The 52,121-nt window shown below is 32.1% G+C and overlaps 1 protein-coding gene and 1 long non-coding RNA gene across 2 annotated transcripts; one reads left to right on the top strand and one right to left on the bottom strand.

Annotated features, from left to right (window-relative positions):
• Positions 1 to 15,953: 15,953 nt before the first annotated feature.
• Positions 15,954 to 34,695, bottom strand: LOC139495144 (papilin-like). The gene is made up of 16 exons (XM_071283322.1): positions 34,405 to 34,695; positions 34,097 to 34,205; positions 33,829 to 33,878; positions 30,926 to 31,022; positions 29,247 to 29,318; positions 28,416 to 28,580; positions 25,754 to 25,846; positions 24,467 to 24,592; positions 23,922 to 24,083; positions 22,758 to 22,847; positions 22,086 to 22,208; positions 21,643 to 21,818; positions 20,766 to 20,838; positions 17,520 to 17,695; positions 16,678 to 16,738; positions 15,954 to 16,196 (listed from the first exon to the last, which is right to left on the bottom strand). The coding sequence occupies exons 1-16, from the start codon at positions 34,450 to 34,452 to the stop codon at positions 16,045 to 16,047; spliced, it is 1,773 nt and encodes a 590-aa protein (XP_071139423.1). The 5' UTR covers positions 34,453 to 34,695; the 3' UTR covers positions 15,954 to 16,044.
• A 16,532-nt stretch (positions 34,696 to 51,227) lies between these two features.
• LOC139495143 (uncharacterized) lies at positions 51,228 to 51,791 on the top strand. The gene is made up of 2 exons (XR_011657270.1): positions 51,228 to 51,382; positions 51,447 to 51,791. It is a non-coding gene; the product is annotated as an uncharacterized lncRNA (long non-coding RNA).
• Positions 51,792 to 52,121: the final 330 nt, after the last annotated feature.

The raw sequence follows: 52,121 nt of genomic DNA, 5'->3' as shown, positions 1-52,121 counted from the left end.
TACAAAAATGGCTACAGAAGGGTACATAAACCTTAACAGAAAGAATGTTATTGATAGAAGCAGAATAAACCGGTTTGGTATATAAAACCAATACATAGACAATAATAGTGCATTGACTTGACATATCAACGATATAAGGATGAGACTTAGAAACGTGGAAATGCGAGGCTATGCCGAGCTATTTCCCCGTTTCGGGCCGAATCCTTATATCGTTGATATGTCAAGTCAATGCACTATTATTGTCTGTATACTGCAATCTAAAATAGTACATTTTCAATTGTTGTTTAGTGTGTATGTAATTATTTGATTTAAATATTGGGAAACTCCCCCCTTTTATTAAAAAGGCCTCATATCATGCAGGCGGGGAAATGTACAGCACAATGAAATGTACATCTACCTCCAGTCGATGATGAACAAGTTTGTTTGAGAATGAACTAAAATATCAACAATAAGCATAAACATAATGATATATAGTTTGCAAACCAAAAATATTAACAAGTGAAATATGTTTTTTTTTCTAAAAATTGCAAAAGAAATAAGTTTATGTCGTTGTATATATTGGAACCAAGAACAGGTTGAATAGGTCGTATGAATAATTAATTGATAATTTCGTCAATTTCTATTTAAATATTCATGAGAAAAAGTGATATCAGGTCAGTGACTGTATATGACATAGAAATATACAGTCAACGTATTTTGACTGCTTAAATAGAACGAGTGCAGTATAAATGCAAATAGTGAATTGAATACTTAGAAGTAACAGATTAAAGCAAGGGATCGACTATCACGGAATTTGCAATTACGGTAAACATACAAGAATATCTTTTCACGTAACTCGACAAACGGGAATTAAACCACACACATCTTTCAGCCCAGAAATTAGTTATATTCTCCGTAGCAGAGATTAATTGGACATTTGACGCGGTGATTGAAGTGAGTCTACCATGTTTAATGTTTGGTAATAAAAGGAAAGTTGACACTGGCCGAGGAAAGTTGAAACTGGCAGGGGATAGTTGACACCGGCCGAGAAAAGTTTGATACAAGTTGCAGAATACACATAGGATACCACGACGATTTGACTTAACAAAAAAACCAAACAAGGAATAAAGTCATAATAATGGCGCAATGAAGTCGAATGCAAAAAGGAACCAGCAGATTGACAAAAGAAGTATACATGTATAATCAAACTATTAAAGAACTACTCGAGTGCGACAGGTTTCTTAGCATGCTACTTTCTAAATCGAATGCAGCAGGCTTTACTTACAGTTCAGTCAAATTTAAGTTTTCTGGCTTACTTTGATTTCGCCATTGAAACGTCCGGAATTAAGTAGATCATTGCCACTGACATCACATGGGAAACAATCATTGACAAATGAAACAGAAGAAAAACTTTTGCCTTAATGTCATGAAAGCGGGTTATTTAAAAGTATGAATTATCATGTGACCGTGACGGCATCAAAGTTTTTATTTCATGATTTACTAAAAAAAAAAAGAAAAACAAATTATAAGAAATGATTGTTATATGTTTTCTGTCTATTCGGAATAAACTCAAAAATGTGGTACATACTTTTAAATAACCCGCTTTGAAAGCAAAAAGTGTAACAAATTTTGAATTTTGAATTTACCTCTGTGGATAATTCTGACAATGAATTTCAAAACTGAATCTGACTTAATCTGAGCGTCACTGATGAGTCTTATGTAGACGAAACGCGCATCTGTCGTATTAGATTATAATCCTGGTACCTATTAATAAAAAACCTGTTTTATAACGTTTCACTGCGTTGACATAAAAATGTCTCTTGAAACGAAGAAATATGAACAACCGTTTCACAAGAAAAAAAAAAGAAAGATGACCGAAGGGACAATCAAACTCAGTATTTGAAAAAAACTATAGACTGAGCAACACGAACCCCATCATAACTTGGAGACTATATTAGGTGCTCTGAAAGGGTAAGAAGGATCTGCTCCTCGAGAAAATATAACACCCATTAATTACATATCACATGTATGGTTGCCTGTAAACTAGTGTAAAATCAATTATGTTTAATGAGATCAATATTCGTATGGTCAGATCATATGTTTTTTTGTACGTCAAATAAATTCGTACAATGCATGCTTTTTCAATAGAAGTTGTGACTTTATAATGCATTCTTAATATCAGCAATTTTGCGCCTGTCCCAAGTCAGAAGTCTCTGGCCTTTGTTTGTTAGTCTGGTATTTTAATTTTAGTTTCTTGTGTATAATTCGGAGTTCAGTATGATGTCCATTATCACTGAACTAGTACGCATAGTTGTTTAGGGGCAAGCCGAAGGACGCTTCCAAGGTGCGGGAGTTTCTCGCTACATTGAAGACCCATTGGTGGCTTTCGGCTGTTGTCTGCTCTGTGGTCGGATTGTTGCTTTGACACATTCTCTTTTTCCATTCTCAATTTTATTAATAGTACGAAAACATGAGACGAGGATTTATTTTGTGAATATTAATAGTAAATACACTCTATCAATGGCTACTTAGTATAGTAGCATTGTATAGTATGAATAGTATTTCGATTATTTGGTTTTGAAATAATTATAATAGATCAGGACACATAGGTAGAAAAGCCGTTAACCAATTTTTTGATAAACAAGATTTTTCATCAGAACCCTGCCAGAAGATATAACTTAAATATCAATACAACTATGAATTGAAAATTGTAAAACTAAGAAAAAAGCAAAATAATTATTATGATGTCACACATTATTAATGGAAACTATAATATTTAAATAACGTTCATTTTCAATTAAAGATATGCTTTAGGTCACAGTATCTTGTTTCCTGTGAATGAATCGCCATGACTATGCATTTTATATTCTTAAATATCGTAGACATGTGGTTGTATACAGTATACCGTTATTATCTTTTAATAATTTTCTTATATGTTATCAGCATACGGACTTGACTTAACTTTTTCTTATATATATATTTATATATATCTAACTCGTCTAAACATCAACACAATAATGTTAGATCTGTAAATTTGCTTTCGCAAATTTTTTGTTCTTCCCTCGCCGGGATTCGAACCCATGCTTACTGATTCGAACCCATGCTACTGAGATATCGTGACACCAAATCGCCTGCACTGTATCCAGTGCGCTAGACTACACGACCACCTTGGCTTCAATAATAAGCTTTCGGTGGCCGGGTGTTACCTTTCCTCGTCAGTTTTAATCTAGCGTCGTAATACAAAACATGATATATAAGGCATGGAGATGTTACTGTAACAGATCAGCTCAATTATCTATAGTAAAGGATCTACAAATAAATGCAAGATACAGTCACAGAAAATATTTATATTTTTAAGTACGTCTGAGTCAGTGACAACTCTACAACAGATTTATCCATCGGATCATCAGCAGTGATGGTGATATATGGCTGTGTACATTATGTATATACAACTCGCCTAGACATCAACCCAACAATGTTAGATCTGTAAATTTGCTTTCGCATATTTTTTGTTCTTCCCTCGCCGGGATTCGAACCCATGCTACTGAGATATCGTGACACCAAATCGCCTGCACTGTATCCGTTGCGCTAGACCACACGACATATATATATATATATATATATATATATATATATATATACCAAATTACACTTACGTACCTAAAAGTAGCATCAGAAAACTTACAAGTTTTGTTAGAGACTTAACAATTTGTAATTTATGATTAGACATTATGCATGTCTTTCAACAAAGGGAGAAACACTATACATCAACAGATGAACTATTCACTGGAAAAAGTAAAATGAACAGAAACGTAGCCATGCGACATAAAAAAAAAAAAGATCGGCTTTTAAGCAAAAGCAATTGAAATATTTGACAAGCATCCATACTCAAAAGAATAGCTAGCATATATTAATGTCTTAATGTGGCTTAGGCCTAATCTAAGTTTCTTTCAGAAGATCTTTTTTGTTATTTTCATCGTTACAAAGAGTGAATAAAATGTGTCGAACAAAATAAATTTGCACAAGCGATGCATAGGGAATATCATTTTGTAAACAGGGTTAGAGATAGTTTATCAAGTGAACTATTCTATCTAACGTAAGATTTTCTTTGAGTTTTTTAGATTTTAAATGACATAATCAAATGAGCTGATTACAAAAACGAAATAATGAACTTGTTATCAATCTTTTACAACCACTTACCGGAATAGGTTCTCTGCAAATCCATATCCCACATTCGGAACGACAACATTTCTCAGTTCCTGTTTAGACAAATTATTACTTTTATTACGTAAAGGGTAGACCGGGGGACTAAATAATAATCCATAGAATTTTTTTAATAAGTTGCCAAAATATAGTATATATCATGCTTTTTTAAAATATAAATAAAAATAATGGGTCACAAGGCTTATTTTTACGCTACAGGGTGTGCACAATTGACAGACTTTGCATGGAAAACACAATTTTTGCCATAAACGAAAAACTACACTCTAAATTTTTAGATAAAATATGAGAGATAGCTCAAATAATAAGCTTTCAGATATGAAAAAGAAAAAAATGAGGCCACTGGACATGTTTTCTTGCTACATGCCTAAAACAGGTAAATTCCTAACTCATTGAAACAAACTTTATTGGAATTATCTGCCCTTATATTTGAGTTATCTCCCTTTATGCGGCAAAGTTAGGGAATAAATAAACCAAACTATTCTGTTTTTCGTAAACTACAACCATAGATATGATACTACATGACTTTTAATTGAAATACAAATTCTTACAAATGAATTACCTACTACTCTCAAAGTTTAAACATTTTTTTAAAGGTCTAGACCGATTGTTTTCTGTTTTTTTTTTTAAATCCAAAATGGAATAACACACCCTTTCTACCTTAATAGACCATTTTAGAGATTTCAGCAAAATAAATGAAGTGCAATATTTTGAACGTTAATTAGTGAGGTACTCGCATATTAACGAACTAGAAATGTTCTTTAAACGTTTATATTTTTATATTTTAACATAAATTTTGAAATTTGTAGCCGATAGTATAAAAATAATTGTTAATCAATTTTCAGTATAGTTTGTCACACAGTTTCGGTACATCTAACAAACGAAGAAATCTGTTTCACTAATATGTTACATGCATACAATTTCTGTCAATCTCGAACTTGCAGTAATATAAAGGAGTTTTTTCCATGTTGAAGGTATCGTATTATCATTGAGGTGAGAAACTAATACAAAATCTTCATTTCTTTTGGGTTTTTTATTTGTGCTTTTCATTGTACGTCATGATTTGATGCCATTTTCCTTGTTTTTTTCACTAATTGCTTGTCAGTTGCCCTCTCTCTTTTGGTTATTTGTTGTAGGGTTGCTATTTCGTTGACACATGCCCTAAATACCATTCAATTCACATAGGTATCAGTTTTGCTTGAGGAAGTTCAATTATACTATCCATAAACATTCCTTGTCGTTCCCACCTCCTATACTATCCTTAACATTCTTTGTCGTTCCCATCTCCTATACTAATCTAAACTTTCTTGTCGTTCCCATCCCCTATACTAACCTAAACTTGCTTGTCGTTCCCATCTCCTATACTAACCTAAACTTTCTTGTCGTTCCCATCTCCTATACTATCCTTAACATTCTTTGTCGTTCCCAATTCCATGTGATCACAGTAAGTCATGAAACCCACAGACTAATTCAAAACTTATGATTAACCCACCCCACCCCCATCCAATAATTCACAATCTGTCTGGTTTTTAAAAAAAGTTGGTTAAAAAACTGACAATAAATTTACAATTTGGGTATTCTCATGTTAGCAACTTCACAGCTACAAATTTATTTTCATGACTTCCTTTGGCAAACTCTCAACAAATCTTTTCACTGATTATGTCACATAGATAACTTTAATAGATACAGTCCCAGGAGATGGAAACTGTTTTGTTTTTCTCTCTAAGTTCAATCATAAAAGGAGACATGAGTCTGAGTAGTACATTTTAAGTACAAACTATATATTGTATGTTCCCATATTGTCCAAAATTGGATTTATGGGAAGATGGGAGTTAATTGTAATAATAATGATAATACCATGACTTTGATAGGTATATACATGTACAGGGCATACATTACTTGGGAGATTATCATATTTGTGGGCTACATCCTTAAAAATTTAAGCTGCAACAGTCACCTGTTTATTTTATGCATCAGTTTAAACCTGATCAAAAACAATTTCACTCTACCAAGTACTTTATCACTATATCACTGTCAGGTTCACATTTGAACCTATTTAGCAATACACACTTATGGTTCTATAACATTACAGTACCAAAACTGCACTCTGTCTCAGTAACTAAAATTGCACCTATTCAACATAAAAAAGCTGTGGAAATCTTACAAGTTTTCTTTCACCATGTGAAGATACAATGTATCTAATTATCATCTTTTTAAAATGAGTAAATTAAATTTGTTACCAGCATCCTTTTCTTCAAAACATAAAAGTTTAAGCATGGAATAGTGTCAAATTTATTGAAATATTTGAAGAAATAAAACAAAACATCTGTTTAATTCCAGTTTTAAGGATTTGAAATAACATGTAATGATGTATGGAATTTGGGTACTGACCTCATTACAGAATCATGGATTGTTTGGAGGTCAGTTGAAACCCATTTTTCTATGACTCTGGATCAACTCAAAATTAAATTGGTGACTGTGTAACTATATTGTAAACAAGGATAGTCTAAAAAAATAAGCACAGAATAAACTTTTGTCTGGTTCAATAAAAAAAGTTGGTGAAAAAAACTCACAGTTTGGGTATTCTCATGTTAGCAACTTCACAACAGAACTACAAATTTATTTTCATGACCAAAACAAACAAAAAAGTACAAACCTAAAGGCAATAAAATGCTTTGCCATGCACAGCCTGATACGACCGCAGATGTATATTGAGCATATAAATAACACAATTTTTTTTTTATGTCAGTTGAAATCAAACATATTAATTTGGGATCCTTTAAACTTCAATATGGACTAATTTAAAAACAGGTAGCAGGTAGACCCACATATTTCTATTCAGCAGAAGTCTCTAACTACATATCTCCTTAATTTCATCCGATAGTAAGTCCTACAAAAATATTGAAAATGTGTACATTTAATTTTTTTCTAGCTTCTCTGGTGTGAAAGCACCTTTTTGGTCACTATTAATGTGTTGCGTCTAAATAAGAATTGTAACACTTTAGGTAAGTATAGAAGATGGCAACGACAAAGAATGTTTAGGTTAGTGTAGGAGATGGCAACGACAAAGAATGTTAAGGTTAGTATAGGAGACGGGAACGATTAGAAAGTTAAGGTTAACATTTTTTGTCATTCCCTTCTATACTTCCCTTCCATTCCCTTCTATACTTCCCTTCCGTTCCCATCTCCTATACTAACCTAAACATTCTTGTCGTTCCCGTCTCCTATACTTACCTTAACATTCTTTGTCATTCCCATCTCCTATACTAACCTTACCATTCCTTGTCGCTTCCATCTCCTATACTAACCTAAACATTCTTTGTCGTTCCCGTCTTCTATACTAACCTTAACTTTCTTATCGTTCCCGTCTTCTATACTAACCTTAACTTTCTTATCGTTCCCGTCTCCTATACTAACCTTAACATTCTTTGTCGTTCCCATCTCCTATACTAACCTTAACTTTCTTATCGTTCCCGTCTCCTATATTACCCTTAACATTCTTTGTCGTTCCCATCTGCTATACTAGCCTAAACATTATTGTCGTTCCCTTCCCCTAAACTTACAAATAAAAAACTTGTCGTTCCCATCTCCTTTACTAACCTAAACTTTCTTGTCGTTCCCATCTCCTACACTAACCTAAACATTCTTTGTCGTTGCCATATTCTATACTAACCTAAACTTTCTTGTCATTCCCATCTCCTATACCAACCTCACCATTCCTTGTCGTTCCCATCTCCTAAACTAACCTTAACTTTCTTGTCGTTCCCGTCTCCTATACTAACCTCAAAAGTCTTTGTCGTTCCCATCTCTTAAACTAACCTTAACATTCTTTGTCGTTCCCATCTGCTATACTAGCCTAAACATTCTTGTCGTTCCCATCTCCTATACTAACCTTACCATTCCTTGTCGTTCCCATCTCCTATACTAGCCTAAACATTCTTTGTCGTTCCCATCTCTTAAACTAACCTTAACTTTCTTTGTCGTTGCCATATTTTATACTAACCTAAACTTTCTTGTCGTTCCCATCTCCTATACTAATCTAAACTTTCTTGACGTTCCAATCTCTTATACAAACCTAAACTTTTTTGTCGTTCTCATCTCCTATACTAACCTTAAAATTTTTTGTCATTCTCATCTCCTATACTAATCAAACTTTACTGTCGTTTCCAACTCCTATACTAACTTAACATTCTTGTCGTTCCCGTCTCCTATACTTACCTTAACATTCTTTGTCGTTCCCATCTCCTATACTAACCTAAACTTTCTTGTCGTTCCAATCTTCTATACTAAACCAAACATTCTTTGTCGTTGCCATCTGCTATATTAACCTAAACTTTCTTGTCGTTCCCATCCTCTATACTAACCTTATCTTTCTTGTTGTTCCCATCTCCTATACTAACCTAAACTTTCTAGTCGTTCTCATCTCCTATACTAACCTTAACATTCTTTGTCATTCCCATCTCCTATATTAACCTAAACTTTCCTGTCGTTCCCAACTCCTTTACTAACCTAAATACTCTAGTCGTTCACGTCTCCTATACTTACCTTAACATTCTTTGTCATTCCCATCTCCTATACCAACCTCACCATTCCTTGTCGTTCCCATCTCCTAAACTAACCTTAACTTTCTTGTCGTTCCCGTCTCCTATACTAACCTCAAAATTCTTTGTCGTTCCCATCTCTTAAACTAACCTTAACATTCTTTGTCGTTCCCATCTGCTATACTAGCCTAAACATTCTTGTCGTTCCCATCTCCTATACTAACCTTACCATTCCTTGTCGTTCCCATCTCCTATACTAGCCTAAACATTCTTTGTCGTTCCCATCTCTTAAACTAACCTTAACTTTCTTGTCGTTCCCATCTCTTATACTAACCTTAACTTTCTTATCGTTCCCGTCTCCTATACTAACCTCAAAATTCTTTGTCGTTACCATCTGCTTTAATAGCCTAAACATTCTTGTCTTTCCCTTCTCAGAAACTTACATAAACTTTCGTGTCGTTCCCATCTCCTATACTAACCTAAACATTTTCTTGTCGTTCCCATCTCCTATACTATCCTAAACATTCTTTGTTGTTCGCATCCTCTATACTAACCTTAACTTTCTTGTCGTTCCCATCTCATGTACTAACTTAACCTTGCTTGTCGTTCCCATCTCCTATACTAACCTAAACTTTCTTGTCGTTCCCAAAAGGAAAACAGCTCATAAACTTGGAAAACTAGAGAACAATAAAGTTATTTACTATAAACATGATAAAGAATAACAAACAAATTGACATACACATTCAGAATTCAAAAATATAAAAGAAATACAGACAAACAGGCTTGTTGTTCGATGTGAGCCAAGGCTCCGTGTTGAAGGCCGTATATTGACCTATAATGGATTACTTTTATAAATTGTTATTTGGATGGAGAGGTGTCTAATTGGCATTCACACCACATCTTCCTATATCTATTTTGTTTTATCGTCTTTTGATTACTTCGTATTTAACAGATATGTCATTTGACACAAACCAAATATTAAAACACAGACGGCCTTACCGTTGTGTTATGTAAAGTATATGACCACGTGACCGCACAATAACACATTTTTGTGGTCTTTTGTACCATCCACGCCCAATAATTATGACGTAATCAGAAGTCATTCATTGTTTAAAGCTTTGTGTTTTAAACCCATTACGATGGAAAGTTTACATGGTAAAGATATCTTAGATTGACTACATAAATAGAAAGAGCTATTATTAGAAGCAGAATAATACATGTTTGGTATTGAGTACCAATTAATATGGTTACTGAATTGAATATTTATAAGTAATAGATTTTAGCAAGGTTACCAGTTATATAGCAAATTCAATCCAAGGCCAATAATTGCAACTTTTGACAATTTTAAACAGCGTGAGGTAGTGAAGTCATCTGCTTACAAATTGAAGAGCTCTCCGTTCGGTCTCAGTGTACAGTATACACCAGATGTGCTCGCTAAAAGAAAACAATTGCTCCCAATTCAAAGAGAGGCTCGTGCTCAACAAGCTAAAGCAGTGATGATTAGAGATAAACTGTATATAAATAACGAGCTTTTCGATCAGATTAAGCACAAACAATTCTTACCGAAAATGGAAACTCAGATACCGAATGAGAAGATCGAGGTAGATATATGTACTGACAAGACAACTCACCAAACTGACGAGAATCAGGCTACTACCAAAGAAGACTAGGATAGCGTTGGAGGTTTTGTGTCTCATTCAAAAAACTGTGACAATTTGAAAGTAATTTCTTGGAACGTGAATGGTGGTATTCAAAATAAACTTGATAACATTGCATTTTTGAATTTTATTTGCACATATGATATAGTTTTTCTTACAGAATGTTGGTTTAAAAATGATTTTAGTTTGTCTATTCCTGGTTATGATTGTTTTTTGTATGCTAGACGCAAGTCTAAATCTATTCAAGGAGGTATTGTAATTTTAATAAAAGAGTGTTTTTCTAATAAAATTTCTATCGAAACATGTATTCATGATACAATTATATGGTTGAATATTGAAAAGGATATTGTTACAAGTGATAAAAACTTATTTATTGCCTGCGTTTATATACCCCCTGTCAGATCAAATTTTTATAAACTTTATAATTGTGATTTATTTGTTGATTTAGAAAATAGCATTGAACTTTACTCTTCACTTGGTGATGTTATACTTTTGGGTGATACAAACAGTCGAACTGGGGCAATAGATGATTTTGTGAGTAACGATAGTATTCATATTACTATAAGGAATAGACTTGATGATATTTTTGATTATTCTGCTGATATAGAACTCAATGTAAGAAATAATCCGGACAACAATACAAACTGCTATGGTCCAAAACTTATCTCGCTATGTAAAGCCTCGGGTTTGAGAATATTGAATGGCCGGCATAAAAATGTTTTTGCCAATGATTTTACATTTTGTGGTGCGAATGGAATGAGCGTTATAGACTACCTATTAGTCCCAGTGTCACAATTTAATCCGAGCGAAAAAGGACTATAAAACACTAGAACGTCGCTTGAAACAAGAGTATATGCGCACTGAAGGAAACATGCTAGACATAATGAGACTTACAAACCCTAAATTATTTTACAAGAAATTTAAAAGAAAAGCGTCTCCTAAACATGCTGTACCATTAAAGTTGTTCCATGAACATTTTAAGTCATTGTGCTCATCAGACACAGATGCTGTACTGGACGACAGCCAATTTAATAACACTGATGGTGAATGCGTATATGAGGAACTTGATAGAGAAATTACAGAAAATGACATTTTGAAAGCTATTCGTAACCTTAAACGTGATAAAAGTCATGGAGTTGATGGAATTCTTAACGAATATTTTATTGAATACAAAGATGTGTTTATGCCTGTATTACTGTACATTTTTAATGGAATTTTACAGTCCGGAATTTTCACTACGGATTGGGCAAAAGCCATACTTATACCTATATTCAAGAAGGGTAGTGTGCTTGATCCGAACAACTACAGAGGGATTAGTTTAGTCAGTAATTTTGGAAAGTTATTTACGTCCGTTCTTAATCAACGTTTAATAGACTGGTCGGAAACATTTGATATTGTGACCGATGCCCAGTTCGGCTTTCGCCCCGGTCTGGGTACAGTAGATGCTATTTTTGCTCTTACATCATTAATTTTCAAATCTTTATCAGCCAAAAATCGTTTGTATTGTTGTTTTGTAGACTACACGAAAGCTTTTGACACTGTTCAAAGATATATGTTATGGTATAAACTATCAAATATTGATATACAAGGTAAATTTTTAATGGTTATCAAAGCTATGTATTCTAATGTCACTTCTTGTGTAAGTGTTGATGGGTTCAATTCTGATTATTTTACTAATGAAGTAGGTTTGATGCAAGGTGAAGTATTATCACCGATATTTTTTTCTATGTATGTCAATGATTGTGAAATGGCTCTTTTAAATAGTGACTCTATTCCTTATGAGATGAAGGAACTAAATTTATTTTTACTAATGTACGCTGACGATATGGTTATTTTTTTCAGAAACTGTATCTGGATTACAAACGTTACTTGATACTTTGTATGATTATACCTCTAAATGGTCACTTAGTGTGAATATAGCAAAAACGAAAATTGTTGTTTTTAGAAAGGGTGGAAAAATACATGGCAATGAAAAATGGTATTATAATAACCAGGAAATAGAAGTTGTAGATAAGTTTAGTTATCTTGGTATTTTGTTGAATTTTAATGGTAAATATAATGTGTTACAGCAGAAACTCTCAGAACAGGGTAGAAAAGCTGTGTTTGCCTTAAGGAGAAATGTAAAGGATATATATTTGAATTTTGTAACTCTACTTTCACTTTTTGATACTTATATAAACAGTGTACTTTGTTATGGTTGTGAAATTTGGGGTGCTCACAAGGCACCAGCTATAGAAAGGATACATCTGGGCTATTGTAAAAATATTATGAAAGTAAAAAGCTCTACTAGTAATGTCATGGTGTACTATGAGCTAGGTAGATTACCATTATTGCACACCAGAAAATGTCGAATTTTTAAATACTGGTTTAAGCTGTTATGTACTACAAACTGTATTTTGAAAAACTGTTACTGTTTTTTATATGACGATTTACAAAAATGTCCAAATAATAAGACAAATTGGTTGTATTTTATTAAAAATGAGTTGCTCAGTATAGGTTTAGGTGATATTTGGTATAATCAAGGTTTATTTTTAGATAGTAAGCTCTCCAGTAGTTTTTACTTGATAATTAAACAACGCCTGTTTGATTGTATAAAGCAAGATTTTGACAGCCAAATGAATAATTTAGTTAAATGTACAAGTTATAGATATATGGTTCATAATTTTTGTTTACAAAATTATTTATGTAAACCAATACCAGTTATTTATAAGACATGTATTACCAAAATAAGACTTAGTAGTCATGATCTAGCTATAGAATGTGGTCGCTATTCTGCAATTCCAAGAAGTAATAGACTATGTTGTTTTTGTAAAGATGACATTGAAGATGAGATGCATTTTATTTTGAAATGTCCTACTTATCAAGGTCTTAGATCTTATTTTATAAAACCATATTATTGGAGAAAACCTTCTATGTATAAATATATACAATTAATGAGTTCTAATAATCTTAAAGAATTATGTAATTTGGGTAAATTTATATTTCGTGCACAAAAATTAAGATCTAACATGATGTAATATGTTAAACACATTACCTTCTGCTATCTATGTATACTTGTGTAGTTTATATGTTGTATGCCTATAGTTGTTATGACTTTGGTAAATAAAGATATATATTCTCCGTAGCTGAGATTAATTGAACATTTCACGCGGCGTATGAAGGGAGGTCAACATTTTTAATGGTCGGTAACGAAAGGAAAATTGATACTGACTGAGGATAGCTGGATAGTTGATACTGACCGGGGATAGTTGGATAGTTGATACTGACCGAGGATAGTTGGATAGTTGATACTGACCGAGGAAAGTTGATACTGACCGAGGAAAGTTGATACTGACCGAGAATAGTTGGATATAGGTGGTGGCGGAAAAGTGACCAATACGATTTGACGTAAAAACAACAAACACGTTGTAAAATCAGCAATAGAGGCGACATAAAACTGAATACCAAAAGGAACCAACAGAATGACAAAAAGGCGCTTATTATCAAACAAATAATAGACATATTCGAATGCAACATATTATTTCACCTACTATTTTCAAAATCTGATTCTCCAATAAGCTTTCAGTGTCTAGTTACAGACAAACAAAACACACTGGGGATCCAGGAACAAACTTTTGTGACATAAATTGTTACCTATTCAACACTGTAATAAGATCATTGAATATTGTTTTTATTGGTATAAATATTGATTTTGTTATAAGTAAATTAAAAGCTAACTAAATATTACTAGTATGTTATATACATATACATATTCATGGATCTACAATCTGTCGATACCTGTAACTTGGCATTGCACAAGGTCATGTTTTTCTCTGGCTGTTTATGACGTCTTTACACTAAATCAATTGGATGTTGGATGTGAACGGATTGATAGTTTAGTCTTAGATGCATGATTTTTTTTATTAGTTGTTAGTGGCTTTGAACTAGCATTCAGATAACTGCGAGTACTCTCAGATCTGTTCATTGTGTCTTTTTGTGTCGGGATGTATAAGTACCCGGCCACGTCCACTTGCATTTGTTTCCATCTGATGAGTTAAGCCTTTTTCAACTGATTTTTATAGTTCGTTCTTACGTTGTACTGTTATACCACTGTCCCAGGTTAGGGGGAGGGTTGGAATCCCGCTAACATGTTTAACCCCGCCACATTATTTATGTATGTGCCTGTCCCAAGTCAGGAGCCTGTAATTCAGTGGTTGTCGTTTGTTTATGTGTTACATATTTGTTTTTCGTTCATTTTTTTACATAAATAAGGACGTTAGTTTTCTCGTTTGAATTGTTTTACATTGTCTTATCGGGGCCTATTAAGCTGACTATGCGGTATGGTCTTTGCTCATTGTTGAAGGCCGTACGGTGATCTATAGTTTTTAATGTCTGTGTCATTTTGGTCTTTTGTGGATAGTTGTCTCATTGGCAATCATACCACATCTTCTTTTTTATATTTAAGAATAGATTATAGATACTGACATTTTTTATCATATTTATTACATTTTCTTTTTTGCTTATACAACCCTGCAATGTGGTATTGTGCTATGGTCAATATGGCTAGATGCAATGTATACATGTTATTCCTTATGTCATCTTATGATCAAACAGTTTAAACTGAATATCAAAAAAAAATTGAGGTTGACTTTGATTTCGTGAAAATACAATTTATCATTCATATGTGATAAGTAACCATTTCAACTGGTTGATTATGTTATAACCAACGTTTTGTGTCTTGATTTCGGTCCGTACATGTTATGGTTTTCTTTTAGTTTCGCCATTGCATGATACGTCAAGTGTAAAGAGACAATGCAAAAAGAAAGATGACTTGTGTCATAATAAAAGATACTTATTTTTGTCACCACTGAACACTATTGAACTAGTTTAATTGCAATTTTATTCTGAACCACTCTTGAAAGAATTAACAAAACTTATTATTGTAAATTTTTAGTCTTTCAGTTAAATGTCAGAAACGTTCACCGTGGTAACTCAATAACATTAAGACAATTTACTTGGTGTTAATGGGGATCTGTTTAGTCTCTGTATCGATTACTCAATAAATTTCGGTGCATAAAGACAATAAACGGAATAAGTTAAAAATTTCTAAACAAAACAGTACTTAATTGTAAGATTCCACAGGGATATGTTAAGATGTTAAGATCAAAGACTTTTACGATAAGAATTGTCATTATACCTAATTTCAAGTCGGTTATGGCGTCACACAGACTATGCAACATTTGATTCGTGTCCACAGAACATCCTACGGAACACCTTTTAATTGCCGTAAACATGTGTGGATTTCGTGCAATAGAACCTTCGTATTTAATGGGGCGAACTGTAAAACCTCTTATGTCATGATTTAGTAAACAAAACTTTGTTCGCTTTTTTCCCACTTATCTCTATTCAGTGACCCTCATCAAACCCCTCACATAACAATTACGGGCACTCTCAATACAAAAATCAGGAGATGAGGTATGATTACCAAATGATAGAAATTTTCACAAGATATCAAGTTGACAAAAGGGGGACGAAAGATACCAAAGGAATAGAGAAACAAATCATGAAAACTAGTAATATAATTTTATTGATCTTTTTTGCATAACACAATGTTTAATCCAGTGTGATGTATATAACAGCATCATTTGCATGTTTCACGGTCATCTTTACACAGATTTAACACAAACATGACTACATCCTTGTTTACAACACTTCTCTCCCGTCTGACACGATGAATCATCTGTACATTGTCTGTCATGATAATAGCAAATCTTGTCGTCTGGATTTGGTGGACAGTTGTTTCGCTTTTTAATAGAAGCTGTAAGTAGATATACATGTGTATCGTATCGGATTAAAAAAAGAGTTTTGCATAAAGAGATAGCGAGAGAGGAGAATAACAGCAGTAAAAAGGTTGTGTTGTAATTGTGTTCTCTTTGGTATAATGACTGTAAGGGACTATTTAATAGAATTATTTTATCAAATCCTTATGTCGTCTTATTCAATTCCGAATGCTTAAATCGTTGAATGACTATGCATTTACAATTTTACAATAGTTAGTCCGCTAATAAGAATTTATGCAAATTCATTGCTTTATTTGAAGCACATATAGATGATTTGACGAAAAACTAAAAAAACGTCATCTATAGGTACCTGTTTAGAAAAGTTGGGAGGCCAAATTCACTTAAGAACACCTTTAGACTTTCAAAATATGAAAATGAACATTCCTTCACTCGAGGTGAGTATAATACTTGAAGACCACAAACGTCATTAGATAATAATAATAATATAAAAACAATTACGTGATGGTGTTCCCTCTGCTGGATCTCGTGGTCCTATTGGTTCATTTTCTACGTCTTGACACTTAAATGAATACAAATTATCTAAATTATATTTAGATTGATATGCCATATCGTTAGACAATAATTTGAATAACAACGCATTATCTTTACTATGTGAGACACACATTTATAAGATGATATGATATTAGATACAGCATTTGCTTAATATGTTTTTCTTTTATTGCAAAATAAGCAGTTTTGTTACGATATACCATTAAACATCGTAGAAAATTAGCAAAATCTCGGTTTCTCAATTTTGAGAAGACAGTCAATTTTGTTTGCTTTGAATGTGCGTATTGTCACGTTAAATGTTAAAATTTACTGACATTATTGATTTCTTATTTATCTTATTTCAAACAATAATTTTATTGCATGATGTTTAATTCACATATATCCAAATTATATTTTAAACAAATCTATCTAGTTTTAATATACAAAATATGAAAATGTACAATCAGGTCATAATCATTGTAATAACTTATCCATCTGTGTGATTTTATTTTCCGAATTTGATTTGATTTTGTTAACACTAACAAAAATTGTATTAATATTTACAAGTTACAAACAAGAGTTGCCGAATGACGTATGGTTTTCTTTGAGTACTATAATAGCACTGACCAGTAAGAGATTTATTTTGTGCTAGATACCACAGAACTGTTCAACTCTAGCGAAGTCTTATATTCAAAAGTAGTAACATCTCTTAATTTATTTTTTCTCAACTTGCACAAAAATAGTTAAAAAAATAAGACATTTCTAGTAAAATTGAAGACAATTCTAACAGAAAACCGAACAAAATTTAATACCATTCTTGGTGGACACCGTTCTCCTTGTTGTACTAGTGGTCCCCTTTCCCCAAGATGACAGCCCACTTTACAGCGCTTTCCGTTAACAGTTGCATACTCATAAATACACTTTGGAGGACATTCTCCAGGAGGTCCCCTGTCAGGTCTTGGACAACGTGGTGGGGGATCGCATCGATCTACAAAAAAAAACCATTAGCTTAATATACCAAAGCAAAGTATTTGCATATCTTAAAAAGGCATCAACAGGTTTTCTAATTTTATTTTAGACTTTTGAACGGGAAACTACTTATATGACCATGAATACGTCTTCACATCATTTTCTATCGTACATCACTTACTGATTGCATGGTTCTTTGTATATCTGTTGCATAAAGTGGTGTCTATTCTGCACATTATATCTACCCGCAACGACACAGAGGTGCACAATAAGAGATTTATTACTACAAAATCGACGTTTCTGTGTCCTTTTAGTTTTGCGTTTCAATTGACTGCTCAGCCATTTTCTTTTATCTGTTATGTTAACTGAATAAACTCTCTCTGTTAAGTTTTTAAAACATGAAGAAAATGATAAAAGCAGATAGATTGACAGGTGATAGATGCATGCACTGTTTGTTTCTCGTGTATTGTGTTATAAAAAATAATGCCGAAACTTTTCTCGGGTATTTTTTTTTATTGTGTTTTGTCGGACCTAGTAAACTGAGATTACTATAAAGTATAGGGTATGAATATTTTTTAAACGCCGTACAATGCAATTCAATTACCAGGATCCACTTACCTGGTATATATCAAACATTTTAGTCGGGTAGGAGTTGGTAGTTGACAGAGTTTAAAAAACTGCCGTTTGCCGATTAAGTAATTTGTTACTATCCACTCATATTTTCTAGCTCAAAAAGACAACACGGATTATTCATAGACACAAACAATTGGAATAGCTATAATCTATACAATTTATCAAGAAAAACAACTTTGCCGGGACAAGGTAGATGGGGAGGACACGGACCTTAGACAAAAAGAAATTTCTGAATACTACAATGAAATATTTCATTTCGTAAATACAATATAAAGATTGGTGAAAGTAAAAAATAATACTTATAGACAAATTCTTCAAAATTTTCAAAACATATGAAGTTATATCAGCAACGTCAACATTTGAAACTTTTATCATTTGACTTGCCAAAATATCTAGTTAGAACAGATTTCTTTTATATTTCAAATCATCATCATATTTTGACATTGTGATCATCCCCATCACATTTCCAACGTGATAGAATTAAATGAATTAGTTAGACTGTTTATTAATTTGTTATGTTCCCTTGTGTTTCTTTATCTGCCGTAGTGCTACATCTTTGATAAGTAGCCGGAAAACACGATGTGAGATATTTCGATGCAGAAAGACTACAAATGCATTTCTTTAAAATGTATTGCAGGGTTAAAAAAGCCATGTGTTGTAAATTATTGACTTTGAATTAAATCAACACCTGACAACGCCATTTGATCGTTTGAGATTTCATTGGTGAATTTCAGTAATGGGTCATAATCATTAAGCAGGTGTGTCGAGATATATTTTTATTGGTTGGCAATTAAAATATAAATATATCAATATAAAATGACAAAATGCATTCTGTTGTGAATTCATCTTATAAAACAATGTCATTACAAACTTAATCAATCAAAACCAAAATGCGGTTCACAAGTCCTTTCTGTTTAAATGGATTGCTGTCCCAATAAAGTATACCAATAACATCTCTTATTCATTGTATGCTCTTGAATTTTTGTTTTCCGTCTCTGTCTACGTAATGGGTTATTTTAAAGTGTACTTCACATTTTTATTTTGAATAGACAGAAAGAATATACAGTAATTCTTTATGATTTAATAAAAATTCCATTCTTAATAATAGGAAAAAATCACGAAAAACTTTGACATCGTTACAGTCACATGAACAAATTATGTATATGAGCTGATAAACAAAAACACTGTCATTCAATCAGATTACCTATTACATACAGAAATAATTTTTTTATTTTGCAATCATGTTGAAAATGTTCTGGTTTGAATACGTCGGACTTATCATTTATTCTATTAAATGAGAAGACCTTTTTTTGTGTTTCGCTTCTATTCCTTCCAAATAAATAATTCATAATGCCTTTAGGTGCTACAGGTACAATGCGTAGTCGCATTTTGCATCCTCGCTTATGATTACTCCGTTTGAATTATGTAGGATGAAAACCAAAATAAAGGCGTACGAATAATGTTACTGTAATTGGTCAGACTTAAAAGTCATAGACAAGACTTCCATTTAGGACTGTAAAAAAAAAGTTGGGGGACAGGGCAATTATTTTTGCTTTTTCTGTATACTAGGAAAATATATATACTATTGATAAAGTGTACACTGAATTTGTTATTTACCATTAATTCCAAGATTACTATCAATATATTATATAGAGATTATAGTCTGTTCATAGTATACAGAACAAATCCAAACGTATTGAAATGAATGGAAAAGAAAAACATAATGGATTAAAAAAACAACGGAGAGAGCTAAAAAAAAACAAAAAAAACTGGTCCTGCCTCAACGTACAAATGACTTTTGATACCTGCCCTGAAATTCTTCAGTCATTAAAATATTTTTCAGAAAATGTATCATACAACAGTTTGTATATACTGTCAACCACGCTCTGAATGCACGTGACTTCGCTGGTGTGTTTTAGTAGTTTATAATCGATAATGTGCGCACTTTCTGTTTGATCTTACTACCATATATTTTCAATATCATTGACAGGACTTCATACCCAAATATACTAGACATGTAAGGCAGTGCATAAAATTACGTCACGTATTTATGTCCATCCGGGTCTATTTATCAATTGGAATGCACTTTATTCATACCAGCAAACAATTGTCACAGCGTTTTGTACGCATGAAATTGCTTCATCTTATGGCCTCATTTTCCTAAAAAAAACCAAAAAAAACCATACATGCATAGACAAATAACCGATGAAAACAATAACGCCATTTAGTTTTATTGATAACGATTTCGACAGCTTAAATATGTGGTTCTAGCAGTCTCTCTTGATATTTTTACATAAATAACATATTTTTTGAAATCTATATTGTATGGGCTAAGCTCATTTCTGAACGCCGTACAGTGCCATATAGTAGTCACCATATACATTCTTTGGTCTTATGTCTCACTTGCAATGCTACCACATCTCCTTGTTTACTATTTGTTATGTTGTTTAACTTACCTTTAGAAGGAGGCGGTGTTGTTGTTGTTGTTGGTGGTGGTGGTGGTAGTGGTTCCGCTATTCCGTCACCACACTAAAATGAAATGCAGATTACAGTCTTCAACACTGTTGATTTTCCTTAAAATGTGTGCATTTTTTATTTACTAATACTTAGTTTAATCATAGTCGATTGAGCCGTTACTTAGTTGTACAAACTTATCAATTGCTTTAACAGATTAAAAGGTCAGGTTTGGAAGTTTTTGTCATGTTTTTTTACTCCTTTTTGTTTTTTTACAATTCAGGATAAAATGTCATGCCTTCATAAGTTTGTCAATGATTAGAATAAAATCGATTTATATATGTATTTTTGATTTTGCTGATGTACTATGAATATACAAGTGTGTGTTTATATTCGATATTTTCAGCTTACATCATATTGTTGAATGACATACGATGAACTACAGTAGTTAAAATTTATGTCATTTTCTCTCTGATGGAGGGTTGCATAATTTGCAAGCATACCACATCTTGATTGACGTTTAAATTCATTGTATGGAAAACTATTTTCTATGGTTAAAACACACAATGAAGTCGTGTAAGGATTGTTTGTCGACAGGTCTAAACAAATACCCATCGACCTATAAAATAATTCATTCATTCACCTTTTCTAGCTGAAATAAGACAGCAAAGACTATTCATAAATAGGCATGGAAAAAAAATAACATTTTTTTCTAAAAGAATTTACTGTAAAGTTCACAAACGGACGACGACGAACTTCTAATGATGGCAAATATACACATCGTTCCTTTCGACCTGGTGTGATGAATACAAGAACAATAATTATTAGAATAATTTTTGAAAATAAATTCGCATTAAGGACCTAAGATAATGTGCATACTAGCGATGGAGGACAGGGTTTTCCTGGTTCACCCTTAGGTCCTGGTGGCCCAAGTTTACACGCCACTCTGCAACGTTTTCCATTGACTATTGCATACTCATACACACATTGTGGAGGACAGGTTCCTGGTGGGCCTCTTGGAGGTCTTGGACAACGTGGAGGGGGAAAGCACGGATCTAAAACAAAAAGACATTTCTGAATGAAAATATTTTATTTGTGAATTACAATATTAAGAAAGATGCAAGTTAAAATAACAACTTCAGACTTAACTAATTGTTTAAATGCTGCCAATTATACATAATTATACTATGAAATTCGACTTGAATTAATAAAGCAGACACACATTGAATTGTTTAACTCTTCAAGTGGATTACATTCACATGTCTTGCCTTGAACACAAAGTTGATCGTTTACCATAAATATTTACTTGAAAAGTCATTTACCTCTACAACAAACTGCAAAACGATCTATTTCATCTACACTACAAAAATAACCCTTTGGACATTGATCAGGATTAGGTCTCAGTCCACAGTTTAGCCTAGGCAAAGGTTCTCCACGAGGACATTCTGTATTATGAAATAGATGTATATTGAAATAACATAATAGTGATTATTTTGTATCGTCTTATGTGCTCATCTTATATCAAATCTATAAAAAATTGAAAACAACAAGTTTAAAAATTTAATGCGTCCGATGCGCTTTTCTGGATTAACCTTCATCAGGAATGCTCAAAGAATAAGTTATATCTGTATGCTGATTTTCTTGATGTCGCAATAATTAATCTCACATAGTGTCCATTCTTTAAAAATCGCAATAATACTTACAGTGTATGATTCAGAACAGAGTAATTATAACGTCTAAAAATTCCGCTGTGTCTTATTGAGTAGACTTGCTATCTGTCATCAATCAACTTGCATGCGCAATGCCTTAATAAAGTGACGTAATTTTTTATTTTGATATTTTACTTAATCTGAAGTTAAATATAATTTGATGCAGAACACTGTCCTTGTGACGAAATATATCAATATTGAGTACTGAAAATGTTTAAAACATTGCACTTTTGTTACCATATACACCTCTATATTTTATAACAAACGAAATATAAGCAAACCTACTTGTCGTACAAATACACGTTGGACAGCCTTCAGGGGTTGTCTGAAACCCATATGGACATCTGTTGGAGCATTTCACTTGTGGACAAGGCTCTTTAAAGATTCATGGAGTTAGTTTAAACAATATTTATTCAGATAAATCAACATTAAACGATATTATACAAATGAAATAATATTAAGGATTCAGAAACAAGCAATTTGCTTTTACAAATCTGTCTCCTTTCATGGAGTTAAAATATAGTTAGTATGATACATTATATCTTGGATTCTGCATTCCAGAAATGACTTATTCGTAGTTGGGTCAGTAAATCTTCGGGCGATTTGTTATTACTTTAGCATGTTATGGTGTATGATTTACATTTTTATGATAAACAAAACCTACAAACGTATGAGTGTAACAGAATTGCGTAGAAAATCTGAAGGTTCCATTGATCAGCTACATTTGGAAATTCTCTAGAATTAATTTATAATAAGGGTATGTGGTCACTGTTTCACACAAAGGAAATGTGTTTGATGATCTGTATAAAAACAGCATTTTTGTAGGGGTATACTCAACATTGAAATAAGGACATACAACAATATGTAGATATCATCATTGTGTTTCTGTTACATTTGGAATAGTTTTGACAATTCGCTCACTTATGCTTACTTTTATAGACAAAAACAAATGAAGAAAAGGCAAACATATTCATATTTTTATTAATTTCTTTACAGAGCCCTTGTTCTTTTACTACCTTTTACTACGTAAAAAACTATCGAATGAGAAGGTAATCGTTAAACGAAAGAGTGGTCCATATGGTTAAATATCCTGCATCTGTTATTCTCATTTTCAACGAAAATATATTCTTTCTGTACTGTTATCAATTACAAAACCTGGATGTCGAATTTTTGAATTTTTCTTTTAATTTGAAAGGATAAAATGAGGCTGACAGTTTTTAAAAAACATAAACCGGTCCAACAAAAAAATCTAAAAATATTTTTGGAAAAATAATTCCATAATTATATAATGACACGTAATTTATAGTTATGAACTATGAAATTACCAAGAAACCATTTTGCAAGGTACAATATATGTATGCAGTATTATTAATTAAAAATCCGAAATAAAAAGCCTTGCTGCTACAATCCTTAACTAAGAATTACAATTTTCTATAATTGCTTTATTACCTGTTCTGCATGAACTTTTGCACGCATCCAATATTAGGAAATTATTTTTATTGCCTTGGCAACCACCATATCTAAATTCTTTACAAGATTTTGTCTCAGTGTCGTAATAGTATCTTTTGATATCAGCATCACATGGACCAATGTCCTTAGGAAGTAGACATTCTGCAATAAAATATATATAACAAACAAATAATAACATATCTGTTGGACTTTTTCATTGGGCAAAAAGTTGTTAATGTGTTTTTCATTTAATATAGACATGCATGGTCTTAGAAAAAACACAATCCAGTCGTCACATGTCTTCAGTGCTATCAGCACAAATTGATTTTTGCACAATCTAATTAACTCTAATTTGTTATAGTTGATTTTATTTTTGGACACTGTTTTAAACTCTGTACCTACACTTATTTTAGTAGTACCCACAATTGACGTATGTACAGTTTGAAGACTTATTGGCAATATACAAATTAGTATTAGTAAACAAAGAAGAACATTTGAGTTGAATGCTTCAAATTCTTAACTTATGAGTGTTGGACACGGTTTACCTTTATCACATGGTACAATCTCTGGACAGCCTTTGCATTTAACCCCGTCAAAATCGAAAAAAGTGTCCCTAGAACAAACACCAATTGGCGTTTGTACAAGTGGACATTTAGGTAGTGGGCAGGGATCTGAAATTATAAACTTTAGACTTGATATAATTGCTTCATTTCAATTTCTATTTTTGTTTTTTAGCATCGCAATGTCAGTTAGTTACTAACTTAATAACACTCTCTTATATTTAGACGAAAGGAACAAACGAACGTAAAAGGCGCATGTATTGTAGTACCATCATAACACTAAGGGCCTTGGTTTAATACGGTAAAGCAGTTTTGTTTTCAGAATCAAATTATCTTTATCAATCTAAGCATGTCACAAATAAAATACGCTTCATATATGGAAATCAAGTAAAACACAGTTTTCAAATACATTTCCGTGCGATACGTTAATTTGCGTTAACCAAGATTGCACATATTTGCGCGGGTATAAATCAAGCATGTGTTTCATCATAAACATCTAAATGAAATAATTGAATTATGGTACCTTATATCTAATGACAATATTGAAAATTAATTTTTTTATTTAATGGACACAAGCTGTCAAATTCGTGTTCACTGATGTAACTCAATTTTGTTTTACATTTTACAATATAAAACAGTTATCCAAATTATAAAAACTCATAAAAGCTAGAATTAACGTCCTAAATCGTTCAGGCTGAGAAATTAAAGCAAACAGGTTCTACTGATATCCAAACCTTGTAACTTCGTAAATCAACGTCTGAGCGTCACTGATGAGTCTTGTGTAGACGAAACGCGCGTCTGGTGTATTAAATTATAATCCTGGAACATTTGATAACTATTTACACCACTGGGTCGATGCCACTGCTGATGGACGTTTCGTCCCCGAGGTTATCACCAGCCCAGTAGTCAGCACTTCGGTATTGACATGAATATCAGTTATGTGGTCATTTTCATAATTTTCCTGTTAACTTAACTTTGAATTTTACAAAAAACTATGGATTTTCCTATCCCATGAATAGATTACCATAGCTGTATTTGGCACAACTTTTAGGAATTTTGGGTCCTCAATGCTCTTGAACTTTGTACTTGTTTGGCTTTATAGCTATTTTGATCTGAGCGTCACTGATGAGTCTTATGTAGACGAAACGCGCGTCTGGCGTATTAAATTATAATCCTGGTACATTTGATAACTATTATTATTTGGTTTTTGAAATTGTTTTGTTATTACATAACAGACAAATACAAAGGATCAATATAAATAATCAAGATTACTTGGTTTGCATTTGCACACTCGACAGCCATTTTCATCTTCTTCAAATCCGAATTCACATGCCAGTGTACAGGTGATAGCGTAACACTCTGGACCTATAATAACATAAATCTAAAAGAACATTCATACTATTATACTATCCGTTTGTAGACGAAACGCGCGTCTGGCGTATATACTAAATTTAGTCCTGGTATCTATGATGAGTTTATTTACTACCACTGGGTCGATGCTACTGTTGGTGGAGATTATTTTCCCCGAGGGTATCACAAGCCCAGTAGTCAGCACTTTTTGTGCTGACATAAATTGTCATTGATATGGTTATATTTATAAATTTACTGTTTACAAATTTTTGAATTTTTTGAAATACTAAGGCTTTTCTACCTCAGGCATAGATTGCCTTAGCTGTATTTGGCAAAATTTTAGGAATTTTGGTTCTCAATGCTCTTTAACTTCGTACTTTATTTGGCCCTTTTAACTGTTTTGGATTCGAGCGTCACTGATGAGTCTTTTGCGTCTGGCGTATATAGTAAATTTAGTCCTGGTATCTATGATGAGTTTTAAGTAGCTGCACTTTCTCTGAAATATGTACGTGTAAGATTAATTGTAGCGATTGTAAACACTTGTAAGGATCCACCAATAAATGATTTGTTTGTTTAACAGATAAAAAGTCTTTTAAGAGTTGATGCAGTTTACCGATTGCATTTAAAGTCTGGAACTTCTTATTTTCTATTTTGATTGTTATTTTATACTTTTATCAGTCAAAACATAATTGTACATATTTGATTGTATCTATTGTTTGAAACGACTTATGATTTTTCTTAAGGTCTAATGTCGAAATTGTGTATTGATCTCCTGGAAACAAAAATCATAAGAGATATAAGATAAATTAAAAACCAATTGTTCAGAGAACAATTGAAGGTCTTTCCACCACTAACAATACATGTTGATGTGAAAATATTAAAACATCAGTTGATATGTTAGTTCCTTTGGCTTTATGATGTCTAAATATGAATTTGGAGCAAAGGTCAAAATCTACAACGTCCAATTAACCTATGACCTTGACCTCAATTTCAAGGTCATAAACTAATGATCTCAAATCAAAAGACACTAGTTCCTTATTATGCATGGTTAATGAGTAATATCACTTTACGCATAATCATAAATATAAGAGGACCGAAAACTCCCATGTTATGTATTCGCACCCTTTCAACCAAAATTTATACGTTACTACATGTCGCAACTTTGACCTTGACCTTTGACCTTGACCTGATTTTAATTTTTTGGACATAGGAACTTAAATCAAAAGACCCTAGGTCTCTATCACTTATGGTTTATCAGTTAGAAGTTCATATCACTTATATCATATACATAAGAGGGGATAACTCTCATATGGAGCCGTATAGCTTCGATTAAAATGATTCAATTCATCCTGAGGATATAACGAGCAATTTGGTAAAATAAATTTGTTGGTTTCCTATACGGTTGCGACATATAAGTAATAACAAGAAAAACAGTGTACGGGATGATAACTCTTACATGGAAAACATTTTGGTTACGCGGTGTCAGTTTCAAAAGCGTATTAACTGTTCGATATCATATACCACGGAAAGGTGGAAATACCTAATAATAATAATTATAATCAAAACAAAGTCAATAGGCCTGTCCACGCAAAGGTGGAAAGACCTAATCAATCAGACACAGTGTATATCTCTAATATAAATGAAATGTCTACATGTTTTGGTTGCTTATTTAAAGTAATACTTATGTTATTATTACTTCATACCTGTTGAACCCTCCCAAAACTAGATGATATTAATAAACACAGCCTACCAAACTTCACTGCACATATACATGATAAAGATGATGGTGGTGTTTAAAGTACCATATAATATTTACTTCAGATCTGGACGTTTTAGTTTTAGGTCCGTTTATTTTTCTACATTGGCTAGAGGTATAGGGGAGGGTTCAGATCTCGAATAACATGTTAAACCCCGCCGCATGTTTGCGCCTGTTCCAAGTCAGGAGCCTCTTGCCTTTGTTAGTCTTGTATTATTTTTTATTTTGGTTTCTTGTGTATAATTCGGAGTTTAATATGGCGTCCATTATCACTGAACTAGTACACACATTTGTTTAGAGGCCAGCTAAAGAAAGAGTTTCTCGCTGCATTAAAGACCAATTGGTTGCCGTTGATCTACCTTCAGGTTGGCACCTCTGTATACATTGACCAATCAAATCAGTTAGTTCAATATAAAGTTTGATATATATGTTATCTTTCTACCTTTATTCAGGTTTTTATTTTCCTTTACATTGACTAATCAAATCAGACATTTCAAAGGGAAGTTTGATACGTGAAATATTGCCTTCCTTCAGGTTGACATCTTCGTTAATATTGTTCCAGCGTTCCTCCCATTGACCAATCAAATCACACAGTTCAATAGAAAGTTTAATATATAAGATATGTTGCTAGCTTCAGGTTAACATCTCCGTGCATATTGTTCCTCCTATTGATTAATCAAATCAGACAGTTCAATGGTAAGTTTGATATATAAGATGTTTGCCTACCTTCAAATTGACATCTCCGTTTTCATTTTCCAACGTCCCTCCCATTGACCAATCAAATCAGACAATTCAATGTGAGGTTTGATATATAAGATATTTCCCTACCTTCAGGTTGACATTTCTGTTTACATTGTTCCAACGTCTCAAAATTGTTTGAATTGCCCTCACATCCGCCATATATAAACCTCAGACATTTCTTTACTTTCTTATTGTAATAATATCGTGGCATATACGCTTTACAAGTTCCAGTGACTTTTGGTAAGGAACAAACTGAAAGTGTATTGCATAGAATTGTACAGAGAATCAAAAATAACAGACTTAAGAAATGTTATAAGAGGATGCGATAAGATGAAAAGACGGCTATATAAACATTTATAGCTCGAGCCAATGCATGTATTAAATTACATGTAATACATATGTCTGATGCATGTATCACCACACACTATATTGGCTTCAGAAAGAAAAAAAATCACGCAGTGTACACAATAAGTTATAAAAACATTTATATCAATTATTAACATCCGATCATGTATTGTTTTGTTCTTTTTCTGTGATAATGAAGGAAAATGTAAATTAGACTAGACATTAATTTAGAAACATAATATGGTATACGTAAAACATTGAAATGTCACGGTTCCATCAAATAAGAGTGAGTGTAGATTGCAAGTAGTGGTAGATAAATATTTGTATCAGTTATTCGTCGTTTCAGAATTGAAACGAGTTAAAATAGTTTTAAAAATTTGTATAAATTGAAAATATCGCCTCTTCATTTAAAGAATTTCTGTTGCTAAAGAATATCTTAAGTAATGACTACATTGTTCGTAGACTTTTTAAAAATTATTGCATGTTTTAAAAATAAATCATATTTCGAAACGGGGAATCGAATAAATTAATGTGAAGAATAATTGATTTAATATCACAGTCAATATGCATTACTATCTGGAGGTAAATATATGTGTTTCCCTGTTTTGCAGACTGTTCCACATTCAACACGGCAGCATATTAGTCCTGCAATTAGATAATGACATTCGATGTACAGAAAAGTTATAAAACAGTCCTGTCTTTTGCATTTATCTATGCACGGCATGTCACACAAAAATAGGAATTAGTACATGAGATTCAGAAATTTTAAATATGATATGAGATTAAAGTTAACAAACTATGCATTTAAATTTTCTATAAAGCTTTTTAGAAGAAAAGTGCTCCTTTCGTACACAATTTCCACCTGGAATCTATGCAGAGTTTATTTTCATTGAAAAAAGTAAAATCACCAAAAATACTGAACTCAGAGGAAAATCTAATAGGAAAGTCCACAATCACATGGCAAAATCAACTGACAAAACACATAAAAAACCGAATGGACATAGTGCGTTGAAGATTCAAATTGTCACAACAAACACATCAAAGAAATGAGGTTCATGATTAAGACATCCTTCAGGTCCCTATATTGGTCATATACATGAAGTTCTTTAACTATTGAATTTTTTCTATATATAAGACTTTACAACTTTGAGTTTGAGCATTCGTAATGGAGGCGACCATCAACTCAGTTGTGAACGAGTAACATAGATAAGTGTTGTTTTAATTATATATATATTTTATACCGCCCCAGGGAAATAGGATTATTTTTTTCAGTGTAAATTAAATTGCAAATCTTGTTAAAAGGAGGAAACTAAGGTTTTTATTTCACTACGTTTATTGAAAATTCATTATTATTCGTTCGATACCAATTATCGTGTATTTCGTGGGTACAGGTATACCACGAAAACAAATGTTCAACGAATGACAAATTTTCTATAGGCTTGTATGCACTCCTCGACGAAACCAAGAAATCAAATATCCAGGAACATACAATTTTTCCTTTATCGACAAAAATTGGTACCCACGAAAATAAATTAATTCACAGTATCGTTTTTGTAATCAGATTGAATAATTTCCCAACCTGTATTAGTTATACATCACAAATAAGCTTATCCACACGTTCGAACATTAAGCTGTTTAGATTTGATTCTTTATTCTACGTATAAAAAAAGAAGGTGTGGTATGATAGCCAGATCTCCACAAGAGACCAAAATGATACAGAAATTAACAACTTTAGGTCACCGTACGGCTTTCAACAATAAACAAAGCCCATACCGCATAGTCAGTTATGAAAGGCCCTGAAACGACAATCTAAAACGTACCTGTTTTAGCATATTATACAGTATCTATGGAATGTTTTTGCTGAATTCTGATGGCTGCATGGTTACATATATAGGTTTGCATTCTGGTCCAATGATAACTAGTTGAAATTTTTCTTATTGGAAATTATACAACATCTCCTTAGTAAGGAAAACATTATATAGGCAATGCTTTTCGAAATGTCAATGGCATTGAAAACCTTATAACAACCGTATATCTTGTAGTTCGAGATGGACGCTATGCGCATAATTGGCAAATCATTTGTTTGTTTTAATTGATGCAGTGTTGTATAAATGGTTCATATATTTATTGATCTATCAATAGTTACATACCGTATGATAAAAAAAAAAAATATGACTTCTGTATTCCTTTGGAAATTAATAAGTTGCCGTAAAAATGTGACTGAATATGTATAGTGCATCGTTTATTCTTACCTCCTTTGCAGTTTTTATCGGTAGAGCATTGTCTGTCAAAACGTTTACAAATCCCATCTTTTCTGTACGGAGGACATGAGGGATTGAATTGTTTCTGCTGAAATAGAAAAAAGAAACATTTACAGATATTTTTGCCTGTCCTTAGATCAAAACAGAACAGACATGCATTCATCAGACAGATACTTAGAAAGTGAAAGTGTGGTTCCAGGAAGCACCAAGGTTATGTTTAGTACTGAGTCTTTTGTAAGATACTCAATCAGATTATAAATTAGCTCAATATGATTGCAAAATCTCAGACATGCGTACGAACAAAACAACGAGCCTTACATTTACTTTTACTTTCTATTTTCAAAACATAAATGTCATTCCCGATCGATTAATTACACCAGTTAAATATTGGTTATGGATACAATACACTAGAAGTTCTGCTTCATACCTATATAGATATGATGAACGGTTATAATCTATAATATACGACAAATGAAATGATTTCCAGTTTTCAACTTGACATTTCTAAGCAATACCATCCCATAGTATGGCGTTTACATGTTTTAGTTTATCCAATAAGTTAGAAGGACTTCATAAACAGGAATGTGCTTCTTACACAAAACAAAACAAACCAAACCCAACCGCAGTTATGAGAAAGAACGATCGAAATCGAAGTTGCATGATAATACCATTACCATCATGAATGTGTCGGCTGATACGAAATGTTGGTTAGTCATTTCACTTGAGGCTTGTTTTCGCAGTTTTATTTTGTTAAGATTCCAAAAAGAGTTGTCATATTTGAAATTGCACCAATTGTGTCTAATTGCGATTGTATCTTATTGCCGATTGTGAAGTTTATTGAGTGTGGATTTGCATGACGGATGTTGAATGAACAGCTGTCGACCCTGTCTTACCCTGTCTCCCCCTTTTGCCACTAGATGAGTGATATTTCAACAGTTTATATAGGTTAACTCGGCTTGTCAATTGGGTCTGTCAAAGAAGAAGGGCAAAATATACTAGAGGGACAGTCAGACTCATAGATCGAAAATAAATTGACAATAGCATGGCTAAAAATGAAATAGACAAACAGATAAATAAGATTTCAAATGACACAACATTGAAAACTAATGACTAAGCATAACGAACCCCACAAAAATCTGGTTGAGATCTCAGGTGCTCCAGAAGGGTAAGCAGATCCTGCTCCACATGTGGCACTCATCGTGTTGCGTATGTTATAACAAACAAGGTAAATAGTCTGATTCGGTAGGTCAAATTCGTGAAAAGGGAAGCGGATTGTAGTTACGACATGAAGAACATATCCGATTTCATCTGTGAAACGGTTATTCCATAACGGTCAACCAACTCGAGAAAGCGTCCGTACAATTTACGAAGGGATGATTTTAACTTCACCATTTGGAACTCTTGGTTTAATATTTCTCATGAGCAACAACCCATCTATCATGGAAATGATGATAGGATATACAAGGCCAGAAATAGTGTATCAATATATAGATATATACTAGGGTTGCGATTTCACAAACATGTTTAACCCCGCCGCATTTTTGTGCCTGTCCCAAGTCAGGAGCCTCTGGCCTTTGTTAGTCTTTTATTATTTTAATCTTAGTTTCTTGTGTACAATTTGGAAATTAGTATGGCGTTCATTATCACTGAACTAGTGTATATTTGTTTAGCGGCCAGCTGAAGGACGCCTCCGGGTGCGGAAATTTCTCGCTACATTGAAGACCTGTTGGTGACCTTCTGCTGTTGTTTTTTTCTATGGTCGGGTTGTTGTCTCTTTGGCACATTCCCCATTTCCATTCTCAATTTTATCCGTATGCAGGCTTTGCTGGAATATGTTGCTACATAGAAATAGAATGTTCACAATTGGGAAGCTGAATTCATCATTTTAGTCGTAAAATTTTGTTTTCAACCGACCCTCATTGTAAATTTCTAGATTTAAGTCAAGATATGAGGCAGACATAGCTTTATCTGTTGTATCCTTTATCTCTAGGTCGATGGGATAGATGCGTTCAACATATTGTCAACATATTTTAAATTATTTAGTAAGAGAACATTATCTTTATAACGGGAAGTAAAGTTGAAGGATATTGCTTTTCTTTTCTTTCTACTAAAGATGTTTTCTGCATGGAGTAAACATCACAATAATAAAGGAACAAGTCGGTAAGAAGAGGGCACAATTGGTTCCCATTTGAAGGGTAACACTCTGTTGAAAAACACGTCCCTTTAACGTAACAAATATGTTGTCAATCAAGAAATCAAGCATCTTGATAATGTCAGTTTTAGAAAATTTTGTGTGCATGATTCTATACTAATTAAAGTAAGATTTATTCCTCAAAAGACAAGATACTTGTATCTACGTTGGCCATTCTGTTTTATCAAACAAAGCAATATCAAATCTTTCAATTTGTCGTTTAGTTTGAAATGGGGAATATTTGTGTAAAGTGTAGAAAGGTAAATTGTTTGAATACTTATACCAGATGAAAAAAAGTCTTAGATTGTATGTACTCTAAAACATCTTTGGATTTTTTTAGTATTCACATCTGATTAACGATTCCTCTCGAATAGGTAGTTACACAATATCGTTGAAGCCCGGCTTTTATTTGTGATGAAATATGTGTTTATAATTAATGTAGAAAGAGGTTTCATGGAGCAATTAGAAGACCCATCAATATGCTGTTGTGTATAAGTTAACAGTTAGTTAGTTAACATGATATGTAAAGGCCTTTGTTTAAAACTCAAAGCAATATTATTGGAAATGTTATTTTTATTATAAAAGCCTATTTCATCTTTGAAACAATTTAAATCAAGAGTGCAATTTCATTTTGTCGTTTCTTTTTTTGTACGTGCGAGATTTTTTATATTTCATTTCATTTTAAAAAAAAATCAATTCTTACGTCTATTTTTATGCATCTCAATCCACATTTGCGAGGACAACATACTTTTCCTGCAACAACAAATCAAGTAAATACATGTAAATACAACAAGCAGAAAATGAAAACACATACAAAGCATGCAGTGATCAAGTATTATTTTTCATTTTTTCCGGATAAAAACGTGTTAGTCAGTATATATGGAATACAATTGTGCGTTTGTTGGAAACTATAGACACAAGAAAATGTCAAGCATAAACAGGAAATAGTATTATATTTAAATCATAATTACCGTAATTACAGTCGGTATTTGTTTGACAAGTGTCAAACTTTTGTTCAAATTCACATCTTTCATTTGGTACTAGCGGAGGACAGCTCCTCTCCAAGTCTTTGGAAGTTATCTGAAATAACAGTCGAATTTCAGTTGATGAAATTTGTTTCAGCTGGAAGGAACAATCAACTTTTTTGATGAAATTATTAACCTTATTTATTTATCAATCTATATATGTATGTGTAGTCGTAAAGTTGAAATAGGTTGTTTGAAAAAATTTCGAAACTCCCTTTTGAACATAACGATTATAGTTTTAGTATGATACTTACGTGAACTATGAAATAAGCAAAACACAAAAATATTAGAATGTAATGCATTTTTTGATGGTCAAAGTAGTGTATCCATCATCCTAAAAATGCGTTGTCTTGTAAAAACACATTAAGTGTACACATAAGTATTTTTCAGCTTCTTTTATATACAGATTAGAAACAACAAGATGTTGCATATTACATTACTAATTTTCCGTAACATGCATTAATTTTTCATGCATTTAAGCGTTGAGTAAAAGTAATATAATTGTGTGTGATCACAGTATGTATGTAGGCGGCTTCTGTTCTAATGACATAGTCTACTTTATTTAATAATTTTAAAACAAAAAATGAATCAACCTGTAAACTTGTATAGTTGTAAGAGCATTATTATACTCGTTTCAGCGCCATTTTATGAATAATGCATATAGCATTGTCGGTGATAAACCAATATATTAAGGTTATCATACATAAACTACGCATTAAATACTTGAATATATTCTGAAATCTAAAGGTCAACACTGCAAATCCAATAACATTGTTAAATTGCATGGGAAAATTAATAATAAAAAAGGTCGTAATATAGGTCAGAGGAACGAAATGAACAATGGCTTATATAGGCCATTTATTATTGAGTTCATGCTTCTTGTTTGGTTGAACTTCGTTTGTCTAATGATATTATAACAATTATCAATGAACTTATTAAAGTCATATATAACGTGTTTGTTGAAATTTTAATGTTATTGGCATTATTGAACCAATGCGTACATATATACTAATCTAACTCTTGCATGTGCGTTTTTTTTTTTATATTAATCACACATCTATAACGTATTATTGACAAATATTATCATTCAATGGTTGCCAGCTAAATAATTTTCGAATTTGTTGCCGAAGTTAACCCGATCGTGACACTGACACGCAATTAAAACAGAGCACATAAAAAGCGTGACTGCTGAATTAATTGAGTATATTATGACTTTAATATACTACCAGTATAGAGCAATAGTACTGGTTCGTTCTAAGAGGCCGAATACAACCAAAGGAGCAATCCAAACTTGACCTTTGACTATTGACGTTTGTCATGTCGTTTAATGTAACCTTCTGTGACATACTCTACTTACATGTTCACACCTATTTATAAATCAATTTCAATCTCTTTTTACTTAATTCGTTTGCAATAAAAAAAAAATGCGCATTATGTTATACTATTTAACAATCAGTAAAAATCTGCGTTGTCACTAATCCTTTCATTACCTATATAATCACCAATTGCCTATTCATGAATGAAATTTAACATCATTAAAATATTTATTGTTTCAATAAGTAAATGTAAAGGATTAACTTTTATCGGGAGTCAGACAAAGTAAATCGCATTAGAAAAATGAAGAAAAAAAAATGTTATGCTGGGGGTAATTCCATTAATTCTTAGCTTTGTTTAGGGAACGAAAAACTGTTAAGTATAGGTAATCTGTATACGGTCGATCGTAGCTATCTAGGGAACGAAATTGAGCGGTGTCCCGTTTGTAGTTAAAAAGAACTAGATATGAAGATATTAACAAATGTCTCGTTGTCAATCGTCTATGTCCTTTCAGTAAATATGCCGATTAGAGCTGAAATAAACATTCAACATGTTTAAAATGATTTTGCATGTTCATGGGTTTTTTTATTTAATTTTAAATTGGTATTCCTAATCATCAAAACTCAGGTTCCACCCACACTGTCAAAAGTGAGCTCAGAAGGTTATTTTGAGTTTGCCTTTTTTTGTTGTGTTGTGATGCTCTAAAATAAGAGGTGTATTTTGTCTCCAAAATATCTAATAACTGGCATACGAATTACAAGTAATGATTGTGTCCGTGAAAAGAGTAAAAAAATAACGATAAAAATATCATCGCAATGAAAAAAAAATCCTTTCGTCTTACTGAATACTATTTCTTTTCTGAGCACTGTACACAGCTACTTTTGCCTAGGTACTATTTCTGTACCAAAAATATTTAGTACTGGAAATCTACTTTTAATATTCTGTACTATGTTGTTACTTTAAAATTATTGTTATATATAGGTACCTATATTTTACAGTACTTGATTTGTACTTGTTTAAGTACTAGAGGTTTTTGGTTACACCGTAATATTTTCTGCATTTTGAAAGTTTGTCTATTTCAAATCACTTAAAGTTATAATTTCAAAACATGGAATATTGTTATTATTATTTCAGTTCCAAAACTTTAGGTACAAGTCTAGTACTGTAAAATACAGGTACTTAATTATTACAATAATTTTGAAGTAAAGAAATAGTACAAAATATTAAAAGTAAATTTCCAGTAATACACATTTTAAAAAAAGTACAGAAATAGTACCTATGCAAAAGTAGCTGTGTAGAGTGACATGAATAATCATTTCTAGAAACTAAGGGCGCACGTGCCCGTTGTCAATAGATTAACAACATAGTTATTGGTAAAATAGCGATAAACAGATTATCATTGGTCATCTGGACTCGATTGTTTTTCTCACTTTCGTTAAACGGGCTCCAGCGAAAAAATCAATCTCGTTGAGATGATCATCAAAAATCGATGAGGAATACTAAAAGAAGAAATACTAGCTTATGATGATACTGCATCTATGTTTCGCATAAAATAAAGCATGTCTCGGAGTTTTTATGACGTCTTTACACATTTTTTTTTGTGTGTGTTTTGATTCATACTTTAATCTTGGTAAACATTTCTTTTAAATATTTGTAACTAATTTTAAACCGTCTTTAAGTCTCGGTTATTGTATAGAAAGGTATATACTATGAAAATTAGAGCGAGGGGCTTTGCCCCAAGCTCTTATTTTCATAGTATATACCTTTCTATACAATATCCAATTTAGCACATATTTACAACTTGAGTAATCCTGTAAATAGTCTATTGATATGTTTTGGCTGACTGGATGTAGCTCATTTACGTAGTTTTGTAAATCTACTCACTATAATATCTTTGTAAAAATGGGATTTCAAAAGGCCCTTGACTTTAGAATGTAAGGAAGGTAGCTGCTGGTGTAAGTATGTTTATTGATATGAACGAAGCGTTGGTTTACTATACATGTACTTATTTACATGGTAAGATGACAAAATGAATTGACCAAGAGCAGACAATTCTTAAATTGCAGTGAAAGCTTTACATTCTTGAAAACATTTTTTTTATTTCACATAAAACCTAAAACTATCACAAACAGTTGGATCCCCCTCCCACATCTTTGGTTGAAACACCTTTTAAAAATGGCTGGATTTGCCCCTGGTATGTACCCATAGGTAGTCTAGTGGATAGTTTATATGCATGAAATATTTGTCACTGGACATTAGGCAACCAATTATCGACCAATTTATGACTAAATATATTATATTGCTTCATTAATAATTTCCCTTCAAAAGATTCATGGTTGACTCTTTTTGTGTACAAAGTAATGACATGGAAGATAAAGGATTACAAATTTTAGATTGAGTTGTACTTTAATCAAGGTATAAAGCACCGTTATTATTACTCTTTATTTAAATGAAAGAAACTTTTTTAATTGTCAAAACAAAATTTAGATCAAAAGATTGATTAGTAGGATGTTAAAAATCTGTTTGAAAACTAATTACAAACTATTTAGTTAAATTTGGAACACATCATTTATTTCAAAATAGCCAGTAGCAATTTTTGTTCTAATATCTTGATTACAATACAATGAAATACCCTTGTGGTCATTCATGCGTAGTTACTTAGTACACGGAAAAAGTATGTACTATGAAAATTAGAAGGCAAATTCAAGCAATTTGATTGGACGAGAAGTTGTAAGTATGTGCTAAGTTACTGAAAATCATTGTTGTTTGGTACTCAAAATGCCTTAAGACTTTTGTTAGTTGTTAGTAGTGTTTAAGCTTATCACCTATCTGATGAGTTAAAATATTTAAAATCGCTATTCACAGTTCATTCTCATGTTGTAGTGGGGTTCTGGTCAGTGAGGGACGGCTTGTACCGCGCAAGCACATTCATGTTTAATTTCCCCATATTGTATATGTCCCATGTGACCAGGAACTTGTGACTCAGTGGTTGGTTGTTAGTTGCTGCATACCATACTCATTTTTATAATTTGTCATGTTTTCAACAGGCCATTCCTATTTTGGATTGTTTCATATTTTGAATATCGTAAATCATTTAAAATTGGTCTGAACGGCGTCGGTATAGGTTACTGTTAAAAGATTTATGGTGACCTTTCATTCCTTTTATCGGTAATTTGTGCATTTTTCCTTTGATGTTAATGGCAGTATCAGTAGACTGGTCGTGATCATAAAATTTTTGGAAAAGTTTGCAATTGACATGTGCGAATGCATTGCGTCAGGATCTACTTTCCCTTTCATACACACATTCGCGCGTGATTCTTTTCGCACGATTTTTTTAGTGAATCAATGAAACACTCGTCATTCTTTGTTAAGCCTTTTTGAACGATTGCGTAAAATTTGAAAAGAAAATGTACGAAAACTCCAATAAACTCGAAATATTTGCGTTATCTGCAGAATTATTTACTATTAACAATGAGGTCGTACTAAAAGAGAGACGAAAGATACCAAAGGGACAGTCAAACTCATAAATCGAAAATAAACTGACAACGCCATGGCTAAAAATGAAAAAGACAAACAGACAAACAATAGCACAAATGACACAACATAGAAAACTAAAGAATAAACAACACGAACCCAGGTGCTCCGGAAGGATAAACAGATCCTGCTCCATATGTGGCACCCGTCGTGTTGCGTATGTGATAACAAATCCGGTATATAGTCTAATTCGGTAGGTCACATTCATGAAAGGGAAGAGGATTGTAGTTACGACGTAAGAAACATATCGGATATCATTTGTGAAACGGTTATTCCATAACGGTCAACCAACTGGTGATGGCGTCCGTAAAATTTACGAAGGGATGATTTCAACTTCACCATTTGGAACTCTTGGTTTAATAGCTTCCTTGTGAGCAGTAACCCTCTATCAAGAAAATCATGATAGGAAATGCAAGCACGGGACTATCGTATCAATTGGGAGATATATACCCCGTATGCAGGTGCTGCTGGAATGTTGCTACCTAGAAATGGAAAGTTCACAATTGGAAAGCTGAAATCATCTCTTTTGTCGTAAAGTTTTGTTTTCCCTATCGTCTATACTATGTCGATCAGAGTTTAATTATTCATTCATAGTCTATTCCTATGTGTCTTCTTTTTCTGTTTTTTGAGAAGTATTTATTTTTAAAACCTGTTCAGTCACTGTAAAGTGTTACATTTCATATTTAAACGCAACACATAAATAGTGACCAAAAAAGTTCCGCTATCGCATTCCGAGCCGATCGAAAAAGAAAAACCCAACATTTTCGACATATTTGTGAGACAATCTGACAAATATAAAGAAGATGTGGTATCATTGTCAATATATTCACATAGACCAAAGAACAAATTCCAAGATAAATGTTAAAGAATGAATGGCCTGGGGCCAAATCTAGAAAACGTTTGGAGTGGAACAGTTACAGGTACAAAGTAAACATTAACCATAAATAGTCTTTGTAGCAGCTGAAATAATTTTGAAGTCGACAAAAAATGAGCTTGTTCAGATTCGTTGCCTCTTGTCTGCATTAATAAATGCCTGTTTACACGGTGCTTTCCAAAAATGATTTGAAATCAATGTGAGATTCGTCAGGATGAACGCTGAGCGTATGTCAGACTAAGATAGACGGATAAGCCAGAGAATTTAACCTAAACTTCTAAAACAATAACAAATCTACTGATTCATATCGTATCATTCTGTGCTTTGTGAAAAATAAAAATGAAATGACTTACCAGTTATATTTGAAATTGTTAAAGTGTCAAAAGCAAAATTAATGAAACGCATGCAATATTTTCTTTTCAATATTTTGTGCAAGAGAACGCCATGTTTACTGCATTGTGACAAAATTTCAAATGACGTAATGCGGCCTGTGACGTCAAATGTGATTCGCCTTGATTCGACGCAATAAAATAGTTTGTTTGTTATTTGCTCTATTATTGTGGTTATTTTTTTTTTCGTAATTACCGATAAACAGAATAAAGGACTTTCGGGCTCACTTGATATTTCACAGTGATAAAGTCAGTATCAAAAACAAAATGTCCTTTATTCTATATATATATCTACTTTATTTGAACTCTGTTAAATATATGTTCATAAGTAATGATATAATTACTCATTTTCCTGATAATGAAAATTAATTTCTCAAGAAACTGATCTGATAAATAGAAAATTACGCAAATTATAATGCATGCAGTTAGAAGTATTACTCATTGAGGTATTGATATCGATATTATAAAACAAAAGTAATCGAGCATTTCATATATTTGTCATATTATCAGGGAATACGCTGTATCAATGATCATTACGAGATGTAAATGTTATGTGCGAATTTCAGGTACCAAAAAAAACCATCAACATTAATTTGACCTAAAATGAGAAGATTTAAAGGTTTTAATCATTTATATATACAAGTTTAGCCTTTTTCAACTGATTTTTATAGGTCGTGCGTTCTTATATTGTAATGTTACAATACTGTCCCACGTAAGGGGAGGTTTGGAATCCGCTAACGTGTTTAACCCCGCCACAGTCTGAATGAATGTGCCTGTCCCAAGTCAGAAGCATGTAATGTAATGATCGTCGCACCAAAAAGAATTAAACTTCTTATAAGTATCAATTTGGTATGCCCTTGTTATTTTTTGTTTTGTGCAGTATATGTATTTGTTCAAAATTTATTGAATAAACATGATAAACTAATTGTTACGTTCACACTGTAGCTAAGTATATATCACAAGTTATCCGTCTTATTACAAAGGAGATCTGATATGATTGCAAATTTCAAGGCTACACATGTACCTATCACAGTTCTCTTTACGCCATAATCATTGTGACGTATGGGAAAAATTCTCTGTTGTCATATTCTGACTTTTACACAAACCAAGTGATGAAGATAAACAGTGCTTCTATTTCCCAAGGTTTTGAAGAAACTGCTATGGAACACAATAAAAATCAGCGGACGTAGTATGATTGTAATAAGACAACTCTAGATCTCCATTAAGAGACCAACCAATGTAAAAGTTTAAAGCAATAGGTATAGCCTTCAATAAAGAACTAAACCAATCTGCATATCATATTTGATTTTGCAAAAACCAAGAGCATGCTTATTTGTAGATTTTGTCACTATTAAGTATATACGTGCATGAACTAATGTATTCGCTTGGTGTCCGTCCTCTAACTAAAATTTCAATGAAAATTCGCAGTTTGAGCGCTTATCATTATGCTTATATTGAATTTCATTAAAAAAAATGTCAAATTCACAAAATATTGCAAAACAAATATATATATTCCCAGTCAGTATGTAATACTAAAAGTGTAAAATATATTTTTGACCAAATTTTGTTTAGTTGAACAGTCCTGCCTGGTGTTCTCTGACAATGCCAGAGAAAACCAGGCAGAACTTGGAGATTTTGTTCAACAACCTTTTTTCGGATAAATGTGTTTTTGTATTGTATGTACCTTGTTATGTTGGGAAATGACATTTTCATTATGGTTTATTATGTTTAAAAAAATTAATTTGATTTTACAGTAAATTTGACTGCTTATATAGGGAAATACGGGTATTAATTTCTCAACAACAACAGGCTTCGATATAACAATTGATATACATTCTAAAAGATGACCACGAATATAGCAGGAATGATAAGAACATCTCTGGTATCTGTTGATATGTAAATGTTATAATGCAGAAAACTGTCTGGAAATATCAGTTTATTTTTGACATATTGGTGTTTAGACATACCAAAAGTGATGCTCTTCAATATAAAAACCGATAAAGGTTGTAATGTTTTGATGGAAAAATGAATTTCTGTTGTATATTTTTATACAAAATTGAACATTTTGATACGATTTAACAAAAGTATATAACTTTGTGATGTTGGGAAAAGTTTCCCTCAGGAGATTGTACGGCTGATGATTAATTCCTAGACACATTGTTAGAGGCAGTTACAAATTCTGTACAGGAATGAAGATCATTTATAAGACTGAAATTATTGTATTATTTGCTGGAAATGTGGAATATGAGGAATTTAAAGCCATCCGTGAGTAGTTTTTGATGAGTCAGCTGGAAATCATACAGTTTGCTACCATCTTAAAACAGTACATGGTATATCATGGACACCAAAGAAAGATCTAAATCTAAATGTCATATATAATTTTGGGCATCTTGAAAAGTGGAAAGGCGGATCACTTTGAAGCAGATAATAGTTATAGTGTATAAAAGAATTCTTTGCAATAGTTATACCAATTGGAACAGGTAATAGTTTAAATTATGGAAGTTTGAAATTATTTCTGGGATAAATTGATACAAAAAGGCATCAATCAAAGCATTCAGAAGATTAAATGAATTTTACTTAACATACTTTTCAAAATGTCTTTTTAATTTAAATGGAATCAAATTCAGAGGCGGATTTAGGTGGGGGCCTTTTTGGGAAAAAATTTGGTTGCTTATATAGGAAATCTCTGACGCGTGAATGGAGCGGGCCCCCTCTTAGGCAGTAAGTGGGCCCCCACTTATGAAAATTTCTGGATCCGCCAGTGAAATCAAATTCCTGTGAGAATTTTCCAGACACAGTGTTGTTTGATGCTGCTTTATTTTGAAAATTAGAAGTCATTTACCAATTACAATGTTTTCCCAACTGACAATCATGAGGCCTGTTCAATTATTTCAATAAATTTCCCCTCTACCCCATTTTTGAGTTACAGTGGGAAATTATTATCTGCAAGTGTATGATCTGTGCTGAATGCAATTTTATACATTTTAATTCATCATGTTGAACATGTTGAATTTGTTCAAACATTATCATGATTATTTGAATAGAATAATAATATAAAATTAAAAAAATTAAAACTATCAGACTAAAAAATTACAAAAAATAAGAAGATGTGGTATGATCAGGATGATTGCCAATGAGAAAATCACATGCACAAGTATCCTTCATATACACAACAGACCATATATACATGTTTGTCACCTTATTATGCTTATCATTAATATGGACATGTACATGTACACAAATGAATGTAAGCAACTACAAATGAATACATTTGTATATACATATAGAATAGATTCATGTATAAGAAGATGTGGTATGAGTGTCAATGAGACAACTCTCAATCCAAGTCACAATTTATAAAAGTAGAGACAATCTTACAGTTATCAGGATAGTCATATATGTTTATGTCAGATATACATGTAAACAGTAAGCTTAATTTATTAAAAAGCAGGAGCAATTGTTGCTTTTTAAATTATAATTTCCAAATTCAATTCAAAGAATAACTGATCACCTTATAATCTGTTATTTCTTTTAAACAGATAAAGATACATCAGATGACAGACTTACATGTAGAGGAGCCTATTATTAGAGAAATTGATCAATTTGATTTTGAAGTTAACCTTCTGCATCTATACTATTAAACGAGAAGACCTCATTTTGTGTGTCGCTTCTCCCCCTTCCACAATAAATTAATCATCATGCCTCTGTGTCCTATAGGTTACATGCATAGTCGTATTTGTCATTCATTCTTATGATTATTCAGATTGAGTTATTTTGGGAGAAAAACGACAAAAATGTTATCCGAATATTGTTGCCGTCATCAGACTGACTTTTAGTCTAGATAAGACTTCCGGTTTCGAAACATACACAAGTACAACAAATCGTATGATAGATAACAAAAATGAAAAATAAATAAGCCCATTAGAGCGTTCTATATATCATGGTTTTTAGATCGCAAGAACCACAACTGTTATACCGCCTTAGAGACGACAATTATTTTTTCGCGTTTATCTACATGTAAACTACGATTATACTATTAAAATATATAGAAACTTACTGTTTTCTTTGAAATGTTTACTATTTAAGGGGTTATACCCGCTACATATATATTGAAATAAGTAAAAGATGTAGAAACAAGAATGTGTCCTTCGTACAGGGATGCCAAATCGGCACTATCATTTTCTATGTTCAAAGGACCGTGAAATGGAGTGAAATCCCTAATATGGCATTAAAATTAGAAAGATCATACCAAAGGGAGCATATTTAATAAGTTTCGAGTTGATTGGTCTTCAACTTCATCAATAACTACCTCGACCAAAAACTTTAACCTGAAGCGGGACAGACGGACGGACGAACGAACGAATGAACGGACGCACAGACTAGAAAACATAATGCCCATTAAAGGAGCATACAAATTAATTGTTAAAAGTGAAAGTAGTTATTTGGTCAAAATGAAAGTAGGGTAGAGAAGAGGGATCGGGTGTTTTTAACCTCGGGATTTCGGGATTGACCCTTACGGGATCCGGGAAATTTTTTTTTAAATTTCGGGACGCCGGGATAAGAATTTCTTGAAATTTGGCACCTCGGAATTGCATGTTTTTAAGCCCGGGATTTCGGGATCAGGACCCCTCCGACCACCCCTTAAATTAGCCTTTGTTCAAATCTTACCATTGGCATGTTAATAGGGCTCTCAAAAGAAAAAGCACTGATGAATTGTCCTGGAAGCATATTCTATTAGAATAATAGTGATCTATTATAAGCAGTTACATTTATTTCATGTTTGAAGCTGTGCAAATTTTTTATTGAATTAGACTTTTACAAAAAAAAGGGCATTATAGCAAAGGAGAAGAATAATTGTGGTCTGAGGCAAGAAATATGAAAATAATTGAATTTAACAGAAAGGATACAAATAAAATCTTTTACAAAAATTCATCCTACAACAGTTTACAAGCTGTATATATATATGCCCGCGATTTCGCGGGTGTGTTCTAGTTTATATGAAAATTCCAAAGTGAGTACCGGTATCTCTTAAAGAACATTTTTTACATGTTTATCTTTATTTAGATAACGTACCATATAAGATATTTAGTATGTGAAATCTTAAATACAACAATTGAACTGTTACACATTATTAGATGACTAGTTTCAGCTTAATTTAAAACAAATAAAACAAAGATAACCCGCACAAAAAAATTAATGAGACCATGTACTCCAGATATGTCAGAAGGGTTTTAATCTCCCACTACAAATGTATATGAAGTCCTGAATGTGAAATCCTCTAAAAAATTATATTACACTTCAAATATGTGTACTTGAATAATGTTATACTATTTACATGATATACATATATATAATATTCAATTTCATCTTATTTAATATAATTAATTGAAAACATTTTCAAGCAAAAAACTGATGTTTAAATGTATAGCTTGACTATACCTTTAAATTTTTTTTCAGGTAGCTGAGCTAAAAGAAAACACACATGAAACTGTAACCAGTTTGGGACACTCAAAGTGACCAGCAGAACATTTCAATACCTGTTAAGTTTTTTTATGTATATGTTTGACTTTTGGTGATATTTCGGCAGTTACAATGTACTTCAGTAATTGAGAAACCTCAATATTGAAAATGTCAATTTTGATATAGAGGACAATTTTAAAACAATCAATTTTATTGTTTATGGATCTGTATCTTATAAAAGCTTACTGCCTGGGTGTTTGAAAGAATATTTCAAATTTTTCTGAAACTATTTAGATATTTATCATGTTTCATGTGTTTATAAGAAAATATTTATATACACAACAGCCTGTGTGGATTTTGCTTTTTCCACTTTCCACGGTGGGCACTCTATCTATAATCTCTGTTTTTGTAAAAATATTGATTACAAATAATTTTCTGATGTTTGTAATTGATTGTACTTGCAAGTCTTTTGATTACACAAAAGAAATTGCATGGCCACTCCTATGGGTGGGCAGAGTTGACAAGCTAGAAATTTTGCCCACCTGGTGCCCACTCCCAATGTGGACAATACAAAATCCACCTGAGCTGTAGTGTATATCATTTATGTTAAGCAGTGGTGTATATGAATTTAAAAAAGTTGTATATGTGTTAATTGATAAAAAAAATCCAAATTATTACAGAGTGACGGAAAATTGGATCAATTTATATAAAAAAAAAATCTGTTAAAAGGGAAAAAAAGTCAAAAGTTGTATTTTTCAAAATAATTGTGTTGATATTTCTGTGTCGTTTTTTTTTCATTTGCATATTTATATTTCAGTTTATTACATCATATAATGAAGAAAAATATTTGATAATAAGAAAGGTTTGGCTGTCGAATAAAACATAGTTGTAACTGACATTTTTAATCGTTTTTATGTAAACTTAAAAAAAAAAATTATGTTCATTATACATTGTGATACAAGATTGCATGTTTTACATTTATACTTATAATCAAGATACATGTACAGTTCCTATTATTTTATCGTACTGGTGGTTCATTTACATTTACTGTCTAAAGATGTGTGTGTGTATGTCTATGATAAAAACTCACACATAGTGCAGTGTGCACGAAGGATTTTTGGCCCGAGTAGTTACTTTGAATTTCTTTGAATACAAATTAATTGTTATCTTTATACTATTCCAAATCAGTTATTTATTTCAATTATTTTTTTCTTTTTTAGTGTTTTTCTGTATTTCTTTTAACAGAATACACAAAGGTTCAAACGATAGATACTGTTTATAGAAGATTTATTAAAAAAAGGTGATCATGTATTTCCAGAGTTTTGTTTGCAATCATCTATTTATTTCATGAACTGGGTTGTCCCTTAAACAGATAAACAGTATCCGAAAATAGCTCAACATTTTGTATTGTCAGCATAGCTACTTAAAATATATTAATATTGTTAAATGCTGCATTCCAATTTATTTTTTAAACAAACATTGTTGGCGATTGTAAATGTGAAAGACATCATATGAAGCGGGGATTGATATCATAACCTAATCAATGTTTTTATAATAGTTCACGAAAAGTACACTTAGTTTAAGTCTAGGACAGCTTCCGAAGCAGGAAATAAGGTTACTTAAGTTTACATTACACAACATCCTCTTTCTTTTTACAAAATAGTTGTTTCATTTTAAAGTTTTAAACACGAAAAATAAAATAAATTTCCTTTCTTGTGAGACGTTAAAAAATGGTACACGAGCCTTATATAGAAGACCATAGATGGATTACTAGTATTTACTGTTTAAGATTATTGAGTTCAATGCATTATGAAAAAAAAGATTAGAGCCACTCTCATTAAAACAAAAACAAAAATATTGCCAAAAAAAATTGTCATATTGAAACTCGGTACATTTTTTTTTCGAGAAAAATGGTTGATTAAACTTTATTCTAAACCTTCTATGTGAATGACAATTGAAAATAAAGAACAATAAGCAAACAAAAAAACGTATACAATAAATGCCTGAACATGTCTCCTGTTGTAAACCGTCTCGAGGTTCAAACACCTGGACTGAAATAAATTTGACTAGTTTAATCTTTTTAAAATTTTAATAGAATATTTACTTTGACCCTTTGACAAAAATATGAACATTTAAAAAAAAACTTGAAAAACACACTTCCTAGGAACAATTTCTTTGAGCAGTTGGTCAAACACTAATTTTGATCACTGAGGAGCTTATTATTTCCTTAACAATACAACGTGATTAAAACGTTAAGTTGGTTTTTAAAGAGTCTCACTGTAGTGTCAGTTACCACCTAAAGTTCATTGAAAACTTTGTTAACAAATTAAACTACAAAAGTGACAGCGCTTAATTAGGTTCCCTAGCTAAATACCTAGCTACGTTCGACCGTGTAATGATTCCCTATACTAAGCGATTTATCGTTCTCTAGAAAAATCCACAATTTAAAGGACTGACGCCCAACATAGTTTTTTTTCTAATACGATTTACCCTGTCTGTGTCCCGATAAAAGTTAATCCTCTACATTTACCCATTGAAACAACTGCTATTTTAATGATGTTAAATTTAATTCATGAATAGGCAATTGGTGTTTATGTAGGTTATGAATAGATTAGTGAGAACGCTTGTTTTTACTTATTTTAACTTTGAGTATAACATAAAGCGTATTTCATTTTATTGCAAACATATTCAGAAAATAAGAGCTGGTGTTTCATTTAAATTTATTGTCTTAATAGGCCGTACGGTGACCTATAGTTGTTAATCTCTTTGTCATTTTGGTCTTTTGTGGATAGTTGTCTCATTGGCAATTATACCACATCATTTTTTTATAAAGATGTTTGTGTATTTCTAATTTCAAAAGTCACCGATATAGCACTGTGCATTAAAGATTTTAGTTCGGTACAGTAACTTATTTCTGATGGAAGAAATAAATTGTGATCTTTTTAATGCACCAAATCGATTTTGTATTTCATTTCTTTTTGTTTTTGTTTTTAATGTTGTCCGGTGTTTCCTTTAACAGTTCATATATAAGTTGAAACGTATGAAACTGTTTTTAGAAATATCAGGCATTTTATACCAATAAAGGTAACCATGTATTTTCAGAGCATGGTGTGCAATCATCTACACATTTTGTATTGTTAGCATGGCCACGTAAAATATAATAATATTATTAAATAGTGCATTACAAGTTATTTTTTAAACACTCATAGTTGGCGATTTAATGTGATAAAGACATTATATGATGCGGAGGTTGATATCCTGCCCTAATCAATGTTGTTATATAATAGTTCACGAAAATTACACGTAGGTCAAGTCTAGGGCAGCATCCGAACTAGGAAATAGCGATAAACAAATTAAACATGACACTACATCCTCTCTTTTTTTTTACAAAATGTTTGTTTTCAATTTGTAGATTTATACAGGAATATTCAAATATTTTTTTTTCTAAGACGTAAAAACTGATACTTAAGCCTTATATACAAGACCATAATAAGTATTTGGGATTATTTAGTTTGAAAAACATTTCTTTTATACTTACAATGCAGTATTTGAAAAAAATATTATAGTCACTTTTTATAAACATAAAAACAAAATATAACACATAGAACAACTTGCAATATTCCTAACTCGGTACATCATTTTTCGTGGATATAGTAGATTAAACCTAGTTTAATTGTTATCTAAACATTCTAAGTTAACTGTAAATAAAAAACAATGAGCATACAAACATTAAACGTATACAATAATTACAATAAAACTGATAAACGTATTTGATTATTAAAAATATAACATCGCTATTGACAATTTTTGATATATGAAACATATGATCTTGCATTTTTGTTAACAAATTGGTCATGCGTATTAAGCTCAAATCAAAGACATTTAATTCTTGAATGTATAAATAATAAGTTGCTTGGATGCTTTTAGAAAATATTTAAGCCTTAGACATTGTAGGTATACCAAAACCATATAGTTTGTGCATCTTACAAATTACTTATTTAAAATGATATTTTTTTATGAATTTTTGAAATTCAGAAACACAGTTAACTAAGACAGTTATATATCCTTGGGGACATATTGATAATTACTAATAAAGATAATAAAAATGCACTGCAATACAAAATAAAGGCAACAGTAGTATACCGCTGTTCAAAACTCATAAATCCATGGACAAAAAACAAAATCGGGATAACAAACCAAAACCGAGGGAAACGCATTAAATATAAGAGGAGAACAACGACATAACACTAAAATGTAACACATATAGACAAAATCCCACGAGAATAACAAATATAACATATATATATAACATCAAAACCAAATACATGAATTTGGGATAGACAAGTACCGTGACACGTCTTATCGCAATGTGAATTTACACTCAAAAATAAGAGAAAACAAACGACACAACGTTATAATGTAACACACACAGAAACGAACTATAATATAACAATGATATACAAGTCAGATCATATGTCTTTGTAGATCATATGAATTCGTAGTATGCGTTCTTTTCAAATGTGTGTTGTAACGTCACAATGAGTTCTTAAGGTGTAATACCACCATTTTCCCCCAATTAGTCTTTTTGTTTTTGCACTTTTGTTGCAAAATTTATCCTCTTCCAAATGAACAAATACTTGGCATGAGAGAACAATAAAGAACAATAAGCATACAACATTAAACGTATACAATACTTACAAAAAAAACTGATCAACGTATTTGATTATTAAATATTGACAATTTTTGATATATGAAACATATGATCTTGCATTTTTGTTAACAAATTGGTCATGCGTATTAAGCTCAAATCAAAGACATGTATAAATATTAATGTTTACAACCGGATGTGCCGCGCTGTGATTTTTGAAATAACACTTTTAATGACTGAAAACCCATGAGAGTAAGGTATGTTCATAAATACATCAAATAAAGAAAGTGCTGAATATGTAAGAACTCATCGTGATGTGATCGACAAAGTTCTTACGGATTGGAAAAAGAATGGAAATATTATATGAATGTTATGAACTGCAAAAGAAAACTTTATGGATAAAAGAAGTAGATTATTCAGTAATAATTAATCTTTTGTAGTAGAATTATTGATTTATTTTCATTTCAAACGGAACTCAAATATGAAAAACATATTTCACAATGTTTCAAACGCTATTCAACTTTAGTACTGTACATAGTGATAGTTGGAAGTATTCATTGTACTCTGTACTTTAATGTCAAATTTAATACTCTACAATCTGATTAAATAAAGTTGCAAATAAATTCAAAATATATTTTTAAATAAATCATTGATTATTTTTTGGGTGTAAACAAACAATATTTGAAAAATCGTCACAATACATGTATATGGGAACGAAATTCCGACAAGGAAACTGGTATCCTGATTTTGTTTTTAACAAGTTCATTAAACCTATGATTCATACGGTGTTTGTAGATGTATATTTCCGACAAACCGGTATCCTCATCATCTCATATAAATGTACATTACTGCAGTTTTAACATTGTATGTCTAGGTTGCATACGTAGATGTTGTTCATTAACGAGTATTTTTGAAACATAACTATGTCACTATATGGTTTGACAGCACTGATTGGTTTGTTTGTTGGTATAACCTATGGGAGTGATAAAATGATTTACGACATCTCTGCACAGGTAGGTTTGTTGGTATTACATTTAAAGTGAGATAGAATAATTTACGACATCTCTGCACAGGTAGGTTTGTTGTTGATATGTACTGAGATCACGCGAGGTCCCACGAGAGATTGTAGATGGCCAGCAGGGATGAATATGCAAGTGGATCAAGTCGCAGCTGGAGGGAAGATAGCAGCATACAAAATCCGATGGTTTAGTGGTACCTGGAGTGGTTGGTTCGTTCCAGGGTACAATGACATTGACTGGAAAATCAACGTTGGCAGCAGAAGCTGTTCAATGCCATACAAAGCCAACAGTCTCAGACGAGTGTGGTCTTACTTCTTCGATCACACACACAAATATATTGTGTGCAAAGCTTAGAAATGCTTGACAGAAGATCCATTTCAATATAAACTATAGATGTAATAAATGAGTTTGTGTTATTTATTTACAAAACCAGTCATGTAAAATGTTTTATATCTATTTTCAGTTTTTAGACATCTTTGCAAATACAAATCTGACCTCAACTAATGTAAAATGTTTGTAAGAAATAAATCGAAGCTTTGTATTGTTCTTTTGTATAGTTTTTATAAAACTCCTTTGATGAAAAGCACTAGCTCTGTGATAATATAATATATAGTATTTTTTAAACTCTGTGTACATTAAAACAACTATGGTTTTATGATAAATGACAATATCAACCTGGCATATAGTGTCAATACCAGTGGTATTGTATTTCATTATTTGAACTTTAATAAAG

This window comes from Mytilus edulis, chromosome 11, assembly GCF_963676685.1.
Source record: "Mytilus edulis chromosome 11, xbMytEdul2.2, whole genome shotgun sequence".
Taxonomy (NCBI): Eukaryota; Metazoa; Mollusca; class Bivalvia; order Mytilida; family Mytilidae; genus Mytilus; species Mytilus edulis.
Note: the sequence above shows the minus strand (reverse complement) of the source record. Positions and strands in the feature narration are given on the sequence as shown.

What these genes read in the sequence shown, in the direction of transcription:
- LOC139495144 (XM_071283322.1), bottom strand. Translation starts at nt 34,452, where the DNA reads ATGCATTACATTCTAATATTTTTGTGTTTTGCTTATTTCATAGTTCAC. An exon ending in ACAGAAATGTCAACCTGAAG is followed by an intron (nt 25,847 to 28,415) that starts GTAGGGAAATAT and finishes ATGTTATTATAG; the next exon opens with GTCCAGAGTGTTACGCTATC. An exon ending in TTTTGCAGTTTGTTGTAGAG is followed by an intron (nt 21,819 to 22,085) that starts GTAAATGACTTT and finishes TTTTTGTTTTAG; the next exon opens with ATCCGTGCTTTCCCCCTCCA.